Source organism: Thamnophis elegans, chromosome Z (assembly GCF_009769535.1).
Source record: "Thamnophis elegans isolate rThaEle1 chromosome Z, rThaEle1.pri, whole genome shotgun sequence".
In the NCBI taxonomy this organism is placed as follows: Eukaryota; Metazoa; Chordata; class Lepidosauria; order Squamata; family Colubridae; genus Thamnophis; species Thamnophis elegans.
The window spans coordinates 127,973,416-128,045,287 of record NC_045558.1 but is presented as its reverse complement, the minus strand read 5'-3'; the positions used below and the strand labels follow the sequence as shown (position 1 = coordinate 128,045,287).

The following is a 71,872-nucleotide window of genomic DNA, read 5'->3' as shown; positions in this document are numbered from 1 at the left end:
CCTCCAAATCAACATTCCCAGTTTGGGTGATTTTACAGCTATGAAAGAAATGGATTTGCACTGTCCCTTTTCCACCCAACAAAATAGCAATAGCACTTAGACTTATATATTGCTTCATAATGCTTGGACAGCCCTCTCTAAGCAGTTTACAGAGTCGGCATCTTGCCCCCAACAATCTGGGTCCTCATTTTACCGACCTCAGAAGGATGGAAGGTTGAGTCAACCTTGAGCCGGTGAGATTTGAACTGCTAAACTGCAACTAGCAATCAGCTGAAGTAGCCAGCAGTACGCTGGTGGGATTCAATTTTTTTTTACTTCCTGTGGGCATGGCTTGGTGGGCGTGTTGTGACTTGATGGCCATGGCTTGGTGGGTGTGGAATGAGAAGGTCACTGCAAAATCCCTATTTCCTCCCAATCAGCTGGGACTCGGGAGGCGGAGAATAGATGGAGGCAGGGCTGGTCAGAGATGGTATTTATCGGTTTTCTGAATTACTCAAAATTTCTGCTACCGGTTCTCCAGAACTGGTCAGAACCTGCTGAATACCACTTCTGCTGAAGTATTGCACGCTAACTACTGTATCACCTCAGCTCTATGTTGGACTTTAGATGGTTAGTTCTTGACTTACAACCACAACCAAGCCCAGAATTTACTAAGCAAGGCAGATGTTAAGTGAGTTTCATCCCATTTTTTCTTGCCATAGTTGTTAAGTGAATCACTGCAGCAGTTAAGTGACTAAAATAGTTCTTAAGTGAATCTAACTTCTCCATTGACTTTGCTTGTCAGAAGATCGCACAAGGTGATGACATAATCCCGGGAAACTGCAACCATCGTAGATACATGCCAGTTGCCAACTATCTGAATTTTGATCATGTGACCATGGGGTTGCTGCAATGGTCTTAAGTGTGAAAACAATGATTATACCATGAAAGCAATGATCTACTCCAACGTAATAGATTTGAATAGGCTACTGACCTATAAAGAGTTATTGGATGGGCAAGGAAAATTAGAAACAAATCAAGAATTAAAATCACAGGCAATTGTAATAGACTGGTGGCCGTACCTACAGATTCAAACAAAATACAAAAAAGATTTAGGACAGTATGGGTTTCAAAATGAACAAATGAATCATAACAGGGATGGAAGAAAAAAATGATCACAAAAACATACAATTTTCTTTTAAAATAAAAAATGGAGGAGGAAACAGTGGAGGAACCAATGGGGATTTGGGCAACAAATTTTGGGTGTAACATTGAATTGGACCATGGGGAAAAATTATGGGGAAAAAATTATAAATTGACAATGTTGGCGGCATACAAGGAAAATATCTACAAAATGTTCTGTAGGTGGCATTTACCCCCCCCCCCCCGGCAAGATTGGCCAAAATGTTCCCAAAGAGACCTCCAAGCTGCTGGAAATGTAACCACCAACAGGGGACCTTCTATCATATGTGGTGGTCATGTCCCAAAGCTAAGGAATTGTGGATAAAAATTCAAAAATGATTGGAAGAAAATAATGGGTAGAAGTTAATTTTTTCAATACTGTTGTCAAGGTTAGACAGCCACTAAACAAACAATTGTAAGTCAAGCGCTACCTGTAATGTGCTATAGATCCCCAGTTCAAATTCCAAGGAGTTTTCACAGGTCAGCCTTCTCCTTGGAACATTGTAGTATTGTTCACAACCTCCCACCCCTTCAAAGTAGACAAGATCGAGAAACAGGCAAAGCAGATAGAGACCAGGAATGTCCCTTCACTGCCCTGGAGCATTTTCTGTTTTTCACAGAACCTTAAAAGCCTCTGAGTTCCTCCCTTTCCCAACTTCCATGAAAACCCAATCATGGCAGAGTAATTCTGAAATTCTTTCTCATGACTTTGTCTTTCTTAGGCCTGCACCTTCTTTTCCAAAAGCCCCCACTCCCATTATTGGTTTTCTTCTTCTTTTCCCATATCCAAAGTCAGATCTGTCAGAACCAAACTATACAAAACAAATGTTTGCTAAAGCTACCAACCAACTTTGAAAATTAGAATGATAGAATAACAGAGTTGGAAGGGACCTTGGAGGTCTTCTAGTCCAACCCCCTGCTTAGGCAGGAAACCACTTCAGTCAAATGGTCATCTAACATCTTAAAAATTTCCAGTGTTGGAGCATTCATAACGTCTGGAGGCGAGTTCTTCCACTGATTAATTGTCCTAACTGTCAGGAAATTTCTTCTTAGTTGCTTCTCTTTCCACCCATTGCTTCTTGCCCTGCCTTCAGGTGCTTTGAAGAATAGCTTGACTCCCTCTTATCTGATATCTCATCTCTTTAGTCATGGAAAGGTGTGTTCAAAGCCCCTGGACAAATCAAAAACAGATCCAAGTCCCTGCTTAGCTGCAGAGCTTCCTAAACCAAACTTACTTATCTTCAGAGTCTCTAGAAGAATAAAGAGTGACTTTGTTGGATTGAGTAAGGGAAAATAAGGAAAATAATTACCTTGCAAGAAAATCCCTTTCTACTTAAGTGGATGTTTCCTGCATGGGAAGTTTTCTTGATGGATTCTTGCCCGCAAGCCAGTTCATTTCATTTCTCGGCTGGAAGTTCAGTTGTAAATGACTGGTGTGTGTGCCAGTGTTCCCTTTCTGTGTGCCACCAGAAAGGCTGAAGGGAGGAGATAAAAACTCTCCCTTTCACATGGTGTGTTGTTGTTGGGACTGCCTAGATGAAAGGCTCCACATTTCCTTCCTATGGACCAGCCCAGCGCAAGCTGTTGCCTGCCCCAGTAGCTGGGTCAAGCCATTGAAACAATGACCACTTTCCTGTCTGAAGGAGCAAGTTGTGGGTCTTGGAGGGCGTAGGCATTCCACAAGTCAAGTGCTTTTCCCAGTTCCTTCCTCTTCTTCTCCAGGGCCTTAAAACCTGGTATGTAAGACCCTTGGAGGGGAAAGGTGAGACTTTTGCTGCTATGCACTGATATCACACATCGGCTCTCACCATCTGCCAACCAAACACAGGGAGACAAACCAGCCCCTAACTATAAAAGAGAAAGGTAGGGTAATTCTTGTTTCCCAGACAGACTCTTATCGGTGGCCAGACTCATAAAAAACCAAGCAGGCAATTCAAAGCAGCTTCCTTCCTATTGTTTCCTGACCCACTGAAAAGCAGATTTCAAATCCTTCTATCTTCTGGATCGCCCCCAGCAGCCTTTCTTTTGCACATCTCCTCAGTTGTACAGGCATCTGTGTCTTGTTAGAATTAGAATTAGAATTAGAATTAGAATTGATTTTATTTGTAGGCCGCCCTTTTCCCTGAGGGGACTCAGGGCGGCTCACAGAAACCAGGGAGAGGGGAATACAAAACAATACAATACTAAAACAACAACACATAATAAAATAATACACAACATGCATACAACATTCGGGCGGGGCAATGGTCCTTATCCCCAGGCCTGACGGGCGAGCCAGTTCTTCAAGGCTATGCGGAAGGCCTGGACGGTGGAGAGGGTGCGGATCTCTACGGGGAGCTCGTTCCAAAGGGTCGGGGCCGCTACTGAGAAGGCCCTCCTCCTTGTGGTTGCCAGCCGGCATTGGCTGGCCGATGGGATGCGGAGGAGGCCTAACCTATGAGATCTTATAGGCCGTAGGGAGGTAATTGGCAGAAGGCGGTCTCTCAAGTATCCAGATCCACTGCCATGTAGGGCTTTATGGGTGGTCAATAGCACCTTGAAGCGCATCCGGAGATCGACAGGTAGCCAACGCAGCTCGCGGAGGATAGGTGTAATGCGGGTGAATCGAGGTGCACCCGCGATCACTCGCGCGGCTGCGTTTTGTACTAGCTGAAGTCGCCGGATGCTCTTCAAGGGCAGCCCCATGTAGAGCACATTGCAGTATTCCAGCCTAGAAATCACGAGGGCCCGAGTGACAGTTGTGAGCGCCTCCCGGTTCAGGTAGGGTCGCAACTGGCGCACCAGGCGTACCTGGGCGAATGCCCCCCTGGTCACAGCCGCTATATGATGGTCGAATGACAGCTGTGGATCCAGGAGGACTCCCAGGTTGCGAACCCTCTCTGAGGGGTGTAGAATTTGACCCCCCAGCCTGAGTGTTGGATTAATGGCCGAATTTTTGGGAGGAAAACACAACAGCCACTCGGTCTTTTCTGGGTTGAGCACAAGCTTGTTAATCCTCATCCAGTCCATGACGGCTTCGAGCCCCCGGTCCATTACGTCAACCGCTTCATTGATTTGGCACGGGGCGGACAGATACAATTGAGTATCGTCCGCATATTGATGGTATCTAATCCCGTGCCTACGGATGATCTCTCCCAGCGGTTTCATGTAAATGTTAAATAGTAGGGGGGATAAGACCGAACCCTGCGGCACCCCATATTTTAGGGGCCTTGGGGACGATCTCTGCCCTCCCACTAACACCGACTGCGACCTGTCCGAGAGGTAGGAGGAGAACCACCGTAACACGGTGCCTCCCACTCCCACCTCCCGCAGTCTTCGCAGAAGGATACCATGGTCGATGGTATCGAAAGCCGCTGAGAGGTCAAGGAGGACCAGGATGGAGGGATGTCCTTCATCTCTGGCTCTCCAGAGATCATCCATCAATGCGACCAAGGCGGTTTCAGTGCTGTAACCGGGTCTGAAGCCTGACTGGAAGGGGTCTAGATAGTCTGCTTCCTCCAAGGACCGTTGGAGCTGGAAGGCCACCACCTTCTCAACAACCTTCCCCAGAAAGGGGAGGTTGGAGACCGGGCGGTAGTTATTAAGGACAGCTGGATCTAGGGATGGCTTCTTCAGGAGGGGTCTCACCACCGCCGCCTTCAGTGCGGCGGGGAAGTTCCCCTCCCGAAGGGAGGCGGTTACAACCGCCTGGATCCAGCCTCGTGTCACCTCACTGCTGTTAGAAACCAGCCATGAGGGACACGGATCCAAAGCACAGGTGGAGGAACTCACAGCTCTCATGGCCTTGTCCACATCCCCGGGGGTAACCTCTTGAAACTCAACCCAGAGCTGTTGTACTTGGTCCCCCTGAGTCTCGGCTGGAACTGCAGATGTGGAGTCCAAGTCCGTCCGAAACCGAGCAATTTTGTCCGCTAAGAATTGGGCATATTCTTCAGCTCTGCCCTGCAAGGGTTCCCCCGCCTCCCTTTTGTTCAACAGGGAGCGGGTTATCCTAAACAGGGCGGCTGGCCGGGACTCTGCGGACGCAACCAGGGAGGCTATATGTGATCTTTTAGCTGCCCTAAGTGCCCTAGTATATTCCCTGGTGCAGGTGGTTACCATTGCTCGGTTCGATGCGGACTTATCGGACCTCCAACGATGCTCTGGCATCTCCTCCGGCGCTTCATCTCCCGGAGCTCCTCGGTGAACCAAGGTGGTCTCCGGGATCCGCCGCCTCGGAGGGGCCGCAGTGGCGCAATCCGGTCGAGGGCCTCTGACGCTGCCGAGTGCCACGCAGCAGCCAGAGTCTCCACCGGACTGTGGGTGAGAGTATCAGGAATAACCCCAAGCTCTGTCTGGAACCTTACTGGCTCCATAAGACGCCTGGGGCGGAACCACCTGGTCGGTTCCTCCTCCCTACAGTGGGGGTTGGGCTTCCGGAAGTCGAGCCTCAGTAGGCAATGGTCTGACCACGACAGGGGTATGATGTCACTCCCCCTCAGACCAAGATCACACATCCACTGCTCCGAGAGAAATACAAGGTCAAGCATGTGTCCCGCCGAATGGGTTGGGCCTCGGATTACTTGAGTCAAGCCCATGGCTGTCATGGAAGCCATGAACTCCAGCGCCCCGTCAGAGTTTTCACCGAGCGTCGGCAGATTAAAGTCCCCCAGGACCATCAGCCTAGGGAACTCAACTGCCAGCTCGGCTACTGACTCGAGGAGCGAGGGGAGGGCTGCTGCAACGCTGTTGGGAGGCAGGTACGTTAGCAGCAAACCCACTTGACCCTTGAGGTCCAACTTTAACAGCAAAGACTCACACCCGACAATCTCCGGAGCAGGGACCCTACGAGGAACTAACGACTCCCGGATGACAGCGGCCACACCCCCACCCCTTCCCTGGGCTCTCGGCTGATGCAGCACCTGAAAACCTTCTGGGCACAGTTCTACGAGGGGGACTCCTCCCTCTGGGCCCAGCCAGGTCTCAGTAATACATGCCAGGTCTGCCCTCTCGTCTAAAATTAAGTCCCGGACGAGAGGTGCTTTATGTACAACAGACCTGGCATTTAGCGACAACAGCCTGAGACCAGGGTCCTGATTACTTACACCATCTGGTCTTGGAGTGGGACTCCTAGGGCCGGAAGGAGGGATCTCTGTGATGTAGCGAACCCTCCTTCCCCGGTAATGGCCTGCCCTAGAGTCCCCGCCGTATCTGCCCCTCCCTGTCACGACCGCAATACCCCGACCCTCTCCCGTGTCTTTAGCCCCCTCAGCCACCCCCATAGCCCCCGCAATTCCCGGCAGGTCCTCCGAATCAAGCACACTCATTTATACACTCAAGCAGTCCCCACGTGATAATTAAAACACATAAAATACAAGAGTCATAGGGTAATAAAAGTGGGATCATCCAATTCACACATACAATCACATGCACTCGCCATACCATTTAAGAGTGTGCGCAGCGTGCGTAGATCTTATAAAAGAGTATATATAGAAGGGGGAGTAGCCTTCGTCCCTTCTTATGTATTTGGGAAGGTCCCAAAAAGTCCAGGCGATTAGAAGAAATCGTTAAAGCTGTTAAAGTCCGATTTATCGATAGTGTCAGTGAAGGCAAAGTCTGGGCAGTTAAGATGGTTTCCCTTGGGCGATAAAAGATAATATTGACCAGATGGATGCAGTTAGTTCGTACGTGCAGAGGCCTGGCAGATGTAATTATAGATGTAATTGTAGGTGGAGTGAGTAGGTGGTAATTAAGAAGGCGGTAGAGATGGTAAAAATGATGAAACCAGCCAAGAACTAGAGGAAGCGCCAGTAACGGCCACTGGAGGGAGTCAGAGGTCCACATATGCTGCCTTTCCGGAGTAATGGTGTCCAATACAAGATGGTCTGGTAGACCGTTTTGCCTGACGTGGCACTCCTGAGGCAGCAACAGCAGCAGATGGTACCCAACACAATAAAAAGTTTGTTGTTGCAGTCCTGGGATCACAGTCCAGGAAGGTAGATGGTGAATAAAACCTTGCAAAGCCCAGTGAAAGCAGCAGCAGAACCCAAAGGAGATGTCGTACCAAGGGGAAAGAAAGCAGTCAACAGGGCCGCAATACCAGACAGTACAATTGTGGTGGGGGTAGAAACCAAGTCCTCCGGACCAAACAGGCACTTCCATGCAGCTCCTTACCCTCTGATCAGGGCACGGAACAAGCTCCCCAGGGTAGCGGGGCAGCTTCTTGGGACAGCGGGGCCAAAGCCACCGCCGCTCATGCAACGCCGCCACCACCGCCACCCAGCTGTTCAAGAGGGAGCAGTCAACAGGGCCGTAATGCCAGGCACCAGAATTGCGGTGAGGGTAGAAAAATAATCCTCCAAACCAAGCAGGCACTTCAAAGCACGGATCCAGCCTCCCAGGATAGCGGGGCAGCCTCCTAAGGCAGCGGGGCCGAAGCCGCCGCCGCTCGCGCAACGCCGCCACCGCCGCCGCCCAGCTGATCGAAAGAAAAGTCACCGAGGGAGGTAACGCCGTCCCGGGACCACCCGCAGGCAGCCCCCTCCTCAAAAAGTTACCTTCCCTGGAAGCCTGACAGCTGATCGTTTGCGAGGACCCCTCCGTTGTCATATTCGGGGTCCTCGTCGCCTGGAATTTTCCGCTGTTTCTTTTCAGTAGCCGGAGCGTTAGAGCTCGGCGGCCATTCCCATTCTCGCGCATGCGTAGAGCCACAAAAGTCTTGTTGCAAAAGATTGCTTGGCAATTCTTCATATTAGCAGTTTATTTATAATAATAGTAACCCTCTGTTTTTAAAAGAAAATCTGTTTTACCGAGGATTCACTTCCTTCTGAATCCCAAACTGGTTCTTTTAAACGCACATGCTGAATATTTCCAGAATCTCTGCCCTTCCCTCCCCATCAAAGAGAGATGGTTATTTGGTAGGTTGTGACCAGTTCTGGAGAACCGGTAGCAGAAATTTTGAGTAGTTTGGAGATACCACTTCTGACTTGCCCCACCCCCATCTATTCGCTGCCTCCGGAGTCCCAGCTGATCGGGAGGAAATAGGGATTTTGCAGTATCCTTTTCCTGGAGTAGGGAGGGAATGGAGATTTTACAGTATCCTTCCCCTGCAACGCCCACCAAACCACGTTCACGGAACCGGTAGTAAAAAATTTGAATCCCACCACTGCCAACAAAGCTATTTTTTTGCCATTAACTTGACTGACAAATTCTCCCTCAGTCAATTGCAGAAGGCAGCTTTAATTGAAACAGCTTACATCCTGCAAGGATACTTCATCAAACATCCCAGATGTTTGATGCCTATCCCAGATCTTTGAGAAGGACTTGATTTCAGCCTGAACATCTGACTGTGCAATAAACCATAATATCACCACCAAACACCCATACCTGACTATCACAGGTCCTTGGGAAGGATTTGATAGGGGGATAAAAATACCAAATCCAGTCTGAATATCTAGCTATTTAACAAACCATTACAACAGGGGTGTCAAACTCAAGGCTCATGGGGTGCTTAGATCTGGGCCATGGGGCTGGCCTGGAAACAGAAAAGGACCAGCCAGCAGTGCCTTTGCCAGTGAAGATGGAGCTCGGGGAGACGTGTGCGAGGATTGCAGGAAGCTGTCACATCTGAAAATGGGGCACAGGGTGCACACGGTCCCACCTGAGCTCCGTTTTCACTAGCAGAGAGCTATCAAAACAAACCAGAAACAAAACAAAAAGATAAATGTTTTCCCTTTTGCATTTGAGCATGCATGACAGGGAAAGAGAAAGGGAAAGAGGAAAGACAGAGACAAAGAAGGTAAGATGGGAAGAGAGCAAGGAAGGAAAAACAAGGAAAGGGGGGAAGGAAGAAGGAAGGAGAATGAAGAGGGAAGGAAAAAGAAGAAAAGGCAGGCAGGCAGGCAGGCGGGAGGGAGGGAGGGAGGGAGGGAGGGAAGGAAGGAAGGAAGAGTGAGGGAAGTCTCAGGGAAGTCCTGCCTTAGCAGTTGGCCACCACAGGTACCTCCGACACATGTCCCATGTCATGCCCCCATGCCCACGTCCACCATGGTCATGCCCACATCAACCCTGATGCGGCCCTCAATGAAATCAAGTTTGATACCACTGCTTTACAATAATGCATACCTAAAGAAAAAAAGCTGCATTTCCAAATTTAAGTCCTGGGTTGTTTTTGTTGTGGTTGGTGATGGTGTTTTTTTTTTCCTCTTTTCGTTTTGTTTTGTTTTTGAACAAGTTGCCTTTTTTTAACCCAGTTGAAATTTTTGTGCAGAAATGCAAGTGTTTTTTCAGTTGCAATTGAAGCAGACAAGGGCAACACCCAGAGTCAGATAAGTGGCCATACAAATGGAAAACTAGGGACTAAAAATATAAATACACAAATCCCCTTGTAAACACTCCATTTTGCAAATCCATGTTTGCCTGAGACCGCTATCCACCCACCTGCCGTGTGTCATACTGAGAGAAAATTTTCTTTTGATTAAGGGAAAAAAAGGGTTGCTACAGTTACACACTTTCACAATAGGCCAGCAGTTGATGTGTTGTGATTTTCTGGAAATCCATAACACTGGACAATGAAGGTCCATTTTTAAAAATGACTGAAATCTTATGAATTCACTGTCATGTGGATTTGGCTGTGTTGCCCCCAACGCCTTGCTTTTATATTTTACCCATTAAAAATATTATTTTTAGTTAATTGGGGAGTTCTACTGACACTGGCTATTATTGAATGCCACATTGCCACCTGTGATTTAACAAGGACATTTGTTGCTCATTATTCTCAGCAAACACATCCAATTTTTAATATTTACTTCACGACTGAATAGGGACTCATATCATATTTTCAAACCCATCTCTGAAGTAAATTTCAGTGAATCTTATATATTTTCAAACCCATCTCTGAAGTAAATTTCAGTGAATCTTATATCATACTTTCAAAACCCATCTCTGAAGTACATTTCAGTGAATCTTATATCATATTATCAAACCGAGCTCTGAAGTAAATTTCAGAAAACTTATATCATACTTTCAAAACCCATCTCTGAAGTAAATTTCAGTGAATCTTATACCATATTATCAAACCTAGTTCTGAAGTTAATTTCAGAAAATCTTATATCATACTTTCAAAATCCAGCTCTGAAGTAAATTTCAGTGAATCTTATATCATACTTTCAAACCCAACTCTGAAGTATATTTCAGTGAATCCTATATTACATTTTCAAACTGAACTCTGAAGTATATTTCAATGATTCTCACTGTCACCATCTGAATTATGTAATGTTTAATTGCCAATTAAACAATAACACACATTTAGGGCTAGGACTTTTCATGAAACCATGAACAAAGAGGGGTCTTTGGAGAAAACTGGACATACAAATTAAAAAAGGAGAAATCCAGTTTGACAAGTTCATAAAAATGAGGATCTGTACCAATTTGGAACAGGTACAGGTGGACAAAGGGCTAAATTGGATTAGAAATAAAGTACAAAGGGAAAGACACTTTCCTGCCTAAAATCTCAACTCCTATTTTTAATTTTCTGATGTGGTCATGATCTCCTCAGCCAGCTTTCAACAGGCAACGTCAATGGGAGAAGGGGGATTCATTTAACAACTGCATGAATTCAGATAATTTTATTGTGGCCATTAACTTCAGAAAACAACAATGATTCACTTAACAACTGCATGACTCATTTAACATCCATTGCAAAAGTTTAATTAGGTAGTTTTAATGAGATGGAGTGTGGATGGGCTCGCTGTGTTGAATATTTAATATCAGTGTGGGGAGAAATATCCATCCAGTTCAGTTCCAAGCCAAGAGAAAGGCGCTGGAGACAAAATGGAGGCTGGTTGGAAAGATGGTTTAATGATGGAGCAGAACCACATGGATGGTCCTGGGCAGCTGTCCACATGGAGTTGAGAGTGAGGGGTTTTTATACTTTCGTTTGGGCTTTGAACTTGAGCTTCCTGTTCCTGTGCAAGAACATGTATTGTATTGGCTGTTGTAGGGGTCATAGCTGTAGGTTGTCTCAGCTCCCAGGTTTGGTTGAAGTTTGGCTGATGCAATTAAGGAACTTGTTGGGCAATTCCTATTGAGGCTGTGGGCTAATCCTACCTTTGTTCAGACTGTGCTGCAGGGAATTTGCTTATGAATAGAGCTAGCTATTTCTTTCTCTCTTAAGTGCTGACATCTGCTGAGGACTATTAAGAAAGGTGGGAGCTATTAAGAGCAAGCCTGCTTACTGCCTCTAAAAACACTTGTTTCCAGGGAAATACAAAATTTTGCCTTTTTAATATTTCTCAAAATATTTCATTCTTTAAGGAGAGGGGTGGGTGCTAACTTTCTACATCAGTATAACCTTGGACTATATAAAAAATCTATGAAAACTCAAAACTTTTGAAATTAACACAGACACACAAAGAGACAAATACAGTTTGCTTTGGACTGATGATGTTACATAGATTGGTAATAAAACATCTACAAGAAAACAACCAAGCTCAGAAAGCATCGAGAATCCCTCATGTTTTGCATATACCCAGAATGAGCACCCATTTCTTGAACTCAGTGATTTTCTGCAAAATAGTGAGGGCAGTGGCCAATTATTTTTAGCAATGTGTTAGAGATTTATTCAGAAACAAAGTTGCCATAAACTCTTCAAGTGCTTCAGTTAATCAATGAATCTTTGGATGGTGCTCCTTTCTTTCCCCAAATGTATTATTATTTCTCGTTTAAGCTTTCACATATTTTCCTTTGAAGCCATTGATAGAGATTGTTAGAATGGCTGCATTCAATTGTTGTCACAAGAAAAAAAAATTATCTCAGGCCAGCCAATTCCAGCAAAATTGGAAAGAAGGGAAAACAAAAAGGGAAAAAGCACCATGTCTGAATTCTACAGGCAGGAAGGTAGGTATCAAATGCATAACTTAATCCAGCTTCCCATCAGAGCTGATTACTAACCATGCACATTAATAGGAAAATCAAGAAGGAGAAGACTGTTAAAAAGCATAGTAGCTACCCTCAAGTATCTAAATCCTGTAAAAAATGGGAGTTGATTATTCAGTGTGAATCTAAGAGTGAGACCAAAAACAACAGGTTGAAATTACAAGGAAGAGAATTTTATTGAGCATCAGAAGATATTTCTTAATAGTAAAAACTGTCCAAGAACAAAAACAGAGATCTGGGGAAGTAGTGGGCTATCCTTCATTGGAGATATTTCAAGAGAGGCTGGATGGCCCTCCATGCAGGATGCTGAAGTAGTAGAGCGGACAGATAGGTGAATTAGATCAAAGGTCTCCAAATTTGTTTAAGACTGGTGGACTTCAACTAGAAAAAGTGTAGAGAAGAGCAACCAGGATGATTAGGGAACTGGAGGCTAGAACATATGGTGAACAATTACAGGAACTGGGCATGGCTAGTATAGTGAAGAGAAGAACCAGGGGAGACATGATAGAAGTGTTCCCAATATTTGTGGCTGCCACGGAGAGAAGGGGCAGGGGGTGTCAACCTATTTTCCAAGGCACCTGAAGGCCAGACAAGGAATAATGGATGGAAACTGATCAAGGAGAGATTTAACCTAGAAATAAGGAGGAACTTTATGACAGTGAGAGCAATTAACAAGTGGAACAGAAGTTGCCTTTGGAAGTTGAAGGGGCTTCATCACTGGAGACTGTCAAGAAGCCATTCATCATTTGAGACTTTCAATTGCCATTTTTCATAAATGGTGTAGGGTTTCCTGCTTGGGCGGGAGGTGGCTTGGACGAGATGGCCTACAAGATCCCTTCCGACTCTGTTACTCTGTTAACTCCCAGAATTTCCCCAGCCAGCCATGCTAGCAGGGAAATTCTGGCAGTTAAAGTCTACCAGTCTTAAAGTTGCCAAATTTGGAGACCCCCCCCCCCCCGGAATATTTTCTGAGCCACTTCCATCCTTTCTGTTCTGTGATTCTACCTTTATAGGAAATAGATGGAGTAGGTTGAGTTAGAGCAGAGGTGGGTTGCTCCCGGTTTGTTCTGTGTGTGCGCGAAGAACGATTTACATTGAACAGCGCACGTGTACGGGTTGTGGACCAGGAGTAAAACTGGTGGGAACCCACCCCTGAGTTAGAGGGATTGTGCCGAAAAGGCAGGGGCAATAAGAGAAGGCAAGTGGAGCTGGCTTTAATGCTTTCAAGCTGCACAGGGATGCCATTGTCCATTTTCTATCAAAATTCATTGGTTATTGTTTTTTCTTGTCCGAGAAGCTTGTTCAACATGCATATGGTTGCCCCCTCCAATCTGAACTCCGGTGATGCTGTTGCCACTGATTTGAACTCCGCCATCTGGAGGTCAAGAAAAGAATTGCCTTTGTTAAAAATCAGGTTAAGTTCAGAGACGTTTTACAGGAGTGAGATGGTTATATTTTGGGAGTGTTTGCTTTTACTCACAGGGAGCTGCAGGTGCAGAACGCCATGGGACCGACAGGTTCTGCTGGGCAAATCCAATATCACCTTGGTGGGTGTCATAAAATGGCTGGGGAGAAAAAATCTAGATGAGGAAAAAAATGGAAAAAAAAGATGGATGAGTGTTGACAGGAACTGAAAAGGTGACCATTGACCTACTCTTTCAGACCAGCTATACCCCTGATGGCGAACCTATGGCATACGTGCCATGTTGCCCTGCATGTGCAGCATTGCCCGTACATCCTCTGGGTTTCTGGCCCACGTGCGCATGCGATGGTCAGCTGGCCTTTATGCATATGGCAGTGCCAGAAAGTGGAAGGCCTGGTCTTCTGTTTTTGGCATGAGCATGTGTGCTGGCCAGCTGATAGTACCAGGTAGCTGATACTAGCTGGCCAGCACACATGTGGATGCCGGAAGCCGGAAGTTCATTTTCTGGCACTCCCATGCCCCCTGGGCAGCTCCTCTTCCATGTTAACAGCCCTGACGAATGCAGTGCCAAAAAGATTTGCCATCACTCACCTATACACTTACTGTATTTTTCAGAGTATAAGAGGCACCTTTTTCTCTCAAAAAAGAGGCTGAAAATCTGGGTGCATCTTATTCATTGAATACAGCATTTTTCTGCCTCTCGAAACCCAGCCCCCTTTACCAAAATGGCCATGCATAGCCTTTAGGGGGCTTTTAGAGTGCTCCTGGGGGCGGGGAGGGCAGAAATAAGTGAAAAAAGGCTATTTTTTGCTCATTTTGGGGGGGGGACCCACCCCGCAGGAACACTCTACAAGCCTCCTGAAGGCTATTCATGCCCTTTAAAAAAAAAAAAAAAATGGGTCCATTTTTTGTGAAAAATAGGCCATTTTGGGGATGTTTGCAGAGTGCAAAAACTTTTTTTAAAATTTGTTCTTCAAAATCTTGGTGCGTCTTATACTCCGAAAAATACGGTATATCACCTGATGACCCAGTTTGAAATGGACTAAAAAACCTGATCAAATCTGAATGTCTTTTTATGCACCTAGAAAGCTGAACCTCCTTCAGATAATTCCACCATAATAGCACTGTTAGACCTTCACTGTTTGTTTGTTTTTAAAAAAAATATGATTTTTTTCCCGCTACTCTGTTTTCCCTTTATTGTGTTGTAACTTGTACCACACGCAGAGTTTGTTTGGATAGGAGCAAATAATGGGTGGGTGGATGGATGGATGGATGGATGGATGGATGACTGAACTATCTACTTTGCCAATAAAAGAAACTGCTAATCATTAGGGATCTGGTTTGAAACCATAAGGATTAAGGAATCTGAAAGCCATAGATTCTTACTGGCAGGGGTGGGCTTCAAAAATTTCAGCAACGGGTTGTTTGCCTGGTTCCTGGGTAGGCATGGCCATGGTGGGGATGGCCTATTTGGCCTCCTGCACCACAGCCGGGGGGCCATTTTCACCTTCCCCAAGTTCTGAAGGATTTCCTCGATCCTCTGGGAGGGTGAAAACTGCTTCCCCCAGGCTCCGAAGTCCGCTGAAGGCTGGAAACGGGCTCATTTCTGGCCTTCCAGAACTTCTGGGTGGGCCGTTTTTCCCCCTCCCCAAGCCAAAGGTGAGATTTGGAGGTTCTCTGAACCAGCCATAATATTAGCTACAGGTTCTCTTGAACCTGGGTGAACCTATAGCAGCCCACCCCTGCTTACCAGACCCCCTTCCAGTAATTTATATGTCATTCCCTCTGGCAGCCTGATCTGTTGCTATGCCAGGTGGCCCTTGTAAGAAATATAAAATAGTAAATTGATATTTCCCCCTCCGCCTTCATTTCTCGTGTCATGGTGTAAATCAGAGAGCAAAGATTAACTTTTTAAAAAAAAATGAACTGCGGGGAAATTCCTTTGGCTGAAGAATGAGGTAATTGTACATGGCTGCATTTGTTTGTGAACTTTTGGGAGCACAATTTGTTTTGGGAGCACAATTGGCCCAATGTTTCCAATTGGACAAAGCTATGGACTGTTTTCCCTGATGAAGGAAAGTTCCACAAAGTCTCTGTATGACCACGGTGGAAATAGGACACTGAACTATGAAGTGTAGATCCAACAGAGATTCATTTTTTTTTTACTACAGGTTCTGTGGGCATGGTTGGTGGGCGTGGTCTGGTCATGTGACTGAGTGGGCATGGCCAACTCAATGTGAGTGATGTCACTCAGTCACATGACATCCCCCCACCAAGCCACGCCCACAGAACCAGCAGAAATGGCAGCTCCTGCAGCCTGTGCCTTTATGGTCGCCCACATATCAAAGTATCTTAAAGGGACACCACCATCCGGCTGCCTTCCGAGCAACTCAGCTACAACTATGTCCCTTTGACATGGACAGACCATTCTCCTGTCCACATCTGGCAATGGAGTGCAGCTGTGCATGTGTACTGACAGGCAATGGGGTGAGAGTTCGCGTCCGGCATGAAGAACAGGGTGGCATTGGTGCTGGCCGGAACTTCAGGCCTCTCGACCTGTAGTTTTTGGTAGTTTTTGGTGCAAGAAGCCTCTCAGAAGCTGCCTCTTTGCCAGCCAGAACCAAGCTGCTGGTAGCTGTAGATGTCTTGCACCAAAAACTACCGACCTCTGCTTCTTGAATGCACCAAAAAAAGAGCTTCAGTCCCGCCACTCTGTTCTTCGCACTGGCTATGCATGTTCACCCCATGCCTCCTGGACCGGAAGAACAGGATGGTGATGGTGGTAAGCAAGAGACAGATGAGTGGGAGGGGTGAGCAGGCAGGTAGGGGAGGGGCCAGACAGAGGTGGTATTTACTGTTTCAGCGAACTAGTAAAAAAACTGGCTGAGCACCACCTCTGGATCCAATGGAGCTCTTCCTAGAATGTCCTTGCCAATGTTCTATGCCAGTGGTGAAATCTATTTTTTTTTACTACTGGGTCTGTGGGCGTGGTTTGGTGGGGTCATGTGACTGTGTGGCCATGGCTATGTAGTCATACAGCTGGGGGATCAAAAGACGGAAACTCACTTTAACAATGTCTTGCTGGAGCAGGGTTGGACTAGATGACCTCCAGGTCCCTTCCAGCCCTGGATTATCTGCTGAAGCTGCGTCTAGTGCCAGGTATGTAGTCCTTCCTTCCTCTCCTTTTTCCCTCCCTCCCTTTCTCTTTCTTTCTTTCTTTCTTTCTTTCTTTCTTTCTTTCTTTCTTTCTTTCTTTCTTTCTCAACACCCTCCATCCCACATTTTTGGCCTAGCATGCTTCAGAGAAGCCTGCTGGGAGCAAAAATGGACCCCCACTCACCCTCGTGTTTCTGGAGAACCTATAGTAAAAAAAATGCTTAAAAAGTTTTTTAAAAAGTTCAAAAAATCAGCTGTGCGACGTGCGATCATTGGAACTTTTTAAGAAAAAACTTTTTTTTCTGTATTTTTTTACTACCGGTTCTGTGAACCAGTAGCATTTTTTACTATTGGTTCGAGCAAACCGGCCCAAACTGGTAGCATTTCATCCCTAATTCTATGCCCCTATTTTTGAAAGAAAAGTTTAGAGGGAAATAAGATTCATACAACCCTTAGTGAAGTTAGCAAGAGAGATTCACAGAAGATCTCTTAAGGAAGCTTCTCTCCATATTTCCCCAATCTTGTTCCTAGTATTTATTATTTACTTACCGGCGGATAATGAAGGTATCCAGGATAATTTGGATATGGTGGGAAAGCAAATGTATCTGAAAGGGGCCGTTGCTTGTTACCTGTTAGAAAAAAAGGGGGGGAGGGGAAACATGATAGCAGTGTTCCAATATTTGAGGGGCTGCCACAAAGGGATCAAGCTATTCTCCAAAGGACTTGAAGGCAAGGCAAGAAGCAATGGATGGAAAACTAATCAAGGAGAGAAGCAACCTAGAACTAGGTTACCTTCCCATCAAAGGTGGTTCCTATTTTTCTACTTGCATTTTTACATGCTTTCTACTGTTACTAGGTTGGCATAAGCCGAGACAAGTAACGGGAGCTCACTCTGTTACGCGGCACTAGGGATTCGAACCACCACTACTTGGCTCTCTGTTCCCATGTCTTTAATGGTCAGGGCTGCTAGTTCCATGATGGTCTTGCTGTGCAGGAGTAGCATGCCTGGTTTCACACGTTCCCTCCAAACAAGACAGGGGAAAAAATTACCTCTGAGTGTGCTCCTCTGCGGAGTTTGGACTTCCGACACAAGAGCATTTTCCTGGTCTGTCCTTTCAGCTCTCTTGAAAAACAAAGCATCAGGCTAGTTAAAAGGTGATCCCGTGTTCAAGATGCCCATGTCAGCTCCCTAGACAAGACCTGTTCGTGTTTATGCTTCTTCCTTCAACAGAAGTGTCAGCCAGGGGTGGGCTTCAAAAATTTTAGCAATGGGTTCTCTGCACGGTTGTTGGTTGCCCATGGTGGGCATGGCCTAGTCGGCCTCCTGCACCACAACAGGGGGGTGTTTTTGCCCTCCCTGGGCTCCGGAGGCTTTCTGCGAGCCTCTGGGAAGACAAAAATAGCCTTCCCTAGGCTCCAGAGGCCTTCTGGAGGCTGAAAACAGGCCCATTTCCAGACTTCGGGTGTGGCCTGTTTTTCGCCCTCCCTGAGCCTCTGTGTGGGCACTGAGCCTCTGTGTGGGCGCTCTACATGGGGCAGCCCCTGAAGAGCATTCGGAGACTTCAGCTTGTCCAGAATGCAGCCGTGCAAGCGATTGTGGGTGCACCCCGGTACACCAACGTTATACCTATCCTCCGCGAGCTGCACTGGCTGCCCATTGGTCTCCGGATACACTTCAAGGTGCTAGTCGTCACTTATACAGCCCTTCATGGTATTGGACCTGGGTACTTGGGAGACCTCCTGCTGCCAATCACCTCCAATAGACCTATTAGATCCCACAGAGTAGGCCTCCGAATTCCATCTACCGGCCAATGTCACCTGGCTACCCCCCGGAGGAGGGCCTTCTCTGTGGCTGCTCCAGCCCTCTGGAATTAGCTCCCCATGGAGATTCGGAGCCTCACCACCCTTCAGGCCTTCCGCAAAGCCCTTAAAACCTGGCTGTTCCGACAGGCCTGGGGCTGACGAGTTCCCATCCCCACTCGAACTGTATGGCTGTTGATTGTTTTTAAATTCTTTCTGTAGTTGTTTGCTGTGCTGTTTTTTTTCCCCTTGTCTGTATTTCCCTCCCTTTGAATTGTGAGCTGCCCTGAGTCCCTCCGGGAATAGGGTGGCATATAAATGCAATAAATTCAATTCAATACCACGTGGGCCACGTGGAGACTCCTGGGAGAGGTGATGCTGTGTGGGAGGGGTGGGGCAGGGTGGGTGGGCCCAGCCAGAGGCAGGATTTGCAGTTTCACCAAACTGGGCAGATCCTCAGCCAAAGGATCCCCCAAACCCATGCGAACCCACAGCAGCCCATCCCTGATTGTCAGCCTCAGCTTCCTTTCCTGGTTCTTAGCCAATGAGCATTTCTCTAAGCAGGCACACTTTGCCAAGAAGGCTTGTTGCAAGAGCTCTGGTTTTCCATAGTGTTCTCCAACCACAGCCACCATCTTGGATTAGATCAAATAAGCTCGACACAGCTCACTAACTAGTTTGTCACTAACTGGAACTCTCTCTTTTTCCTACGAATGACTAACTTATTCTCGCACAAAAGAGTAAATTGATAATTATGTTCTTACATTCCTGGTACACATGCTTTTACTTCGGTGAAGGGTCCCAGAAGATTTGTTCCTCAAAATGACTTCTGGTGGTAGAGCTTCTGAAAGGGGGAAAATAGCAATGATTATATACCCCGCTTATCCTTTATTTGTTTTAGCCATTTTTTTCTTGAATTAATCACAATCGTTGGCTCCAGTGGTGGGATTCAAATAATTTAACAACTGGTTCTCTGCTGTAATAACCAGCTGTGTAGGCGGGGCTTGGTGGTCATGTGACTAGGTGGGCGTGGCCAACTCAACATCACTCATGTATATGGGCGCTTTGCCTTAGCTGTTAGAATGCAATAAGGGTTAACCAGAGAGGCAGTTTCTATAACCAAGGCAATAAAGATTAGGCTAGAAACAACACCAGAATGTTTTATTCCTGCCTTCCTTACAGGATTAGGCCTGTAAAGTGAAAAAACAAACAAAATGAGATTTCTTCCAACAACGGGTTCTTCAAACTGCTCAGAAAGTTAACAATTGGTTCTCCCAAATAGGTGCGAACTGGCTGAATCCCACCACTGGTTGGCTACCTATATCACTTTAATACAAAAATAATGGGTTACAAACCATAGTTAAAGTCACACAATATGCTAATTTATAAATTACAGCATTGGGCTTACCACAGTACACTTAACTATAGATTTTTTTAAAATCATGATTCCATGTACTATCGCTGAGAAAAATCTATGGCTCGTCAGCAAACAATCAATAGCAATAGCAGTTAGACTTATATACCGCTTCATAGGGCTTTCAGCCCTCTCTAAGCGGTTTACAGAGTCAGCATATTGCCCCCACAGTCTGGGTCCTCATTTCACCCACCTCGGAAGGATGGAAGGCTGAGTCAACCTTGAGCCGGTGAGATTAGAACCGCTGAACTGCAGATAACAGTCAGCTGAAGTGGCTGCAGTACTGCACTCTACCCACTGCGCCACCTCGGCTCTCAATCAATTAAAAAATATATCATAAACTAGTTACAGCAGGAGTTCTAACTCAATTTCACTGACAGCTGCGATTGACCTCAGGGGCTGGGTGCGATGGCCAACTGGGTGGGTGCAGCCAGCTTGATGCCATTCTCCAAACTATTGGCATGTTTCCCCTTTGCATTGGATAAACCGGGCTGAAGCTACATTGGCCTGATCTTTCCTCTTCATACTGGGTAGACCAGGACGTCACAGTGGGTTGGATCCGACCACATTGTGGGTCGAATTCAGCTCATGGGTCTTGAGTTTAACAACATCCCTGAGCAATAGCAATTATATGCAATTGGTAAACCATCATGGTAGAATTCACAATCCCTGACTTGAATTAACCATGATGGCTTGATCCACACATTTTCTTAAGCCAAACCAAAGGAAACTCATTATGACTTTGGGTGATGTGTGAATCAATCTTATGAGAAGAAACTGGGTATTTTGCAGGCCTCGTCAAACAAATCATTAGATATTCTTGATTCTGAAATATTAAAGATAAAACATAAAACATGGCTTAGTAAAATGTATTCAAATTCACTGGATCGTCTTTGTGGATTTATCGGCTGACAACTTTCTATTCACTTTTTCTTAGTTAAGAAGCAATGTGCTTTGATTTGCTTTGAATTCATTATGACTGAATTCATTTGTTGAGATAAACAATACATATCTAAGATAAATGAAGGAAGCCCCATTCTATTTTACAGGCTGCATGAATTTGCCCCATTGTATAAATAATTTTGAAGAAATTACACCTCTGGAATGAACCTGGGTCCTTCCAAATAGGATTTTCATTGAACAAATGCCCGCTCTTCTCCACAACATTTTATTTTGGGGTCCAGCCATGAACAATCCTTTTTTCACTAGTACTTCCTATTTTTTTTATTATTTACTGCCGAAAAATGGTAATAGAAAGAGGAACCGAATGAGAAATAATTCCAGTGGATCTCTTGAAATTAGCCGAAAGAGTTCTAGGCCTCCTTGATTTAGTCTAGGGGTGAGGAACGATGGCCCTTTTATGACGTGAACTGCAACTCCCAGAATTCCTGAACCAGCCATGTCCACAAATCATAAAGGAACCATTGCAGAGCTGAAGAATCTTCTTGGAGGAGAAGGGAAATGTATTCAAAAGAAAAACAAGGAAGTCCAGTTGCCTCCTGAAAAAAAGCATCTTTGGGGCAAACATAACCTGGGTGACTGAGACTCTCTACAGATTTTAAGCTATGCAATTTGCGATGAACACCCTTTATAGCAGGTAGTTAGCAGTTAGCACTTAGAATGGTGTGGGAGTAGGAATGGATTTCCAGAGGAAAAAAATAATTGCACACTACAGGAAACCAGGAGCATTACTCAGGTGACCCTGAGGACAGAGATAAACCTCCGAGTGCTTCAAGGATCCTCTAAAAGGACGCAAATGACCAGCTGTCTGCAAGGAATAAAAATCCTTCCATGCCCCACTATCCTGTCAGAGCTGAAGAAGCTTCTTAGATGAGAAGCGAAACATCTTCAAAAGAAAAACAAGAAAATCCAATTGCCTCCTGAAAAAAGCACCTTTGGAACAACCATGACCTGGATGATTGAGAATTTCTATATAAAGGGCTCATTGTTCCCCACCTCTGATTTTAGCCCATTATGGCAAGCATTGCTGCTTTCAAAAACTGAAGGCAACAAATAAGCCAGGTAATCATGGTCTCCAGTGGCACAGGCAAAAGCTTGCAAGAGCTCCAAGAAGGAAATGCTGATGGGCAGTCACAAACACACACACACACACACACACACACACACACACACACAAAATCAAATGGGGGCCTACTCCATGGTAAAAATATTAGGCTACAAAAATCTAAATATCCCCTAGACCAGTGATGGCGAACCTATGACACGCGTGTCAGTGCTGACACGCGTAGCCATTTGGGGTGACACGCACAGGATTTCATGCGATTCATCCTCGGCTCCTGCACGGCCGCCGAGGATGAAAAAATCTGTGCTGGAGGAACGGGGGGGGCGGGACGTGTGATCTCCCCCGCCCACACTCACTTACTGTATCGCTGCCGCCCCTTTCTGAGCGCAGGGGCTGCTGGTAAGGCGTGCGTGCCGTGCGCACACACGTCATCAGCGCGGCGAGGGAGGACCCGCAGGAGAGGAGCGCGGGAACAGTGCGCGCCTCTCTCCAGTCAGGCTGGCACAGAGAGTCTTATGTTTTTGTCGAAGTGACACACAACGCGAGGTATGCTCGATTTTTTGCCGATTTTTGACACACCACACCAAAAAGGTTGCCCATCACTGCCCTAGACGGCAGCAAGGAGAATGAGAATCTCTAGCCGTTTGCTGCCCTCTAGAGGCTTTACTAATTGTTGCATCCCAAATCTGCTTTACTAATGAGGAAGGTGACTGACAGCTAGGCGGCCGGATGCTATTGCTGATGACGTAAGCAGTTGTTTACAGAACCTCATTTAGTTACTAGCAGACCGTTCTGGCAACAAGATGCCTATTGAACCACAAGAGTTGGCAGTAACTGAGCAATCACTACTGTTAATTAACATTCAGATGTGAAATGAAGAGGAAATTTAGGCAAAGTGGTTGGAAACATTGAGCAGAAAGAACCTTTCGGGAAACATCTTCCCATTGTCCTATAAAATATGAATTAGGATGTGTGCTTGGCTTCCAGATCAGCCTTCTATAATTGGAGCTTTTCACTACTGTTGCACATCACTTCTCGTCATTCCAATTCAGGAAGGCCTGTGAATAATTTAAATTCAAAAGAAGGGCAAGTGTTTATAGGAAGGCTGATGTGGAAATTTCTGAGACTGGCTTACAGCCAAGTTGGATCCAAGTTGGACAGAAGATACAAAGAGCAATAGCTTATAGGAACTGCAAAGTATGGGTTTGGGGGATTAATGATCTTTTGTTGTCTTCAGAGTTCAAACCAAAATTATCTACCTTGTAGGAAGGATTTGGTGTAAAACCCATGATTTGGAGGGCAAATGTTGGTCTTGGGATCTTGGTTTGTTGGGGAAAGAAGCTACAAAACTTGGAATAATACATGTACTGGGTTGTCCCAAAGGTGCTTTTTCAGGAGGCAACTGGATTTCTTTGTTGTTGCTTTTTCTTTTGAAGACTTTTTGCTTCTCATCCAAGAAGCTTCTTCAGCTCTGACAGCTTCTTTGGTCAGTTTCATGGATGAGAAGAGAAACATCTTCAAAAGAAAAAAAATAAGGAAGTCCAGTTGCCTCCTTGAAAAAGCACCTTTGAGGCAATCATGATCTGGATGACTGAGAATTCTACAGACATGTGGTGGGTTGCTAAATCTTGGTCTAGCTAGTAAAACAGGAAGAGGTGGGACCACAAACAGGGGGAAAACAAAGAGGGAATGTTCTTAAGAGCCCTGGAGGCACCATGGTTAAAGAGCAGTATTGCAGACAAACTCTGCCCATAGTCTGGAGTTTGATTCTGATGGGGCTCAGAGTTGACTTTGCCTTCCATCCTTCCGAGGTTGGAAAAATGAGGACCCAGATTTTGGGGGGGACAATATGTAAATAATGCTTTGACATTGCAAATTGCCTAAAGCGTTCTATAAAGTGTTATGGGACAGTATATAAATCTAAATGAACTGTGATGGTGAACTGGTTAGAAAACAGCACTGCAGGCTAACTCTGCTGACTGCCAGCAGTTCGATCCTGACCATCTCAAGGTTGACTCAGCCTTCCATCTTTCCAAGGTCGGTAAAATGAGGACAGATTGTTGGGGGGGGGTCAGAGTCAGCATACTGCCCCCCCAACAATCTGGCTCCTCATTTTACCGACTTTGGAAACTGCTTAGAAAAAGCTGTAAAGCACTATGAAGTGGTATATAAGTCCAGGCGCTATTGCTATTGCTAAATGCTACTGCAATGAATCCTTAAGAATTCCGTTTTGATCACTCACACAAAGATTTTTTTTTTTAAAAAAAAGGCTTTTTAGCCTTCAGATCAATTCCCAGTTAACTCCAGAAAAGCACAGAAAGCTGCATGATCCACCACCCCTTTCACATTGCACTTGCCATTTTGCACTGGTGACTTTTCTTCTAGGCGCAAAGTTGTAAAACGTCCTTCCAAGCCAGAAGAGTACGCTCGGTAGTCCTCAGATCTCTCCGGAGCAAAACTGGCTCCCTTGGAACTCAAGCTGGGATGGACCTTGGCTTCTGTTCTGGAAGTCTCTTTCTGCATCTTTTGGAAGTGAAAAAGGAAACATATTGGTAAGGCTGGAAGAAGAAAACACTTAGCTAAAATGATTTTGAACAGAGGAAGGAGATAAAAATCCCTCTAGAACAGGGGTATCAAACTCAAGGCCCCGGGGTCAGATGCGGCTCATAGGATGCTTAGATCTGGTCCACAGGGTTTTCCCTGGAAATAGAGGAGGGCTGGCCTGTGGGGCCTCTGCCAGCAAAAATGGGGCTCGTGAGGGCAGTGCGCAGCCTTCCTGAGATCCATTTTTTGCTGGCAGAGGGTTGCAGGAGGCTGTCGCAGCTGAAAACGGAGCTTGTGAGGATGGCAGGCAGCACTCCCAAGCTCTGTGTTCTCTGGCAGAGGGTTGTGGGAGGCAGTCACAGCCGAAAATAGAGCTCAGGAGCCCGTTTTCTCTGGCAGAGTACTCAGGCCACCACAGGAGCCCCAGACACAAGTGACATTGAGCTGATCACACCCACCCTGCCCATCCCCAAAGTCAAACACAACCCTGATGCGGCCCTCAATGAAATCGAGTTTGACACTCCTGCTCTAGATTAATTCACAAAAGTGCTTTTCTAAAAGGCAACTGGACTTTCTTGTGGAGGAGGGGGGGAAAACACTTGCCTTTTGGAAAAGCACCTTTGGGGCATCCCTGATCTGGATGGTTGCGAATCTCCGTAGATCTCCAGATTACGGTGATCCTGAAGGGAATCAGCTAATCTATTTGCTTGCATTTCTCCTCCCTGCCAGTATTCATTTCATTGAAGAAAAGAGAATGTTTAAAAGGAGTCAGCCGTTTCCATGAAATTATCTTGGGCAGATGGGGATAAGGGATGCACCCAGAGGTGGTATTCAGCCGATTCTGACCAGTTCTGGCAAACCAGTAGCAGAAAATTTGAGTAGTTTGGCAAATACCACCTCTGGCTGGCCCCACCCCCAATCTATTCACTGCCTCCCGAGTCCCAGCTGATCGGCTGGGTCTTCTTTTGTTGCCCTGCACAGGAGAATGGAGGAAAAACAGGTTAATGGGGTGGGGAAGGAATGGGGATTTTGTAGTATCCTTTCCCTGGAGTGGGGAGGGACTGGAGATTTTGCAGTATTCTTCCCCTGGAGTGGAGAGGGAATGGACCTTTTGCAGAATCCTTCCCCCAGGAGTGGAGAGGGCATAGGGATTTTGCAGCATTCTTCCCCTGGAGTGGGGAGGGAATGGGAATTTTGCAGTACCATTCCCTTGCCACTCCCACCAATCCATGCCCACCAAGACAAGCCACGCCCACAGAACTGATAATAAAAAAATTGAATCCCACCACTGCCTTTTGCTATATAATATGCTGGCTTCTTTTTGATGCCCAGAAATATCCCAAGGAATGCTTAGAAACTGAATATGGGTATTTTTAAGACTGGGATGTGAACAACTAAGGAGCTTTCAGAAAAATGGAAAGAGGTGGCTTAAGCCACAGAAACCGCAACCACTTCCGGTTTCAAGGTTGACAGCCTTCCATGCTTCCAAAGTGGGTAAAATGAGGACCCCAATTGTTGGGAACAATAGGCTGATATTGTGAACTTAGGGCTGTAAAAGCACTGTGAAGTGGTATACAAATCTGCGTGCTATTGCTATTGCTACTTACAGGTAGTCCTCAACTTATGACCCCAATTGGGTCTGAAATTTCTGTTGCTAAGTGAAAAATTCATTTTCTTCCATGTTATGATTTTTCTTGCCACAACTGTTAAGCAAATCACTGCAGTTGTTCAATTAGCAACATAGTTGTTAAGTAAAACTGGCTTCCTCATTGACTTTGCTTGTCAGAAGGTCGCAAAAGTGTTTCCCAGGATCTCAGACAATTCAACCGTCGTAATGCGAGTCAGTTGCTTAAGCATCCAAATGTAAATCACATGACCATAGGGATGTTGTAAGGAACATAAGTGTGAAAATGTGATAAGTCACTTTTTAAAATGCCGTTGTAACTTCAAATGGTAACTACACAAACTGTTGTAAGTTAAGGACTACCTATATTTATTTGCTTTCTGTCTCTGTCTCTGTCTTTCTCTCTCTCTTTCTCTGCCTCTCTCTCTCTCTGTCGCTGTCTATCTCTCTCTCTCTCTGCTTGTCTCTGTGTTTCTCTCACTGCCTGTTTCTCTGTCCCTCTCTCTCACTCTGTCTCTCTCTCACTGTCCCTCTCTCACACTCCCTCTCTCTGTCTCTCTCTGTTATTCTCTTTCTCTCTGTGTCTCTTTCTTTTTCTCTCTCTGTCTCGCACACTGTCTGTCTCTGTCTCTCTCACTGTCCCTCTCTCTCTGTCCTCTCTCTGTCTCTCTCTCACTGTCTCTCTCTCTCTGTCTCTGTCTCTGTCTGTCTCTCTCTGTGTGTGTCTCTGTCTCTCTTTCTCTCTCTGTCTCTCTTTCTCTCTCTGTCTCTCTGTCTCTGTGTGTGTGTGTCTATCTCTGTCTCTGTCTGTCTCTCCCACTGTCTGTCTGTCTCTCTCTGTCTCTGTCTCACTGTCTCTCTATCTGTCCCTCTCTGTCTTTCTCTCTGTGTCTCTCTGTCTCTCTGCCTCTCTGTCTTTCTCTGTCTCTCTGTGTGTGTGTGTGTGTTTGTCTATCTCTGTCTCACTTTGTCTCTCTCTTTGTCTCTCTCTCTCCAAGAATTGGAGACACAAGAATGAGGAGATCTACTTGCCTCTGAAATCCACAGTGTGGATTTTAGAGCCCAGAATTCCCAATGCATTGTAAAGAATTTAAGAAACTAATAGGGGAGTATTTCAATCAATCAGAAGAGAGCAGGAAGGCACATTGGAAGTCTTCTAGTTCAACCCACTGCTCAAGCAGGAAGTTCTAGTGTATACCAATTGAGATAAATAGCTGCCCAGTCTCTTTGCAAAAACCTCCAGTGATGAAGCACCCACAACTTCTGAAAGCCAGACGTCCCACTGGTTAATTGTCCTCACCGTGGTGGACTTCAAAATTTTTAGCAACGGGTTCTCTACCTTGGTGGGCATGGCCTAGTCGGCCTCCTGAACCACAGTGATGGGGATGTTTTCGCCTTCCCTGAGCTCCGGAGGCCTTCTGGAGGCTAAAAATGTGCCCATTTCCATTTCCTTTTGGAACTTCTAGGAGGCCCATTTTTCCTCCTCCCTGAGCCTCGATGCCGGCCCTGCACTTACCTCATGCTGCATGGAGACTCATGGGAGAGGATGGGCGAGGCCAGCCAGGGGTGAGATTTGGAGGTTCTCCAAATCAACCATTAGCTACAGGTTCTCCCGAATCCAGGCGAATCCGTAGCAGCCCACCCCTGGTTGTGCCTTTTAGGAAGTTTCTCCTTAATTCCAGGTAGCTTCTCTCCTTGATTAATTTCCATCCATTGTTTCTCATCCTTTCTTCTTGTGCTTTGAAAAATAAGCTGACCTCCCTCCTCTTTGACGCAGCCCCTCAAATACTGGAATGTTGCTATTATTTATTTACCAATCATTTATCATTTACCAATATTACTAATATTGGTAATTCGTTTTAACAAGGTGAATTAAATTTAAATGATATTTTTGCCACTGCCTATTTTAAACTCCTGACATTTTGCGGAGAGACAGAGAGACAGTCCCCGTTGTACCGCTCAAAAACTCATCTGGAGTCTGTACCCCTCCCCAAAAAAGGACAAAACTTTCTCACTGATTATCCCATGCCAAGAAGTTTTCACTCTAGAATACAGGTAACCCTTGATTTATAATCCAAGTTGGGGCCACAATTTTCATTGCTAAACAAGGAGGTTGGTAAATGAGATGCACCCAATTTTACAATGTACAAACTATGTCAGTTAACTGGTTGTTAAGTTAATCTGGCTTCCCCTCCCCCATTGACTTTCCTGGTCACAAGCCAGCTGTGAAGGTCACAAGGAGAATTCACAGGACCCCGAGACTCTGTAACTGTTGTAAATGCATACCTAAATTTTGATTATGTGGCTGTGGGTTTCCTGCAGTGGTCATAATTTCAAGGATCTATTATGTCACTTTTTTCAGTACGGGTGTAAATTCAAACAGTCACTAAAAGTAATTACACTTAGACTTAACATATTTTTCGGACTATAAGAGGTACCGGAGTATAAGACGCACCATGATTTTGAAGAGGAATTTTTTAAAAAAAAAAAGTTTCTGCACTTTGCAGGCCTCCCAAACCCTCTGCACGCCTCATTTTTTGCAAAAAAAGGGGGAGCATGTAAAGCTTTGGAAGGCTTGTAGAGTGCTCCTGGGGGTCGGGAAGCAAAAACGAGCAAAATTGGGTTGTTTTGGTTCATTTTTGCCCTCCCCAGCCCCCCAGGAACACTTTGCAAGCCTCCCAAACCCTCTGCATGTCCATTTTTGCAAAGGGGGCAGGGTTTTGGTAGGCCAAAAATGCTGTATTCAGTGTATAAGATGCACTCAGATTTTCACCCTCTTTTTGGGCAGAAAAATATACTCCGAAAAATACTGTATACACCACTTTAGAGTACTCTACAGCTATCTCTAAGTGGTTTACAGAGTCAGCCTATTGCCCCCAACAATCAGGGTCCTCATTTTACCGACCTCAGAAGGATGGAAGGCTGAGTCAACCTTCAGCCTGATGAGAATCGAAGTGCTGAACTGCAGTCAGTCAGCAGTCAGCAGAATTAGCCTGAAGTACTGCATTCTAACCACTGCACCACCTCAGCTCAGAATGGTTTTAAGTCAAGGATTACCTATACTTAGTAAAAACAGTTTATACTTGAGGCTATCTGATGGTAATTTAAAAGTACCATATTTTTCAGAGTATAAGACGCACCTTTTTCCTCAAAAAGAGGCCGAAAATCTGGATGCATCTTATACATCAAATGCAGCATTTTTTTGCCTCTCGAAGCCCCACCACCTTCACAAAAATGGCTGTACATACCCTTATGGAGGCTTTCAGAGAGCTCCTGGGGGCTAGGGAGGGCAGAAATGAGTAAAATGTGGGCTGTTTTTTGCCCCACCCCTAGCCCCCAGCAGCACTCTAGAAGCCTTCATAAGGCTATGCATGCAATTTTTTTGACAAAAAACGGGCCTGTTTTTGTGAAAAATGGGCCATTTTTTGCTCGTTTTTGGCCCCCGCCCCCTCAGGAACACTCTGCAAGCCCCCACAAGGATATTCATGCCTTTTTAAAAAAAATTAATGGGTTTTGCAGAAAATGGACCATTTTGGGGAGGTTTGCAGAGTGCAAAGAGCTCTTTAGTTAGAGTGGTTGATGAGAATTACATTGGTCAAGGGCTGTGCCAGCAGAAACAAAGTCTTAGGGGCCACAGGTTGTCAGCGATTTCCTCTCCAGCACATGGATAAATACACCTGGAATACACCTACCTACCTACCTACCTACCTACCACCTACCTACCTAACTACCTACTCTCTCTCTCTCCCTACCTACCTACTGTATTTCTCTCCCTCTACCTACTTACCTACCTACCTATCTACCTACCTACTCTCTTTCTCCCTACCTACCTACTGTATTTCTCTCTATCTCTCTACCTACCTACCTACTCTCTCCCTCCCTATCTATCTACTGTATTTCTCTCTCTCCCTCTACCTACCTACCTACCTACCTACCTACCTACCTACCTACCTACTACCTACTACCTACCTACTTACTGTATTTTTCTCTCTTTCCCTCTATCTACCTACCTACCTAATCTCCCTCTCCCTACCTACCTACTGTAGTTCTCTCCCTCTCCCCCTCTACCTACCTACCTAGCTACCTACCTAGCTACCTACCTACTCTCTCTCCCTGCCTACCTACCTACCGTATCTTTCTATCTTTCTATCTCCCTCTATCTACCTACCTACCTACCTACCTACCTACTCTCTCTCCCTCCCTACCTACTGTATTTCTCTCCCTCTACCCATCTACCTATCTATCTACCTAAACACACACTCTCTCTCACCCTCCCTACCTACTTACTGTATCTCTCTAACTTTCTATCTCCATCTATCTATCTATCTATCTATCTATCTATCTATCTATCTATCTATCTATCTATCTATCTATCTATCATCTACCTACCTACCTACCTACCTACCTACCTACCTACCTACCTACCTACTCTCTCTCTCCCTACCTACTTACTGTATTTCTCTCTCTCCCTCTATCTACCTACCTACTTACTGTCTGTCTCCCTACCTACCTACGTACTGGTTTATGGTTTATTAGATTTATATGCTGTATAAATACTGTATTTTTTTTCTCTCTCTCTCTACCTACCTACCTATTGTATTTCTCTCCCTCTCTTTCTACCTACCTACCTACTCTCTCCCTCCCTTCCCAACTACTGTATTTCTCTCTCCCTCTCCCTCTATCCACCTACCTACCTACCTACCTACCTACCTACTCTCTCTCTCCCTCCCTACCTAATTTATTTCTCTCTCTCTCTCTCCCTCCCTCTATCTACCTACCTACATATCTACCTACCTGCTGTATTTCTCTCTCTCTCCCTCTCCCTCCCTCCCTCCCTCCCTATCTACCTACTACTCTCTCCCTCTCTACCTACCTACCTACCTACCTACCGTATTTCTCTCCCTCTCTCTCTACCTACCTACCTACCTATTCTCTCTCTACCTACCTACCTACTGCATTTCTCTCTCCCTCTCCCTCTATCTACCTACTTACTCTCTCTCTCCCTATCTACCTACTGTATTTCTCTCTCCCTCTCCCTCTACCTACCTACCTACCTACTTACTCTCTCTCTTCCTGCCTACCTACCGTATTTCACTACCTACCTACCTATCTACCTACCTACCTACTGTATTTCTCTCCCTCTCTCTCTACCTACCTACCTATTCTCTCTCTCCCTACCTACCTACTGCATTTCTCTCTCTCCCTCTCCCTCTATCTACCTACTTACTCTCTCTCTCCCTATCTACCTACTGTATTTCTCTCTCCCTCTCCCTCTCCCTACCTACCTACCTACCTACCTACCTACTCTCTCTCTTCCTGCCTACCTACCGTATTTCACTACCTACCTACCTATCTACCTACCTACCTACTGTATTTCTCTCTCTCTCTCTCTACCTACCTACCTATTCTCTCTCTCCCTACCTACCTACTGTATTTCTCTCTCCCTCTCCCTCTAACTACCTACCTACCCATCTATCTACTGTATTTCTCTCTCCCTCTACCTATCTACCTACCCACCCACCTACCAACTGTATTTCTCTCTCTCCCTCTCCCTCCCTCCCTATCTACCTACTACTCTCTCTCTCCCTCTCTCTCCCTCCCTCCCTCCCTATCTACCTACCTACCTACTCTTTCTCCCTACCTACTTACTGTATTTTTCTCTCTTTCCCTCTATCTACCTACCTACCTAATCTCCCTCTCCCTACCTACCTACTGTAGTTCTCTCCCTCTCCCCCTCTACCTACCTACCTAGCTACCTACCTAGCTACCTACCTACTCTCTCTCCCTGCCTACCTACCTACTGTATCTTTCTATCTTTCTATCTCCCTCTATCTATCTACCTACCTACCTACCTACCTACCTACTCTCTCTCCCTCCCTACCTACTGTATTTCTCTCCCTCTACCCATCTACCTATCTATCTACCTAAACACACACTCTCTCTCACCCTCCCTACCTACTTACTGTATCTCTCTAACTTTCTATCTCCATCTATCTATCTATCTATCTATCTATCTATCTATCTATCTATCTATCTATCTATCTATCTATCTACCTACCTACCTACCTACCTACCTACCTACCTACCTACCTACCTACTCTCTCTCTCCCTACCTACCTACTGTATTTCTCTCTCTCCTCTATCTACTTACCTACTCTCTCTCTCCCTACCTACCTACTGTATTTCTCTCTCTCTACCTACCTAACCTACCTACCTATCTACCTACCTACTCTCTCTCTCCCTCCCTACCTACCTACTGTATTTCTCTCTCTCTCCCTCTACCTACCTACCTACCTACCTATCTCTCTCTCCCTACCTACCTACTATATTTCTCTCCCTCTCTCCCTCTACCTATCTACCTACCTACCTATCTACCTACCTACCTTCTCTCTCTTTCTCTCTCTCCCTCTCTCCCTACCTACTGTATTTCTCTCTTGCTCTACCTACCTACCTACCTACCTACCTACCTACCTACCTACCTACCGTATTTCTCTCCCTCTCTCTCTACCTACCTACCTACCTATTCTCTCTCTACCTACCTACCTACTGCATTTCTCTCTCCCTCTCCCTCTACCTACTTACTCTCTCTCTCCCTATCTACCTACTGTATTTCTCTCTCCCTCTCCCTCTACCTACCTACCTACCTACCTACTTACTCTCTCTCTTCCTGCCTACCTACCGTATTTCACTACCTACCTACCTATCTACCTACCTACCTACTGTATTTCTCTCCCTCTCTCTCTACCTACCTACCTATTCTCTCTCTCCCTACCTACCTACTGCATTTCTCTCTCTCCCTCTCCCTCTATCTACCTACTTACTCTCTCTCTCCCTATCTACCTACTGTATTTCTCTCTCCCTCTCCCTCTCCCTCTACCTACCTACCTACCTACCTACCTACTCTCTCTCTTCCTGCCTACCTACCGTATTTCACTACCTACCTACCTATCTACCTACCTACCTACTGTATTTCTCTCTCTCTCTCTCTACCTACCTACTTATTCTCTCTCTCCCTACCTACCTACTGTATTTCTCTCTCCCTCTCCCTCTAACTACCTACCTACCCATCTATCTACTGTATTTCTCTCTCCCTCTACCTATCTACCTACCCACCCACCTACCAACTGTATTTCTCTCTCTCCCTCTCCCTCCCTCCCTATCTACCTACTACTCTCTCTCTCCCTCTCTCTCCCTCCCTCCCTCCCTATCTACCAACCTACCTACTCTTTCTCCCTACCTACTTACTGTATTTTTCTCTCTTTCCCTCTATCTACCTACCTACCTAATCTCCCTCTCCCTACCTACCTACTGTAGTTCTCTCCCTCTCCCCCTCTACCTAGCTACCTAGCTACCTACCTAGCTACCTACCTACTCTCTCTCCCTGCCTACCTACCTACCGTATCTTTCTATCTTTCTATCTCCCTCTATCTATCTACCTACCTACCTACCTACCTACTCTCTCTCCCTCCCTACCTACTGTATTTCTCTCCCTCTACCCATCTACCTATCTATCTACCTAAACACACACTCTCTCTCACCCTCCCTACCTACTTACTGTATCTCTCTAACTTTCTATCTCCCTCTATCTATCTATCTATCTATCTATCTATCTATCTATCTATCTATCTACCTACCTACCTACCTACCTACCTACCTACCTACCTACCTACCTACCTACCTACCTACTCTCTCTCTCCCTACCTACCTACTGTATTTCTCTCTCTCCTCTATCTACTTACCTACTCTCTCTCTCCCTACCTACCTACTGTATTTCTCTCTCTCTACCTACCTAACCTACCTACCTATCTACCTACCTACTCTCTCTCTCCCTCCCTACCTACCTACTGTATTTCTCTCTCTCTCCCTCTACCTACCTACCTACCTACCTACCTATCTCTCTCTCCCTACCTACCTACTATATTTCTCTCCCTCTACCTATCTATCTACCTACCTATCTACCTACCTACCTTCTCTCTCTTTCTCTCTCTCCCTCTCTCCCTACCTACTGTATTTCTCTCTTGCTCTACCTACCTACCTACCTACCTATCTGCCTACCTACCTACCTACCTACCTAGTCTCTCTGTCTCCCTATCTACTGTGTTTTTCTCTCTCTCCCTCTCTATCCTTCTATCTACTTACCTACTTTTTTTTAATTTGCCTCTTCAAAACCTTGGTGCGTCTTATATTCCGAAAAATACGGTAGTCCTCAACTTACAACAGTTCATTTACTGACTGTTCATTATACTGTATAAATGAAGAAACCATTACGACCATTGCAGCATCCCCATGGTCACATGATCTAAATTCAGATGCTTGGCAACTGACTCTCACTTATAACGGTTGCATACCCCCCGGGGTCATGCTATCCCCTTTTGCAACCTTTTGATAAACAAAGTCAATGAATATTCACTTAGCAACCGTTTTACTAACTTAATCACTGCAGTGATTCGCTTAAGAACTATATAGCACAAATGGTTGTAAAATGGGGGGAAACTCACTTGACCAATGTCTCACTTAGTGACAGAAATTTTGGACACAGTTGTGGTCATACGTCGAGGACTAGCTCTATTTCATGCTTATGAAACATAATCATTGCCTATGTAGCAAAATTACCATCCAGGAAATACGATGGCATAAAAAAGAAAAGAAAAAATTATCATGTTTGCATAGAAATACTTTGCATGGCAAAACTGGAGCTCTGCTGCCCTCTGGAGGCTGATTATAAGAACTTTATGAATTTAAAATTTATTCTTTACCAAAATATCTTGGACTTCACTGACAGCTGGCCTAATCTTCCACTTGTAACAGGAATAAACGTCTTCCATTTCGTCTCTGCAATCTGAGAAATGGAGGAAAAATAAGAATGAGTAATGGGCTGTGGGAAGCCTCCCCGCACCCCAGACGAAAGAAATGATTTGGGGGAATATTAAAATATTATATTTCCTGAAAGGAGAAATGGAGAAGCATGCTCTTAGAGGCAGAAAGCAGTCCCAATCTCCTGATTAGTAAAACAGCCTCCAGCAGATGCCTGAAATCTTTAGAGATGGAGATTTTATGCCCATTGAGAAAAGTCTGGGCCAACCCAGGGGTGGGATTGAAAAATGTTAGCAACCGGTTCTCTGCCCAGTTGAAAATGGTCTCCCCCGGCTTCTAGAGGTTGGAAAAGGCCCATTTTTGGACTTCTAGTAGGTCTGTTTTTCGCCCTCCCCAGGCTCTGGAGGCTTCCAGAGTGCTGTGGGCTATGATGCCTCTTATTAACCATTCCCTAGGAAGCATCTCTTTGCTCCATCCTCCAAAGTCTTTCCCACATGCCACAAAGAAGGAGAGGTCAACCTATTTTCCAAAGCACCAGAAGGCAGGACAAGAAGCACAATGGACAGAAATTAATCAAGGAGAGAAACAACTTAGAAATAAAGAGAAATTTCCTGACAGTGAGGACAATTAATCAGTGGAATGGGTTGCCTTCAGAAGTTGTGGGTCTCCGCAGGGGTGGGTTTCAAAAATTTTTAGAAGCTCTTTTGTAGGTGTGGCCTGCTTTGTGGGAGTGGCTTGCTGGCCATGTGACCAGGTAGGAGTGGCCTGCCGGCCATGTGACTGGGTGGGAGTGGCTTGCCAGCCATGTGACTGGGTGGCTGTGGTCAACTTGTAAAATGTGGTGAAACTCACTTAACAACGTTCTTGTTTAGCAACCAAAATGTTGGCTCAGAAACTCTGGCATTTGAAGCACGCAAGTCTTAAAGCTGTCAAGTTACAAGACTCTCACACCCCTAAACCCCAGGGGTGTTCAAACGTGACACCTTTAAGACTTGTGGACTTCAACTCCCGGAATTCCTCCTCTCGCTCTTCATCTTGATGATGTGAGGACGGGTGGAGGGAGGGAACTGGAACCGGTTCTAAACGGCACTGTAGATTTGTGGAACTTCTTCTATAGAAAAGGCTAGAACTGGCAGGAACCCACCCCTGGGGCTCCGTCACTAGAGGTTTTTAAGAAGAGATTGGACAGCCATTTGTCCAGAGTGGCAGTGGTGGGTTGCAGGCAGTACGCCCCGGTACGGGCATACTGAAGCCTGCCCGGAGCACTGGGTATAGTTCCGGTATGGTGCTCTGGAGGGCCCACCCGCCCGCCCAAGTTCTTTACCGTCTTTTAAAGCTTTCAGCCCTTCCGCGCACGGACATGGCGCATACATCGCCTGCGCGAGGCTCCGCTCAGCAGCTGAAGCATCGCGGAGGCTTGTAGAAGCGTCCTTCGCAGCTACAAAGCATGTGCATGTCGCACGTATCCATGTGGGAGACGGTGGGCCCATTCCAACCGTACCTGTTGGAACGGGATCTGGAACCCAACACTGCAGAGTGGTATAGTGTCCCCTGCTTGTGCATGGAATTGGACTGGAAGACCTCCATAGTCCCCTCCGACTCAGTTACTCTGCTATTCTCTTTTTCTGTTATTCATTGCAACTACTGAGATGCAGTCCACTTTAATGATGAGCCCAAGCCAAAGTCCAGCCAAGGGAAAGATGAATGGGTGCATCTTTGCTATTGAGTATCCTGCCCCTTTTTAATCAGGGGTTTACTCAATTTCATTGTATGCATATTGTGCATTGACAATAAAGGTTTGATTTGATATCTTGCATTGTGTGCAAGATATACTTACACTGGAAACTCGGCCTCTGCTTCTTCTCATTAGACCAACATCTTTTCATGAGGTCAATCAATTTTCCCAGTTTCAGCACTTTATCGACCTGGTTCTCCAGAGCTTCGGTCAGCGGCCTTTGACCTCGGGGGATATGCATCTTGATCATGGAACTCATGTTGGCAGGGTGGAGATCTGAGCAGGGAATGGAAACGGAAACTGTGAATGGTATATTTTTCAAACGGAACCTCACCCAAGGCCTGGCTTTCAGGCATCCCTACCAACTCATTCAACAACAGGGTCAAACAAAAGAAATGGTAGAGTGGAGATGAAAGGAAAATAAATATTTCTTGTACTGTAGAGCATCACCCTTCTGCCTGTCAATTCTCCCCATATCTTTCTATCTGTGCAGACTGTGGTGATATGTCCTCAGGGAGGGTCAAAAATGTCAAGAAAGCAGACATAACTATGCAATATTCCTCAGTAAATTTAAACAGTATATCAGTGGTGGGATTCAGCTGGTTCGCACCTATTCGGGAGAACCGGTTGTTAACTTTCTAAGCAGTTTGGAGAATAGTTGTTGGAAGAAATCTCATTTTGTTTATTTCCACTTCACAGGGCTAATCCTGTAAGGAAGACAGGTGTTGTTTCTAGCCTCAACTTTTTCACGCTGCTTACAGAAACTGCCTCTCCAGTTAACCCTTATTACATTGTAACAGCCAAGGCAAAGCACCCATTGACGTGAGTGACGTTGAGTTGGCCATGCCCACCCAGTCACATAACCACTGAGCCCCGCCTACCCATCTGGTCATTAGGGCAGAGAACCGGTTGTTAAATTATTTGAATCTCACCACTGCAGTATATGCTGTGCTGCTAACATAAACTAAATGCAGCACAGTGCTGCTCAAGTATGTTCAAGCATGTTCTCCATGACATCCATAGATCTCCAAGATAGGGCCACTGACTGCTGCCTCAGTGAATGGTCAAATGACAGCACTGTACAAGAACCATACCTAGAGTACTGCATCCATTTTTTGTCACCCCACTATAAAAAAGATGTTGAGGTGCTAGAAAAAGTGCAGAGAAGAGCAACCAGGATGCTGCAAGGATTGCTGCAGAGGTTGAAGGGGGTGGGGAGTGGGGTGGGGTCAACTTTGGCTGCCAGCATTTACACTGTTATACAAGATGTAAGCTCACTACTTTACATGGTAGTCAAGTGTCATTTCTTCAGTGTTGTCACATGAAAAGATATACCGTATTTTTAAGAGTATAAGACGCACCCTTTCCCCCCCAAAAAGAGTGTGAAACTCTGGGTGTGTCTTCTACACCGAATATAGAATTTTTAGCCTCCCAAAACCCCACGCCCTTTGCAAAAATGTCCATGCATACATAGCCTTTAGGAGGCTTCCAGTGTGCTCCTGGGGACTGGGGAGGCAAAAATGAGTAGAAAATGGCCCATTTTTGCTCATTTTTGCCCCACCCCAGCCCTCAGGAGCACTCTATAAGCCTCCGAAAGGCTATGCATGCCATTTTTTTGACAAAAATGGGCCCATTTTTGTGAAAAATTGCCATTTTTTCTTGTTTTGGGATGGGAGCCAACTCCCAGGAGCACTCTACAAACCTCCTAAAGGATATGCATGTTATTTCTTTTGACAAAAAACAGGCCCATTTTCTCAGAGTGCAAAAACTTTTTTAAAAAATTTGCCTCTTCAAAATCTTGATGTGTCTTCTACTCTGGTGTGTCTTATATTCCAAAAAATACAGTACTTAAATATTTACAAAATGTGAGGGAGTGTACTCAATTCTGTGATAGATCTATGACTTACATACCTTATTGTTTGTATGCATACTGAGATCTTATGCACAGATTCCTTGCGTGTCTAATTATACTCGGCTGATAAAGAATTCTACTCTACTCTACTCTACTCTACTCTACTCTACTCTACTCTACTCTACTCCTTTCTATTCTATTCTATTCTATTCTATTCTACTCTACTCCTATTCCTATTCCTATTCTATTCAATTCTATTCTATTCTACTCTACTCTATTCTTCAAGTATTCAAATATGTTGGCAATTTTTAAAAGGACTTTGTTGCCATAGGTGAGATCCTATATTTTGTGGATCTCAATCCTAAGTAATACTATTTGACCCAGCCAGAGTGTCTGCCTATTTTCTTGTCATTGTTGCACAAATCGAGTAATATGAATGCTACTTCTTATAACCATGCTTTAATGGCATGAGAGAATGACTTTGGGAGGGAGGGAAGAAATGCTATGAAGGGAACAATTGGATAAGGGAAGGGGGAGCCCTCCGCTGCATAACAGGAAGAGAAAGTAACTCAGAAATGATCCTCTCTAACTTCTCAGGCTGTAAAAGTGATAGCGATAGAGATTTGTACAAGATTTACAAGATTTGGTTATAGTAGCCTTAGGATAACACAGGAATAGCCATCTGTTCTCTTTCCTATCTGGTCTACCTATGAAAGAGGATGCATGTGAAACCTTGAATAAGCAGAAAGCAAAGTGACTTACTGTGGTAAGGTTCTTGGTTGCTTAACACTGACCACATCAGGATTCCATAACTGAAAAATAAAAGGAAGTAGACTAGATTTTCTGGTGGTCTCCCATGCAAGAATTAATGACATTTGAACCAATATAGCCAATTTAGTTTGTCTATGTGTTCTTTTCTCTACTAGTCAAACTTTAAAAGTAAATGTAAAGGTTCTCATCGCACATATGTGCTAGTTGTTTCAGACTCTAGGGGGCGATGCTCATCTCCATTTCAAAGCTGAAGAGCCAGAGCTGTCCAAAGACGGTGGTCTTTGGACAGCTCTGGCTCATGGTCATGTGGCCAGCATGACTAAACAGTAAAGGCGCACAGAACGCTGTTACCTTCCCATCAAAGGTGGTTCCTATTTTTCTACTTGTATTTTTACATGCCTTCGAACTTCTAGGTTGGCAGAAGCTGGGACAAGTAATGGGAGCTCATTCTGTTACGTGACACTAGCGATCCGAACCGCCGAACTGACGACATTTCTGATCGACAAGCTCAGCGTCTTAGCCACTGAGCCACCGTGTCCCCTAGTAGAACTTTAGATTCAGCCAAAAGGATGGAAGGAAATAGAATAAATGGGCTTATCATAAAATGAAAAACCTCGAGGTTAGGAAAGCCAGTTTTAGGCAAATAAAATGGAGACTCGGGAATGGGCCTCAGATCCCCAGATTTTCTGCTTTCAAATGGGAATCAAACCCAAACCAACCTTAGCATCAAGGTGTGCACATGGATTTAGCATCCCTTATTGGACCTTTATAGGGACATGGTGGCTCAGTGGCTAAGATGCTGAGCTTGCCGATAAGAAAGATTGGCAGTTCAGTGGTTTGAATCCCTAGTGTCGCATATCGGAGTGAGCTCCCGCTACTTGTCCCAGCTTTTGCCAACCTAGCAGTTCAAAAGTATGTAAAAATACAAGTAGAAATATAGGAACCACCTTTGGTGGGAAGGTAACAGCATTCCGTGCACCTGTCTGTACCCCCTTCCCTGACCGAGTTGTGAGCCGCCCTGAATCCCCTTCGGGGAAAAGGGCGGCATATAAATGAAATAAATCCTAATCCTAATCCTGTGCCATTTAATCATGCCGGCTGCATAACCACAGAGATGTCTTTGGACAGCACTGGCTCGTAGTGGAGTGAGCTCCCACTACTTGTCGCAGCTTCTGCCAAGCTACTATTTCGAAAGCATGTAAAAATTCAAGTAGAAAAATAGGAACCACCTATCTTTGGACAGTACTGGCTCTTCAGCTTTGAAATGGGTATAAGCACTGCCCTCTAGAGTCAGGAATGACTAGTGCATTTGTTTCAGGGGAACATTTACCTTATTGTACCTCCAGAATGCAGCCGCGCAAGCGATTGTGGGTGCACCTCGGTACACCCACGTTACACCTATCCTCCGCGAGCTGCACTGGTTACCAATTGGTCTCCGGATATGCTTCAAGGTGCTAGTCGTCACTTATAAAGCCCTTCATGATATTGGACCTGGGTACTTGAGAGACCACCTGCTGCCAATTACCTCCCAAAGACCCATTAGATCACACAGATTAGGCCTCCTCCAGGTTCCGTCTACTAGCCAATGTCATCTGGCTACTACCCGGGGGAGGGCCTTCTCTGTGGCGGCTCCGGCCCTTTGGAACGAGCTCCCCACAGAGATTTGTACCCTCACCTCTCTCCAGGCCTTCTGAAAAGCCGTTAAAACCTGGCTGTGTCGGCAGGCCCGGGGTCAATGAGTTCCCTTCCCCTCTCGAATCGTGTGGCTGTTGGTTGTTTTAAATTCCCTGTACTTTTTGTTGTAATTCTTGTGTTTCCCTTCCCCTCCTTGGGTTTGTGCGCCGCCATGAGTCCCGCCGGGAATAAAATGAACCTTGAACCTTGACCTTGAAAAGCAACCCAGCTCACCTGTAGACATCCGTGCTGGGGGCTGGCTTGTAATCGAATTGGACAAAGGATTCAGGAGGCAGGAACTCTAGGGTCCCACCACAGGTGTCCTCTTCCCCAGAACTGGACTTATATTGCTGGGTCGTTCTTCGCCTGAACTTGGATAAGCCAAAATCCGACACCTGAGCCAGAAGTGGGGATGGAACATTGGAAGCGGTTAGCTAACGCCATGCATACGGGTTACAAGCAAAGTTAAATCATAACCACACAGGTTAGAAAAGTCTATTTTTCTCCAGCCATCTGCTGATTTAAAAGCTATGAATGTGCATTTTAAATCAACATAATGCTAGAGAGCCACTAAATTGTTGATCCTTAAACTATGGCTCCGGGCCAGATACGGCCCACCAATTCAAAATATCCGGCTGGCAGAATGGTGTGATTCAACCACACCCCTCACCCCTCACCCTTGCCAACAGCCTTCTCTTCCAGCGAGCATCTGCTCCAGCTGCACTTCTGGTCTGAAACGGTATAGGGTTTCCTGCCTAGGCAGGGGGTTGGACTAGAAGACCTCCAAGGTCCCTTCCAACTCTGCTATTGTATTGTATTGGTTAGTTAGTTATTTCACTGGTTGAGCAGCACTTCTGATCACACCCTTGCTGCCGAAGGTCAGGCTGAAGGGTGCTGGGGAGGGCCAGCTGACTGAGGGGTGAACTTGCCAGTGCAGCCACTGATCCAGGGACGGTGGGTGAGTAGGGGAGGGAAGGGCTGCTACTGGCTTGAAAAGCAGCTCTGTTGCCAGCTTGTGAAGTAGTGCTTCAAAAGTCTTTAAAAATGCTTTAAAAACAGCCTTTCGGGATGTTTTTCACAGCCATATGATCCAGGACCACTGGGTGAGTCAGGGAGGGGCAAGAACAGCCAGGACAAAGGTAACATGGACTGCTAAACTGGCCACACCCACCCAGTCACATGACCACCTCGCCACGCCCACCCAGTCACATGACCACCTACCCATGCCCACTCACCCGGTCCAGGCCCCCCAACAGTCTGAGGGGCCATGAATCATCCCCCTGTTTAAAAAAATTGAGGATCCCTGCCCTGCACTAAATGTAGACGCTGGTACATATTTACTGAATTTATATTCTGCCTTTTCTTCCAGGCCCCAAGGGAGGAAACATGGAACCTTTTCTTCTGCATTCTTTGCAAGTGCCTCCCCTTCTAGGTAGGCTGATCTGAGAGAAAGAGACTGTAGCATTGTCAGTCTCCAAGCACTGAGAAAAAGTTACTTTGAACCCGTTTCTCTTATTACAATACAATAATACAATAGCAGAGTTGGAAGGGACCTTGGAGGACTTCTAGTCCAACCCCCTGCCTAGGCAGGAAACCCTATACCGTTTCAGACAAATGGCTATCCAACATCTTCTTAAAGACTTCCAGGGTTGGGGCATTGACAACTTCTGGAGGCAACTTCTGTTCCGCTGATTAATTGTTCTAACTGTCAGGAAATTTCTCCTCAGCTCTAAGTTGTTTCTCTCCTTGATTAGTTCCCACCCATTGCTTCTTGTTCTACTCTCAGGTGCCTTGGAGAATAGTTTGACTCCCTCTTCTTTGTGGCAACCCCTGAGATATTGGAACACTGGTATCATATCTCCCCTAGTTGTTCTTTTCATTAAACTAGACATGCCCAGTTCCTGCAACCGTTCTTCATATGTTTTAGTCTCCAATCTCCTAATCATCTTTGTTGCTCTTCTCTGCACTCTTTCTAGAGTTTCCACATCTTTTCTACATCATGGTGACCAAAACTGAGTTCAGTATTCCAAGTGTCACCTTACCAAGGCATTATAAAATGGTATTAACACTTCATGTGATCTTGATTCTATCCCTCTGTTTATGCAGCCTAGAACTGTGTTGGCTTTTTTGGCAGCTGCTGCACACTGCTGGCTCATATTTAAATGGTTGTCCACTAGGACTCCAAAATCCCTTTCACAGTTACTACTGTTGAGCAAGGTACCACCTATACTGTACCTGTGCATTTTGTTTTAATTGCCTAAATGTAGAACCTTACTCTTTTCACCATTGAATTTCATTTTATTAGATAGTGCCCAATGTTCAAGTTTCTCAAGATCCTTCTGTATCTTTAGTCTATCTTCTGGAGTGTTGGCTATTCCTGCCAGCTTGGTGTCATCTGCAAATTTGATGAGTTACCTATTTATTTCCTCATCCAAATCATTGATGAAGATGTTGAAGAGTACTGGGCCCAAAACAGAGCCTTGGGGTACTCCACTGCATACTTCCCTGCATGAAGATGCAGTTCCATTGAGAACTACACGTTGAGTGTGGTTGGTCAGCCAGTTACAAATCCATCTGGTGGTGATGCTGTCTAACCCACATTCTTCTACTTTATCTAATAGTAGGCTATGGTCTACCTTATCAAATGCCTTACTGAATGAAGTCCAAGTAAACTATATCGATGGCATTCCTCTGGTCCACTAATTTTGTCACATTATCAAAGAATGCAATAAGATTAGTCTGGCATGATCTGTTTTTGACAAACCCATGTTGACTTTTGGCTATTACTTTGTTTGCTTCTAGGTGTTCGCTAATTCATTGCTTGATTATCTTTTCCAGAATCTTTCCTGGTATTGAGGTCAGGCTGATAGGTCCATAGTTTCCTGGATCTGTTTTTTCTCTTTTTTTGAAGATGGGAACCACATCAGCTCTTTTCCAGTCCTCTAGTAGTTCCCCGGTGCTCCAGGATCTCTGAAAGATATAGTTCAGTGGTTCTGAGATCTCGTCTGCCAGTTCCTTCAGAGCCCTGGGGTGTAATCCATCTGGTCCTGGTGATTTGAACTCATCTAGGGTAAACAGGTGCTCACTTACCATTTTCTTCCCTATTTCTACTAGTGTTCCTAATCTGATTTTTGTGGTGCTGTTTTTGATAGGTTGGACTGTTTTATCCCTTTGTGCAAAGACAGATGCAAAACATAAGTTAAATAGTTCTGCTTTCTCCCTGTTGCTTTTCACCTTCTTGCCACTTTTTCCCAGCAATCAACAAATTGTTTCTTTAACTTTTTTCTTGTTTTTAACATGTTGGAAGAAGCTTTTTTTTGTTTGTTTGTTATTTTTTACTTTTGTGGCAAGCCTTTCTTCATTGTGAGCCTTAGCTTTCTTTACTTCATCTTTACTTCATCTTTACATGCTCGGGCTATTTGCTGATATTCTGCCTTAGTTATGTCACCCTCTTTCCACTTTTTATATTTATCTTTTTGTCTTTCAATTTGTCAGAGAGTTCTTTATGCAGCCATGCTGGTTTCTTTTGGGAGCTGTTATTTTTCTTCTTCATTGGTATTGTGGTAGACTGGGCTTTTGTAATCTCATTTTTCAAAATTTCCCAAGCTTCTTGAGTTGTTTTCCCTTTGAGGATTCTCATCCATGGAATTTTTCCCAAGTCTCTCTAAGTTTATTGAAATTAGCTCTCTTAAAGTCCAAGACTCTAGTTTCACTTTGTTCACTTTGTTCTATTACTTGTGTTTGCATAATGTTGAATTCCAATATTGCATGGTCACTTGCCCCCAGGGTTCCTATGGCTTCAACACCTATCATTTCCTCTGTTAGTGAGAATTAAGTCTAATATGGCCGATCTCCTTGTTCCCTTCTCTATTTTTTGAGAAACAAAGTTGTCTGCTAGGTTCGTTAGGAACCTGTTGGATCTTCACTTGGTGAAGAGTTTATTGCCCAGTTGATGTCAAGGTAGTTAAAATCCCACACTACTATTGTGGTGTGCTTCCTACATACCTTAGTTAGCTGACTAGCAAAAAGTTCATCTACTTCCTCTGCTTGGTTGGATGGCCTGTAGTATAGACCTATGGCAATATCATCCCCCCCCCCGAACCTTTAATATTGATCCAAATGCATTCAAGATAGTTCTCATCATTGTTGTGCTCTATTTCTGTAGAGATGTACTTATTTCTTATATATAGTGCAATTCCATCTCCTCTTTTATTTGGTCTATTTCTTTTAAATAATTTAAATCCTTCTAGCTGTATGTTCCATTTGTCAGTTTCATCCCACCAAGTTTCTGTAATGGCAACAATATTGCATCTGCCCTCTTTTACTTGAATTTCTAATTCACCCCGTTTATTCCTCATAGTCTGTGCATTGGTGTATAGACATTTATATATTTATAAATATAATCAAATCAAATCAAATTTGAGTCCATTTTGATTGACCCTGTGTTTACTGCCTGACTGTCCCTATTTTCTTACCACTTATATGATTCGTGCACATGGTATGGCACTCACTATTAAATGCTTGGTTTTGCTTGACAATGGGAGTGATAATCTTACCCGCACAAACATCTGTGTTAGATGCACTGATAACCCTATGAGTTTTAGATTACTGGGGGCAGAAATGTTCTGTATCAATTAATTCTCTCTCCCCGCTGTTCAGTTTAAATGTTTATCCAGAAAATCTGTGAATTTAATGTCAAGTAACTCAGTCTCTTTCTTGGATAGGTGCAAACCATCTCTTTTGTAGAGTTTTTCACTGGACCAGCTGCAGGCATCATGACTAATAAAGCCTTCCCTTTTACACCACTCCTTTAGCCACACCTTAAACTCTGCTACACGCTGGCCCTTCCCTTTTTTTTCCTTTATATACTGGTAAAACCAGTATATAAAACCTCTGAAAAGATAAGCCTACAATCTACACTACTAAATTCATATCCCAAGCTCTGGAAATCATTCTTCACAGAAAGTACATCTTTTTGGGACAGATCATTTGTGCCAAGATGTATAGTAGCATCAACGTCACAGTCCTTCTTGCATTCTTGACTATCTTAAGGATACACCTCTTGTCTCTGCTGGCAGTAGCACCTGGCAGACACCTCACCTCTTTCAAAACCTCCATATCCTTTCCTAAATTTACATCCCTTACGATTGAATCACCAACCAGAAGGTGACTTCTCTTTTTACATACCTTGATCTTCTTGTGCGACTGATGTGTGATACCTGGGTCCCCATTTCGCCTTTCCAAAGAAAGTTCTTCATTTTGGACCACGATCCCCTGCTTATTTGAGTCATCATTATCACAACTACCTTGACCTGTCTCTTTAGTGTCCCCATTAAGGTAATCAAGGGCACTATATCTGTTATGCTGGGTCACAGCAAAAGCTTTGTGTTTATGGTTCACAGCTCTCATCCTGCCAGATCCCATGGTTGTCCAGACTGCTCTTCTCCTGTAGGATCTTTGCAGTAGAAGGGGTGGTGATAGCGTGGCATCTCCATAGTGTGGAATGGCCGAATTGGGCACCTAATTTCTGCTTGGAGAGTACAGATTAGAGATTCTAGATATGTAATCTATCTATGTAGACTAGTAATTTGTTTACAAAGGGGACAATATCCAAATTTGAAAAGAGTGCTGTGAAAGACAGGTGCAAAACAGCTATTACATTGAACTAAGCCAGTCATTTTGAAATAAAATAAAATCACAATCTTAAGCGTACTAATCCAGAATGTATTATTGCTATTTTGGTTTATAGATATATGATTTGCATGCTGTTAGGCGTGCAGGCTACCACCTAGTCCTCTTTGTCTCTCTGAATCCCCCCTTGTAAAAAACCGTGGCACGACAAAACCGCGCTCCACTAAAGCGCGCCCGATTAAACCGCGTTGCTGACGTCATCAGCAGGGCGACAACAGCGACCGCGGAAAAAAAGGGCGCTTTAAATAGTGCTTTGAAAGCAAGCCGATTCAAGTTAAGGTAAGGGTTAGGTTTAGGGTTAGGTTTAGGGTTAGGTTTAGGGTTAGGTTAAGGGTTAGGGTTAGGTTTAGAGTTAGGTTAAGGGTTAGGGTTAGATTTAGGGTTAGGTTAAGGGTTAGGATTAGGTTTAGTGTTAGGTTTAGGGTTAGGTTTAGGGTTAGGTTTAGGTTTAGGGGTTAATTTTAGCTTTAGCGTTCACAGCGTGCTTTTTTCGTTGCGCTGTGATGACGTCAGCTACGCGGTTTCGTCGAGCGTGCTTTAGTCGAATGCGGTTTTGTGGTGGAACCATAGAAAACAGCTCCAATCACCAGCCTCATGGAAGTTCAAATGACCTTCTATGTGCTTTTTGGATTTGATTTATGCAACAAACTCAGATAAATTACGTCACTGTGCAATTCTAGGGGAGCTAACAGCTTTAGAATAAAAAATACAAGTGGGAAAACTCACCCGGACATGCAGTTCCCCATCGAGTAAGATGTTGCTAGGCTTGAGGTCCAGATGTAACAATGGAGGATCGAGGTTGTGCAAGAAATTCATAGCCAGAGCTATCTCATACAGGATGCGGAAACGCAGGGCCCAAGGCATGGAGGGGACCTGACACATTAAGTTGGACAAATTGCCATTCTCCATGTATTCCATCACCAAGCCCAAGCTGGGCATTGTGGCTGACGTCAAGGCAGCATCTGTCTGCATTTTGCCTACAAAGAGGCCGTAGAGTCGTAAGATGTAGTTGAAGCGGGCTTTGTCCATGGCTCGGGCTTCATTCAAGAGTTCTTCTCGAGTGAAGGTAGCATTTCTGCAGGAAGTATAGGAATTTCAATTCTGTTGGAGGATTATTCAGAGGTGATATTCAGCCAGTTGTGACTGGTTCTGGCGAACCGGTAGTGGAAATTTTGAGTAGTTCAGAGAACCAGAAAATGCCACCTGTGGCTGGCCCCATCCCCATCCCAGCTGATCAGCATGGTTGATCTATTGCTACCTACCAGCTAAGCAGCTGTGTCTTCTTTTGTTTCCCTGCACAGGAGAAAGGAGCTGGAAAGCAGCTTAGTCAGGTGGGGAGGGAATGGGGATTTTGCAATATCCTTCCCCTGGAGTGGGGAGAGAATGGGGATTTTGCATTAACATTCCCCCAGGAGTGGGGAGGGAATGGGAATTTTGCAGGATCCATCCCCTGGAGTGGGGTGGGAATTGAGATTTTGCAATATCCTTCCACCAGGAGTGGCGAAGGGAAGGGGGATTTTGCAATATCCTTCCACCAGGAGTGGGGAGGGAAGGGGGATTTTGCAGTATCCTTCCACCAGAAGTGGGGATTTTGCAGTATCCTTTCCCTGGAGTGGGATGGAAATGGAGATTTTGCAATATCCTTCCACCAGGAGTGGGAAGAGAAGGGGGATTTTGGCAGTATCCTTCCACCAGGAGTGGGGTGGGAATGGGGATTTTGCAATAACATTTTCCAGGAGTGGGGAGGGAATGGGGATTTGGTAGTAACCTTTCCTTGCCATGCCCACCAATCCATACCTACCAAGCCACACCCATAGAACTGGTAGTAAATTTTTTTGAATCCTACCACTGGGATTATTGTAGGTGTAATGAAAACATGGTGATGCTGAGGAATAGCAGAGTTGATATGGGGGAAGGAAGGAGGTACTTATTAATTAAGGACTTGCAGAAAAGATTTCAAGTTTGAAATCAGCCCTCCATTTTAGGCAGGGCCCAAGAAGCAGTTGCAGTCAGGACTCCAGTAATGCTATTTAGAATATAGAATAGAATGAGCTGGAAGGGACCGAGGAGGTCTTCTAGTCCAGGCTCCTGCTCAAGCAAGAGAACCTATACCACTGTCTAGACTTTTCTTAAAAACATCCAGTGATGGAGCGCCCATGATTTCTGGAAGCGAGCTGTTCCACTGGTTCATTGTCCTCCCTGCTAGGAAGTTTGTTTGTTTTTTTAAATTCCAGGTTGCTTCTCTCCTTGATTAATTTCCATCCATTGTTTTTTTTTTGGCCTGCCCTCTGATGCTTTGGAAAATAAATTGACCCCCTCTTCTTTGTTGCAGCCCCTCAAACACTGGAATAAATGCTATGATGTCACCCCTAATTCTTATTTTCTTTAGACTAGCCAAACCCAAATCCAGCCGCAGTTCCTCGTATGTTTTAATCTACTGCTATCAAATTTCTCTCAAATCCTATATTTCATTATTTTCCCTTCTGTCCCATTCAAATTTATAATGCGTGAACAATGTTTGAATATCTCATTAGGGCTGCCTAATGAGAAGGAAGGACTCACTGGAGAAGAGCCTAATGCTGGGAATGATTGAGGGCAAAAGAACAAGGGGATGACAGAGAATGAGGTGGCTGGATTGAGTCACCGAAGCAGTAGGCGTGAACTTAACTGGACTCCAGAGGATGGTAGAGGACAGGAAGGCCTGGAGCAGTGGTGGGATTCAGCCAGTTCGCACCTATTCGGGAGAACCGGTTGTTAACTTTCTAAGCAGTTCGGAGAACTGGTTGTTGGAAGAAATATAATTTTGAATTTTTTTTTTACATTTTACCAGGCTAATCCTGTAAGGAAGACAGGAAGGAAACATTCTGGTGTTGTTTCTAGTCTAATCTTTATTGCCCTGCTTACAGAAACTGCCTCTCTGGTTAACCCTTATTATATTGTAACAGCTAAGGCGAAGTGCCCATCAATGTGAGTGACGTTGAGTTGGCCATGCCCACTCTGTCACATTAACACCGAGCTCTGCTTACCCACCTGATCATTAGGGCAGAGAACTGGTTGTTGAATTATTTGAATCCCACCACTGGCCTGGAACAACGTTCTCAATGGGGTCACAATGGGTTGGTCACAAATTTGCAATGAATGAAAACAACAAGGGCTATATCTAAAGGCCAGGCAAGAGAAACAAAAAGTCTAACTTTCAATCTTTGCACTCAAACAACTTTGAAGCAACCACTATTACCTGTTCAGAAACTTTACTGCAACATCGGTCCCCCACTTCTGGTGGCGAGCTCGGAAAATGTCTCCAAAAGAGCCTCGGCCAATAAAGGATAACTTCTCCAGGTGCTCCTCACTGATCTGCTCATAGAACTCATTGGGAACAGCCATTCTTCCCAAATCTTCATCGGCCACCAATAGTTGTGTCTCAATAATCTGGCATATTAATGGCTGTTTTCAAGAGAAAGGAAGATAAAAATATAGGTTCTTTGGAGCTAAGTAGGACCATGGTTGACTTTGAAGTGCTATGCCAAGGACCACACTTCAACTGGACCAAGGACAAATGTGGTCAAGGCGAGGACAAATATGACTTCAGATTTAATTAAATGCTGTTCTGACTTAAGCTTCCCAAGATCATGAAATAAACTCCTTGTCCCGACAAAAACCCCTTTTATTAATTTACTGTAAATTATGCTCATTCACATCCAACAAAGTCTTTTGAGGGAGGATTTTACAGTCACAGACCTTATCTGGCGGAGACCTGACAGGCTGATATCTGCAGAACTTGGTAAGGAGTCTCGGAGAGTCACGACACAATTAAGCGAACTAATTTTCTCCTGCAAACTCCACTCCCCTTTTGCTCCTCTTTTATTTCCTCTAGGAGGGGCCATTCATCATCTGGCCTTACTCCCAAGTCGACCCCTGTTAGTTTAGTTGTTCCCTTCATCTGGTAACTCTGCGCATGCACACACTGGGAACAGGCTCCAGCTGTCCGTCTGCCTCATTGATGTCTGGCTCTGAATGCAGCTGATAGCTGGCATCCGGCTCTGGCTCCCTCTCTGCCTCCGACACAGAGCCCTCATCAGAGCCTTCCCCAGACTCCAGGACGGGCCCATGTTCCTCCCCAACCTCCTTACTGTCCACATCTATTGCCAGCTCCGCTTGTGGTGGACTACAACAAATGCATCTTTACATTCAGTAAAAACCAAAATAAAGGAAAGCTGTGATTTCTCCCTATATGTTCTCTTCCTTCTGCAAAGCACACAATTCATGTTGGGGAATCACACCTGGTGCTATTGGGGCATACCCCAAGCCCAGGTATTTCCAGTTGAACATCTCTGATCTAGGTGAAAAACTTAGGAGAGCAAGGCGGACATGATGATTGTGATCAGTTCCCAGTCTATTGTTGTCCCAAAATGCTAGGATTGAAACTCTCAGGATTCCTAGTCACTCTGCTGTCTGTATCTAGATTGGGGCAGGCCTGTTATAATGCTAAGGAACACAAATTTGGAGCAACTTTTATTGTCTGATGGGAACTAGAAATGGCAAATATAATGAAGAAGGGGAGGAAGAATCTCAGCCAAGGTAATGGTCAGGAAATGGTCTGTAGCCAAACAGGAATGGAATATGAGAAAGCACCTCAGATTACACTTTCCCTAGTTCTCTAGATTTTTAGGGTTGCCTCATAAGAATTCAGCCTTAAACAAACAAACACACACACACAGAGACTTGTTGTCTCTACCTGAAGAAGTTACTGAACTTTGCAATAAACTTTAAAAGTTAAAACAAGTCACGGGTCAGGTGAGGAATAATGAGAAAGGAGTTGCTTGTTTGGTGATTTGGGCCTTCTGGAGTTCTTTGGTTAGTCAGAATCACGGGAAATGTGATTCTGGAGAGGGAAGGTCCTTACTTTTAATATACCCATCCTTGTGAAGAAGCCAAGTTCCTTCGTCTCCACTACAAATATTATGAGGATTAATGTAGGCAGCCAAAGCGAGAAATGATGGACACTTTTTGAATTAAGAAGTTCGTCTTATGAAAGATCTTGAGAACTTATCAGAAAGCCACCTCACCAAAATTGATAGAAATAAAGCAGGGTTTGCAGTCAAACAAACATTTTGGGAAAACCACCTTTAGGGTCAGAGATATTAGTGTGTTACCCTCACTGCCTCAATCCCTCCTGCTGACAGTTTTGGTGATCAAGGCAAGTAGCTTTCCCACCCCAGCAGGAGCTCCTTCCTAGACTTCTTGGGTCAAATCATGGCATGTTCACTGCACCATTTAGACTCCCTGCATGGTATACAACTAACCACCACCCACTTGTCCTCCTCTACTTCCTACTGGCCCAATGGGCCAGTGAAATGTAATTGAGGGATGGGGTGGGGCAGACAAGAGGGCAGGAGCGAAAGGACAGGAGATCTCCCAGCTGCCTTCCAGCCATTTTGGGGAAACTGAAGAGTGACTTGAACCCCCTGGCACAGAATGTAACCATGAGGCCACCTAAGGCGGGGTCTAAAAGTCACCCATTTTGACACTTTTCAACACCATGGACAGAATTGATCTTTGGCTGCAGTGAATACCAGATCAGATCTGAGATAAGAGCCACGATGCATGGAGAAAGTTCACTTCTCTTCCTCTTTTTGACTTCCCACCAAGAATACTACATAAGCATGAGTACCTTTCTCTGTCCTTGTCGACTTCTTTCTGACCGGAGAGGTTTAACTTCAGGCCTTCACCAACATCTCTGGCTTAATTCCTCTTCTCTTCCTGTCAAGAAAGTCCTCCTTCTGAAGGCTTCCTTCCTCTCCCCCTCTCTCCGTGGATACTTTCTCTTTCACAACCTCTTTGTATCTTCTGAGTTTCTTTCCTTCTCAGACCTCCACAGAACCATAGAGTGCATCCCTTTGAAAGCTACCGAATATAACTTGTTTCACCCTTTGATGAGGACAGTCAGGACAGATGATTTCGATCTTGGCATGATGAACGAGATTAGAGGCTTCCTAATGTTTGCAAGCAAAAAGCTTGTATCAGGCATAAACTATGGCTTAGAGATACAGATTAACAGAGATGGAAGGGACCTTGTAGGTAATCTATTCCAACTCTCCACCTAAGCAGGCCTTACATACACCATTTCTGACAGATGGCACTCCAGTCTCTTCTTGAAAGCCTCCAGTGACAAAACCCCCATATCTTGTGAAGGCAACTTCGGTTCCACTGGTTGATTGTTCTCACTGACAGAAAATTTCTCCTTATTTCCAGGTTGAATCTCTCCTTCTTCAGTTTCCAGATAAAGCTATGTAAGAAGACTGAAAAGCTGTACCATGCATCTCTTATAGAAAGCACATGAGGACAGCCAATAGCATACTGATTGGGAATGTGCTGTAGATCAAAACTTTTGGAAGACACTCAATAGGGGATAATTTAATTTAATAGGGGAAGAGGGTTTAATTTAAAGCCAGTGTTTAGTTTTGGATCATGGAAGGAACATTGATGTATAGCTGACAGTGACTCACCTGGTGACTCTCTCACCAGGGAAAATTGCTTTTTAAAAAAATACAGAAATGAGGCAAAAGAATAGAATAGGAATAGAATAGGAATAGCAATAGGAATGGAATGGAATGGAAAGGAAAAGAATAGGAATAGGAATTAGAATACAATAGAATGACAGAGTTGGATGGGACCTTGGAGGTCTTCTAGCCCAACCTCCTGCTTAGACAGGAAACCCTATATACCATTTCAGATAAATGGGTATCCAATCTCTTCTTAAAAACTTCCAGTGTTGGAGCATTTATAACAATAAACCATCAAGGATCGGTTTATCTCCCCTACCCAATGAAGGCTGGGTTTGATCAAGTCATCTGACTTCGTGCCTGCACATGTGCAAAGTGGAAGGACATGTATTAGCTTAGAAATTTCCTAAATAAATTATCAAGGCATCTAAAAGCTCTCTTCCAAATATGTTTTTGATGAGCCTCACTTCTCTGCATTTCTCAGTTAAAGAGGGGGATTAACCTATTTTTAAAAACACAGATGACCGTTTCCTTTTTTCTAATAATAATAATAATAATAATAATAATAATAATAATAATAACAACAACAACAACAACAACAACAACAACGTGAAGAAAAGCAAAGTGAATTTTATAAGGATTTGAATTCCATTCTCAACATTTCCTTCTTTTCTCCATCTCCATCTATTAGTTAGATAGCTAATTATCAAATTAGAAACTGCCCAGAGAGGGATAACAGAATAACAGAATTAGAAAAGGCTCTTGATGGTGTACAAATAAAATATTAATACATTAAAACTGTATGTAAAATTTTAGTAAGAGGCAAGGATAATTAAAAGACAATAATAAAAGTGAATTAAAAAGCAAGGGGAGGCCACTTGGGAACCATGCAGCCCTATGTTTGCAAACCTTTCTAAAAGACCAGGAGATTGGAGGCTGCCTCAATTTTTGTGGGACCATAATTCAAAGGGGGGAGGCAACAGCAGAGAAGGCTTTCTTCCTGGATCCCACCAATCAGAATCCTTTAACTGACCAGATGGGAGGGACTGATATAATGGGGGGAAGATGTTGCATTGATAACCTGGCCCCATTATATGTAGGGTTTTAAAAATCATAATCAACACTTTGAATTGGACCCAGAAGCAAACTGGAACCCAATGCAGCTCTTGCAGCATAGATGTTTTATGGCAGTGATGGCTAACCTTTTTGTCATTGCGTGCTGAAAGCACACACACACAGAACCATGATGCCCCCACACGCTCCCCACCCCTGCACATGTGTGTGCACCTTCCGCATGTGACCTGCCCCTGTGCTTGCATGTGTGACCCCCATGACCCTCTCCCCCCATGCATGCATGCACGACCCCCTGCATACCCCTGCACACCCCACACATGTGCACATGATTCCCCTGCATGCTCCTCCCATGTGCATGTGCAGCAGAGACCTGAAAACAGTGGAGCTGAGCTGGCTCATGTGCCCGCAGAGAGGGCTCTGCTTGCCACCTGTGGAGCACCTGCCATGGGTTTGCCATCACGCTTATATGGTATAGTTTTGGGAGGGCCCAAGATTGATCCTGCAAATACATTCCTTACCAGCTGAATGATTATGTGACCCCACAAAACCAAATTTCATGGAGAACGAACATGAACGATGAACATACCATGAACTGGGAAATAAATTGTATACCTCCTAAGGTAAACCTGATAGCAAACACATTTGTTCTAGTGATGAACGCTAAGACAAAATGTATCTTGCTTTATAATGCTTGATGAAGTCTTGCTCTCCTACTTAGAATATTTCTGAATATTCCCTGTTGCTATAGCAGATAAATCCATAGCATTAGTGACTGAATATTGCTGGAGAAATGAGAAGAACTCTGGAGAGTGACCAAGTTTTATATGAAGAAGACAAGAGGTTCTCAAACTGGAGGTTTGGGACATTCTTGGGACATTGCAATTTGGGGAATCCATTAAAAAAAATAACAAGTGATCAGGTTTGCAGAGGAAAATCACTCTTAAAGCTCACCCAGCTTTGTAAGCAAAACATTTGCAAACCTTTGAACAGAGAGGTCTCACAAATTCCTTTTCCATTTTCCACAAAGTTGGAGAAGCCTGATATACAGTAAGTGGTTCCCAATCTCTCAATCTCTAAGTAGCCTTCTAGCCTCACCCATAAACTCACAACTTTAATAGATTAACAGACTAACAGAGTTGGAAGGAACCTTCTAGGTCTTCTAGTGCAACCCCCTGCCCAAGCAGGAGACCTGATACCATTTCTGACAAATGGCAGTCCAGTCTTTTCTTGAAAGCTTCCAGCGATGAAGTTCCCACAATTTCTGAAGGCAACTTCTGTTCCATTGGTTGATGGTTCTCACTGTCATAAAATTTATCCTTATTTCCAGGTTGAATCTCCCCTTGATCAATTTCCATTCATTATTCCTTGTTCCATCCTTAGCACCTTGTCGGGTGCTTTGGAAAATAGGTTGATCCCCTCCTCTCTGTGACAGCCCCTCATATATTGGAACACTACCATCATGTCTCCCCTAGTCCTTCTCTTCACTAGACTAGCTGTGCTGAGTACTTGCAACCGTTCATCTTATATTTTAGCCTCCAGTCCGCTAATCATCTTGATTGCTCTTCTTTGCACTTTTTCTAGAGTCTCAACATCTTTTTTTTATAGTGTAGTGGCCAAAACTGGATGCAGTATTATGGGTGTGGTCTTACTAAGGTTTGTAGAATGGTATTAGTACCTCACTTGATCTTGATTGTATCCCTCTGTTAATGCAAGTTAGTGTTTCATTGGCTTTTTTGGCTGCAGCCCCACACTGCTGACTCATATTTAATTGGTTGCCCATTAAGACTCCATATACACATATAAACTGGGTGACTCCATATACACTCTCACAGTCACTGCTATGAAGCCTGGTTTTCACCCAGTTTATATGTGTACTTTTTATTTTTCATGCCTACGTTTAAGACTTTACTTTTCTCCACATTGAACTTCATTTTGTTAGATAGGGCCCAGTGTTCAAGTCTGCCAGGAAACTGGAAACGACAAATAGCCAATTAAAAGAAAATTAAGGGACCATCCAAAAGTTAAGTGAAGCATGTGTGAGTTACAGGGGACAAAGTAGATTGGGACTTTCCAGAAAGTCCAATCCAAATTGGGTTTCTTGCTTATCCATCCAAGTCCATCTTCATGACTCTCCTTTCGCTCATCCAGATGTTGTTAACCTTACTCCTGGTCCTTTGGGATTCAGAAATCTACCATCCCCTCCCTGTTCTGCGGATGGTGTTTTTGAACTGTGTAAAAGGCTGACTGACTCAGAAATAACTTCCACATTTTCTAATTCAGCTTCTTTGGAGCATGCTACAACTTCCTTTTCTTTTGACCTCTCCCCTGATCAGAAAGAACAGAGAGGCAGTTGCACAAGAAATGCAACTATTTCCTTTGCGTATTTTTTTCTAAAAAACACATATAATTACAAAACCATTCTAGCAGTCCTCCAAATATGTCTGAGAGTGTGTTTGTGTATGTGTGCATGTGTATCTATCTAACTATATGTGTGTGTGTGTGTGTGTGTGTGTGTGTGTGTGTTATATATATATATATATATATATATATATATATATATATATATATATATATATATATATATATATATATATATATGTCTGTGTGTGTGTGTTTTGTATATGCCTTATATTAAGAAAAATATTCTCACACTTAATGTATCCTGAATATGCATCTAAGGACCCATAATTTGGAGGCTTAACATGCTAATATATCCTTGTATTGTTAAAGTCTGAGGAGGAAAGCTATGGCAAATCTAGGCAGCATACTAAAAAGCAGAGATATCAACCTGCCAACAAAAGTGCATATAGTCATGGCTATGGTTTTTCCAATTGCAACATATGACTGTGAAAATTGGACCATAACAAAGGCTGAACAACAAACAATTGAGGCCTTTAAACTATGGTGCTGGAGAAGATTCCTGTGAGTTCCTTGGACTGCAAGGTGGTCAAACCGGTCAGTCCTAGAGGAGATCAACCCTGACTGTTCTCTAGAACGCCAGATCCTGAAGATGAAACTTAAATACTTCAGCCACCTAATGAAAAGGAAGGACTCCCTGGAGAAGAGCCTAATGCTGGGAATGATTGAGAGCAAAAGAAGAAAGGGATGACAGAGAATGAGGTGGCTGGATGGAGTCACCAAAGTAGTCAGTGTGAGCTTAAATGGACTCCACAGGATGGTGGAGGACAGGAAGGCCTGGAGGAATGTTGTCCATGGGGTCGTGATGGGTCGGACATGACTTTACAACTAACAACAACATTGTTAAAGTGACCTTCCATTTTAATTAAATGAAGAGTTCAAAATACTTAGAAACTATTCTGCAAATCCAAACTTTCTCACCTGACCTAAATTCTGGAATATGGACATTAATGAGACAAGTTTCATCCTTTGACTTATTTTGTTTTATTACATTAGTTTAACATTTTGTTACAAATAAAGGCAGACAGTTGGGACTGAAGAATGAGGAGAAAATGTTGGGTGTGCCTCATTCAGTATCCACGAAAGAAAACCCCCAACTCCATTTGAATAGAGATAAAGGGACTTTTGCTGGACATGAAATGAAAACAGCTAAAGTGAAGCAAGATTTGAAGCAAAAAAGCGTGAATGTGTACATATCAAAAGTTTACCCAGGACCCTCCCCCCAGTTACCCCAATGTCCAATCCGCAATTCCCAAAGGTGTCCTCTGGGGTGCATCTTCAAGTGGCCTCTTTCAGCTGGTTGACCTTGACCAAGTCCAAACAGAGCCATCAGCATGCACAGAAGATGCTGAGAACACAACTCCATTCATGATAACTCCTCCAGCACTTAACAATTCCCCCCCACAAATACCATGAGCCCCCACCCTCCCCGTTACTATGGCAGCCAATAGCAAGTAAGCAAAGTAGAGGCTGACATTCGGCTCTCCTGCAGAAAGGACATCATCCCTGGAGAAAAAGATAAAATAAACAACAATAACAATAACAAAACATATATACATTACAATTAGGATTTATCAGCGTACCTAGAATGGAACTTGTGCAAGAGTTTGGGAGCATCGGACTTATTCACCCACTCAGCATGGGATGGAGGGAAATGTTTCCATTCCACTAAATACTTATTCTTCCCCTATGTTTCCTGGAATCCAGGATCTCCTTAACCTCAAAACATTGTTCCCCTTCAATAAGGAGGGGGACAGATGGTGGGGGTTGCGGTGAATGCATGAAAGACGTATATTCTGGTTTCAGTAAGTTTACACAGGATGGATTCTCCTAGGGTTTTTGGCAATTTCAGTTGCACTGTGACAGGATTCACAATTTTAACAATGGGGAAAGGATCCATATATTTAGGACCAAGCTTCTTTGACTTCTGGGTAGTCTGAAGAAACAGTGGACAAAAACACCCTATCCCCAACCTGGTATTTTTTTGGCTTTGACCTTTTTTTATCAGCTTGTCTTTTGTGTGCCTGGTGAGCCTCGTCTAAGGCTCGACGAGTCATAGGCCAGAAATGTTGAAGCTGGTCAATCCACTCAGACAAAGATAGCTTCTGTGGTTTCTCCTGAGGCAATTCAGGAGTAGGTACAAAATCCTGGCCAAACACTACTTTGAAAGGGGTCAGTACAGTACTGCTATGTACCGAATTGTTGCATGCTACCTCTGCATAGGGCAAGAGGTCAGCCCAATTATCTGGTTGATAATTGACATAACATCTAAGATACTGCTCTAGAACCGAGTTAGCCTGTCCACAAGCCCTATTTGTCTGTGGATGGTGGGCAGAGCTTAGACCCTGGGCAGAGCCTATTTACTTAGGAACTCCTTCCAGAAGAGGGAGGTAAATTGGGGCCCCCTATGTGAAATAACACATTCAGGAACTCCATGTAACCTATACACGTGTAAGATAAACAGTTTAGCCAGTGTTTTTGCCAACGGAATCTTGGAGCAGGGCATAAAATGCACAAATCTGTGATCACCTAGATGATGGTATTTTCAAGGCTTTCTGGTAACTCGAGAATAAAATCCATTGATATCTCCTTCCGCGGGGCACCAGGTAGGGCAACACTTTGAAGTAGTCCTTGAGGTTTGTCTGGTGATCTTCTTTGCCGCAGGACAAACAGGACAACTAGCAATGTGGGATTCTATGCCTTTTTTCAGAGAAGGCTACCAAAATTGTCTTTTAACCAAATGTAATGTTTTCACGAACCCAAAATGCCCTGCCAATTTTGAGTCATGGGCCTGCTGAAGGACAACACTTTTTAGTCTAGCAAGTACATAGAGCTTGGCTCCTACCCACACAAGGCCATCCTGTATGGTGCTCTCTTTGGAGTGTGATTTCAACCATTCATCGAATGCAAGGCCTTCCCTCAGCCTCTTTGTCAAATCAATGGGCATCTCCAAATCCACTTTCCCCTAGCTCCTGGTGACCACCAGAGCTGCTCGGTGTCTGGAGAGAATGACTGGATGAATCACCAATGACCTGGCACTGTTGTACTGGGGTAGCCTGGACAAGGCATCAGCTATAAAGTTCTTCCCTCGCAGGGAGATAGTTCAGTGTAAAGTTAAACTGGTTAAAATGCCATGCCCAGCGAACTTGTTTGGGCAACAATTTCCATGGGGTTTTTAACACTTCAAGATTTTTATGATCAGTCCATACCTCAAATGAGTGCTTAGCCCCCTTGAGGAAATGCCACCAAGTTAGTAAGGCCCACCCGACTGCAAAAGCTTCTTTCCCCAAAATTGCCCGTCTTCTTTCTGTCTCCATTAATTTCCGGGAGGTGTAGGCACAAGGTTGCAGGTTGCCATCTGCATTTGTTTGAAGTAACACAGCTCCCATGGCCACGTCACTTGCATCTGCTTGGACCACAAACGGTGCATCCACACTGGGGTGTTTTAAAACAGGTTCAGCTGCAAACAGCCATTTCAATTTCTCAAAGGCTGCTTGACATTCCATAGTCCACTTCAAAGGCTTGCTTCTCCCTTTGACTTTAGGCGATTCGTAATTGGTAGTGCAATGCTAGCAAATGAGGAAATAAATTGGCGGTAAAATTGGCAAATCCCAAAATTTTTTGTAGCTGCTTGCGGGTGCGGGGGGGGGGGGCATTCTGTAACAGCCTAGACTTTCTCCAGATCCATTTCAATACCCTATGAGAAATGCGGTACCCCAAATAGTCAATTTTCTCCTGGTGGAATTCACACTTAGACAATTTGGAATAAAGTTCAGTGGCTCAGAGTTTTTTCAGGACTGAGCGCACAAGTTTTATGTGTTCCTCTATTGTAGAAAAGGATGTCACCAAGGTAAACTAACAGCCCCTTATAAAGCACCTCATTAACCAGCACCTCATTAACCAACTGCATAAAAACGGCTGGCGCCCCTGCAGTCCAAATAGGAGTACTCTGAACTGGAAACACCCCAGAGGGCAGTTGAAAGCAGTCTTCCACTCATCTCCTGCTTGTAGTATGCCTCCCTTAAACCTTAGTGAAAAAAATTCCCCTTTGCCAAGTGAACTAACATGTCCTACACGAGGGGTAAAGGGTACACGTTTTCCACGGAAATGGTGTTCAAATTTTTGTAATTCACACCTAAGTGAAGAGAGCCATCTTTCTTCTCTCGGAATAGGACAGTCACAGTCACACGTGGCCTAGCAGACTGGATGAATCCCCTCTTTAAGTTTTTATCAATGAAATTGTGTAATTCCTCTAGTTTGCGTGGGGTCATCAACTAAATCTGTGGTTTAGGGAGTTTCTCCCCTGGGAGGATTTCTATGCTGTATTTGGTGGTGCAGTGTGTGGGGGGAAGCTTGTTGGAAGTCCTTTAGCTGAAAGCCTCTTTAAGGTCCCAGTATTCTTTCGGAATTTTTTTCTCCCCCTCAATTTTTTCACTCGCAAATGCTGCCAGGTCTGTTATGGCTCTGGCTAGGTGGGAAGTCTTCCCCTCCCCCTCTGTAAACTTAGCCACCCCTTCCACCAGTTCACCTGAAGTTTCCATTTCCATAGCCAAGGTAATCCCAATATAAGGGGCCGTTCCATCCCTGGCACCGCAATGGAACTCAAGGATTCTTGGTGGTCCCACATCCGCATCTCTACTGGTTCGGGTACAAAATGCCCCCCCCCCCCTGCAGCTCACCCATCCAACTGACAAAAGGCAATGGGTACTTTCATAGTTCTCAGTCTTAAATCCATTTTTCCACCACCTCTGGGCTAATTACACATCTGGTACAACCAGAATCTAAAAGGGCCAGCATCTTCCCCTGGGCACCAGTCGAGGGTACTTTTAGTTCTAATATAATGGTCATGGGGCCCTCATGAGGACTTACCATGGGGTCATCATCAGAGTTGGTTTCACTTTCTCCCAAAGAAAGGGGGGTTTCTTCTCCTCCTGGCCTGGAGGAAAGAAATTGGTGACTTCTATGCCTTTCAGGGCTGTTTCACGGCATTTCCCTGGCTGCTTGTTGGGTTTTTTCCCCCTCCAGCCGAAGGTGGTTTTGGGCCCAACTTAGAGTAGCAGTTGGCAGCTAAATGCCCCTCCTTTCCACATCGGAAACCCGCCATTGTTCTCAGCTTGGTTGCTGACCCCCCCTTTTCCTGCTCTTGATGCCTCTTTCAGGGTAGGGTTTTTTTTCGTTCCAGCTGCTGCCTCGATGGTATCTATTTCTGGCTAGGTCAATTTCCACATCAGCAGCCAGCACATACCAATGTTGCAGGTTGCAGCCCCCCCCCATTCACACACCTCTGGCACACATCATCATCAAGGCCATCCATGTAGCTGTCCATCAATGCCCCCTGAGACAACCCCCGCATGTGCACAGACAGCTGATGAAGCTCCTGAGTGTACTCTGCCACAGACCTCTGATCCTGGGTTAAAGTTTTCATCCTGGTTCTTGCCTTCTGATTTGCGAGGGGATCATCAAAGTGTGCCCTCAGGGCCATCATAAACACATTGTGATCTCTCAGCTGGGGGGAATCATTGTTATGTAGAGCCACCATCCAATCAGCTGCTTTGACTCCAATACCATAGTAACACTTTGACAACCTCTGATGGGAAATCCTCTCCATACTCTTGCATATAGTTCCAAACTTGAACCAAAAATATTCCCAGTGCTTTGGGATCTCCCCCATACTTCACGCCGAGTGGAGGAATCTTTGGAATTCAATGCCTTCGTGGGCCTTGGGGGAACTTGAACTGCTGCTGCGGTGGTGGCGGCTGGAACTCCTCCGGCTTGCCTGGTTCCTGGAGCAGCTCCTAGGGCCAATTCTGGGTTAGCCAGGGTGTCTTCTCCCCCTCCGCCTGCTCAGCTGTTCTCTCTGTTGTGTGACTTTCACACATATGGCGATTCCCCCGGGCTTCTTGTAAAAGTTGTAACGCCTGGATCATCATGAGATTCTCTTTTTCGGCTTCCTGCCAGGGAGCCTCTGGTTGATGGCACCAGGTGGTTGTAACTTCTGCCAGCATCTCCTCAGGATCATTCATCTGTCCCACTCCCAGCGACCATTTGGGTTAGACTGATTTTTCTTCCAGATTCAATTCAGCCATCCATTCTGTTTCCAAGAGAGGGGGGGATCCAGCAGCCCCCATGTCCTCCTGGTCGCTGCAAGGGTTAGACCTGTTGATGCACCCCCACTGTAGCTTTTAACTCCGAGATGGGTGTGAAGAGAGATCTTGCTTAATGTCAGGCATGCCTCATTCAGTATCCAAGAAAGAAAAACCCCAACTCCATTTGAATAGAGATAAAGAGACTTTTGCTGGACATGAAATGAAAGCAGCTGAAGGGAAACAAGATCTGAAGAAAAAAAGCATGAATATTTACATATCAAACGTTTACCCAGTTACCGCAACCCAATGTCCAATCGGCAACTCCCAAAGTGTCCTGAGGTCCATCTTCACATGGCCTCATTCAGCTGGTATGCAGAGACTGTTGACCTTGACTAAGCCCAAACACGAGCCATCAGCATGCACAGAAGATCCCAAGAATACAACTCCCTTCATGATAACTCCTCCAGCATCTAACAATTCCCCCCCCCTGAAAAAAAATACGAGCGCACACACTCCCTGTTACTATGGCAGCCGATAGCAAGCAAGCAAAGTAGAGGCTGACATCATCCCCTTTTCCCAACCTTTAATTTTAATCCAGTTAGGTCTGCGGAGATTAGAGTTTGATTTCATGAAAGCCAAGGCAGAGGTGACCATGAGAGGAACATATAATATAAAATGAGAGCTGAAATAATAATTGTGCATGATCATCAATTTTTTGTTTCCTGCTCATTTTGAGAAAGGCGGGTTATTCTTGTTCCTTTTTTTTTTTGCATGCTGATAGGTTTATTTTGGATTTCTAGCTATTTTTGTCCTGCAAAATGGATTGGGGTTAAAGTTATTTATTGATTTGTCAACATATGTACCGATACCATAACCAGAACAAAAATATCACATGAATCAATTACGCTTGCAGTATGCAGAAACATCTTGGAGATGAGATTTTAACAGTGGTGGGATTCAGCCGGTTTGGGCCAGTTCAGGTGAAATGGTTGTTAAATTTCTGGCTGGCCCCGCTCCTTAGAGTCCCCTTATGCCCGATTTTTGCTCCCAGGAGGCTGCAGGGAGGCGTACTAGGCCCCAAATGGGGTGGGGGAGAATGCAGTGCCCTCCCCTATGGCCTGTTTTTCTCCCAGGGGGTGCAGGAGAGCTGCCTGTCACACCCCTGGCCACACCCACCATGACCACACCCACCCATCCAGTCATTAGAGCAGAGAAGCGATTGTTAAATTATCCACTACTAGATTTTAACATAAGAGGCAGGTAAATATGGAACAAGAAGACCCATACAGGCATATGACTGAACTAAACAAAAAGGTACTGATAGCTAAAGCCCTGCATTTTCTTGCTATCAGCATCTTGCAATCATTATAGAGATCTCCCAAAAATTTTCCTCCATTGCATTTGTTCCTATGAGAGGAAATGAGTTCATGTGGATTTGCATTTTTTTTAATACTCAAATTCAGGAATTTTCCTGTCATATAGAAATATCAAATGTCCTAGTTTCATCGCTTGGGAATACTTGTGTAATTTTTATAATATTCAACCATTGGCTTTGTCTTTGTTGTTGTTGTTATTATGTTTCATGCCGTAAAGCTCTTCCGAGAGTAGAAAATTGGGGCTTCTTTTAGTATGAACAGTAGGAGTTTGCCACAATGACTTTTACCTATTCCACTCAGAAGCAAATCCATAATAGGGCTGTCAAACTTGCAGTCCGCGGGCTGGATGAGTCACGTGCTGGCCATGCCCACACCCAGTTTAGCGGAGAGGGGGGGAAAGTCACAATACGTCATGTGATGACGCCATGATGACATGAGTTTGACACCTCTGATTTACAGTGAAGAGGAGGAGGAGGAAATGACATCATATATGTTACGATGTTATCAGACCTCCTCATGGATCTTTTGGGCCATATTTATTTATTTGCATTTATTATATGTATGCACTGCTCATCTTGCGTTGTGAGGAGACACTGAATAGTTTACAACATTATCCCCTTTTCAGTGACACCAACAAATGCAGTTACAAGAACCTTCCTACGATATACGCAGGATGAATGCTTTCCTTTGACAAACACAAATAATTCAGCTTTCGGACCGTCACCAAGTATTTTAAAAAACCTTTATTTGTTTACTTAATCCCTGGTCTCATTTCTTAAACATCTGCAAAGAAGCAGAACAGAGTTTGGGGAATATGCAGAAATAGGATGAAACTGATCTACCCCTATCCATTCTCTGCAAATTGTTTCTCTGTATCAGCCCAGATGTGTTTTGCAGACAATATACAAAGATCAAGAATTTTAGGAGCACTTTTTAATTGATCACTAGCTGATAACCTGACATTCCCCGGGTATTTATTTATAGGGGGAAAATGTCCGGACCAAACATTAATTTCTAATATTGGATTTTCCCCCCTACCAGAGGGAGCCCCCTTGTGGAGTACTGTGAAGCTGTTACCATGGCAACTCCACTGTGCTGCACAGGAGAAGCCATTTTAAGGCACAACCGGTTGCATCTTAACAGAACACCCACCCCCAAGGAGTGTTAGGGGTGTCTTACTCCCCACAGTATTTGTATCCAGAGGTATTTGTGTACCAAGTTTGCTTGAAATTTCTCAAGGTCTGTGATCACCAAACACTGTTTGAACGTCATGGTTTGAGAAGCATCTCCTACATCACCTTTCCTCTACAGTGGGATGGGGTTGGGCAGAGAATACGTTTGAAGCCTTCCCCATTACAGAAAGGATGAGAGGTAGTTTAGATAGAAGGCGAGCATGGCAACCCTCTTGCTGGTTTTGAAGAAACAAACAGGATGGACATGACAGAGAACTCCGGACAGATGCAGGGGTGGGATTCAGCTGTTTCGGACCGGTTCAGGCGAACCGCTAGTTCCAGCGATCAGTTGGCTCCGCCCACACTCCCCTGCGATAGTCTGTCCTTCAAACAAAGGAAACAAATATTTCCTTTGTTTGAAGCCCAGCTGATAGGTGTGGGAGAGCGGATTGCCATGCTTCAGCTGTTTTAGTAACCGGGGTGGCAGCAGAAGTTAAGTTTTAGAGTTGTTTTCAAATGCACTGCGCTCAGCAAAGCAGTTGTTACACCGATTGAATCCCACCACTGGAGAGATGTGTAGTATACACATAATATCCTGGGAAACTGAGGTTCTTACTTAGATAGCCATATAAGATAGATTAGTCCATGGAATCAATTATCATAGGACATACAGCTCTCCAAAATGTAAATGTGGAGCAGATAAATAAAGGACTAAGCATTGGCGAGAGCATGGTAACTCAATAGGTAGTCTCACACTTTTGCCCAAACTCTTTATCGTGGAGTACCGGATAAATAAATTGACTGATAGAGGGCAGCCACTAAGTAGGAGAAAGATGGTTAAGCAACTGATATCCAGTCCCCCAACACAATAAATGTTAGAGTGTGGGAATTGTCATTTAGCAACTTCTTCAGGACCACAGGTGCTCCAGTCTTGGAGGGATGATGATGTCAGCTCTTTGAAGCCTCTTGACTGCAAAGAGCAGGAGGACAGAAGATTTAATGAGGACTCTGTGTTGAGTTATAGGAGGCCCCTAATTGAAGGCTGAAAGAAAACACAGGTAGAAGATAAAAGAAAACAGATTCAAATTCATCCATGTCAAAGTCCTCAGAAGCTGGCCCAGCTGTTTTTTTTTTTGTGTGGTCCTGGACATCTATGCTTTCTCTGGGCTGACTTCCAGTCTTCTTCAAGCTTTATGAACTCCAGAATTCTGATCACTATTCAGCTCTGTCCTCCTTCACAGGATGGCTCCGGAAAGTCACTTAAGTCCCTGCCAATGATCTCAGTAACTGGAGAGAGTAGTCAGAAAAAAAAGAAAAGGAGAGAAAGCGAGAGCCAATTTGAAGGAAAGCTCACCATACAGCAGCTTGTGAACTCACTAGGTGGCCTTAACCAAGCCATTGAAATTTCCGAGGCTTAGCCTGCAACGCTTGTCATTGTGGGAAATTTATTATGAGCAACAGTGCTGGAATCATAATTCCCAGGTTCTGTTTTGAACATGGGCAGTGTGTTAACAGCCTGCCAGGCCCCTGTGAGTGGACAAAGGACTTCTTATTCTCATCTCCTGGTTGGCTGCTCCATTGCTGGGCTAAGTCAAGCTCACTGTAACAGCATTGCAAAAAAGGCATTAAGAGTTGTTAACCTAATTTTGCGAATCTTCTTCTCCGGTAACATTGTACTGCAAACTAGGGCATACAAAACCTTTGCCAGACCAATTCTCAAATACAGCTTGTCTGCCTGGAATCCACACTGTATATTGGACATTAATACAATTGAGCGAGTCCAGAGGTATTTCACGACAAGAGTCCTCCACTCCTCTGCTCACAACAAAATATCTTATGCCATCAGGCTTGAAATTTTGGGCTTGGACAACCTAGAATTACGCCAACTAAGATCTGACCTAAGTGTAGTACACAAAATTGTCTGCTACAATGTCCTACCTGTCAATGAATACTTCAGCTTCAACCACAATAATACAGGGACAAACAATCAATACAAACTCAAGGTAAATTGCTACAAAATCGATTGCAGAAAATACTTCAGCAACAGAGTGGTCAAGGCCTGGAATGCTCTACCTGACTTCGTTGTTACAGTCTCAAACCCTCACAGCTTCAACCTTAAACTGTCTACCGTGGACCTCACCCCTTTCCTAAGAGGTCCGTAAAGGGGGCGTGCATAAGCGGACCAGCATACCTACCGTCCCTGTCTTAGTATCCCCATTTATCTGTATTTACTTCCTGTGTTCATGTTTATGTTCATTCCTATACTTGTTATCTTGTACATGCTTGACAAACAAACAAACAAATAAATACATAAATAAATGGACCTCTCATTTGAACCCTGAGCTACAAATATTCTATAAATATTCTCCTTCATTGCGCTGTGCATGAACACAAAGTCCTTTCACCTGCTAGCAAAGTTTGTAGTGTAGTTTGATCAATGGATGAACTGGATCAACCCTCCCTAAGGTCAATTGCTCTTCCCCCAAGAGATAATGACAGAAGCTAATTTTAAACACGGCTGGTTCATTTTGCCAGAAAATGTAGGGGGAGTTGTTACATCCTCAAACCCCCAAAGCTTTAATCTTAAACTGTCTAGCGTAAGGGGGATTGCATAAATGCACCTGCGTGCCTACCGTCCCTGTCCTACTGTCCCCATTTATTCGTACCCATTTTCCTTGTTCATCTCCATGTTTATACCTATACCTGTTACCTTGTGCATGTTTGACAAATTAAATAAAATAACTAAATCTAATGAGCATAGGATGAAAAGACAAGAAGACTGGACAGAAATAGTGGGTAGCAATTTAAGTTTCATGCTCAGCCTGGATGGATTTGAAGGGCAACCAACAGAAGTAATCAAACAGCCATTTTCAACCTCAACTAATCTCAGATTTAGTTCCTCATCTCTCAAGGCACATGCACTGAAAAACTGACAAAACAATTTGGATCAGCAGCCAGGATGAAACATCCTCAAATCCATAGTGTCATCAATGTTTAGTTTGGTTTGGCCTGCCAACCCAACCAACATGGCTTGGAAATAATGATTTACAGCGTAACACTGTGCAAGTCTAGAATCGATGACAGTAGCTAAAGGTAAAGGTTTGCCTCACACATATGTGCTAGTCATTCCCGACTCGAGGGGGCGGTGCTCATCTCCATTTCAAAGCCGAAGAGCCAGCACTGTCCGAAGTTGTCTCCGTGGTCATGTTGCAAGCATGACTAAACGCCGAAGGTGCCCGGAAGGCTGTTACCTTCCCATCAAAGGTGGTCCCTATTTTTCTACTTGCATTTTTAATGCTTTCGAACTGTTAGGTTGGCAGAAGCTGAGACGAGTAATGGGAGCTCACTCCATTACGTGGTGCTAGGGATTTGAACCGCTAAACTGCCGACCTTTCTGATCGACAAGCTCAATGACTCAGCCACTGAGCCACCGCTTCCCATATAACAGTAGATGGCAATCTTCAGAATACTAAAAAGGGCTGGACTGAGTCTGTACTTGAATGGGAGAAATCCCAGCTTTCTCCATCTATAATTCCACTAAAATTCTTTGAAATTGTGGCCACCAGCACCCACTACTAATTGCTCAGTCATTCAAAGTATTAAATTTCAAGTTGAGCCCTACATATCCTGGAAGTTTAACTCAATGCCCAATACTTTGAAAATGAGCTTAAGGTTAGTCCTATGCAGACACTTGAGTTGAAGCTCATTTTCAAATTCAGCCTGATTGGACCTGTCTTTTGAGAAAAAGTGACTATGAATATTGGCTTAACCGTTCATCTCTTTGAACAGGAGGTGAAAAGACTATAAATGCCATTTATTTTTGTCGAGCTGCCTTCTGCAGCCTATCATTTTCTGTGGTGCCAGCCTCATTCTGCTACTTTTGCTAATTTAGTATTACCAGTGAGGCACAACACTAACACAAATGAGTCCTAGTGGATGAGGAAAGCTACTTATTCAAGAGAGGTGAGGGTTACCAGATCTGGACTGCAATGCTCCAGATGGCCCCTAGATGGAAGCAAGAGAATGTTTTGTGTCTTGGTCCTACCACCTTGGGGTGATCTTGATTTCTACAGCTGTGATCTGAAAGCTCCAAGGCAAGCATTCACACCACCAGCACAGTGGTTAGAATGCAGTATTGCAGGTTAACTCTGCCCACAGCCAAGATTTCAATCCTGACTGGCTCAAGGTTCACTCAGCCATAAATCCTTCAAATGTTAATAAAACAAGGACCCAGATTGTTGGGAGCAAGACACCAACATTGCAAACAGCTCAGAGAGTGCTATAAAGCACTACGGAATAGTATATAACTCTAAGTACTATCACTATTGCTATTCTGTGTCATTATGACCTGATTTTGGCAGGGCTAGGTTTTCATATAGAAAAAAAGAGGAAAACCTAGTTAGTCTTCTTAAATTGAAACCAAATCTTATTTAAAGCTTCTCAAATCTACCTTTACCTTCTTCCAGTGTGATCCCATGGATAGGCAAGTTTTCCCGGAAGCCACTGCTGAACCCCGATTTCTCCAGTTCCTTGGGGTTAAACTCCTGGGATCCAAGGTCTGGATCTGTCCATTCTGGTGACCTCTCCCCGCTATGGGTTTCTCTCCCTCCTGGTGCATGAGGACTATGCTGTGGACTAGCGGGCTGGAAGTGTGGAGGGTGGCAATCTAATGTGTGAAGGTGGGGCAGGCTTGGGGGAGCAAGGCGAGGTACAGAGAGGTTAACGCCTCCATAGGTCTCACTGGGAGGGAAGCGGAAGGCCGGGCTGTAATGGGGAGGTGTTGAGAACGAGCAAGGGCTCCAGTTGGAGCCATACGGGGAACAAGGTGGGGAGCGCTCGGGACTGTAAGAGAAGGGAGGTCTGGAAGGGGAGAAATCCATGCCCCCGTGTGCTGGTGGTAGTGAAAAGGGAACATTTGGAGTGATGTGTGGGAATGTATGGGGCGTGGAATCCAGATGTGGCTCTTCTTTGAAGATCACTAGAGAAGAAGAGAAGGTTGACAGTCCAGGGGTGGGCTGCTGGGAGTTCGCACACATTCGGGCGATCCTCTAGCTAGGATTCTGCCCAGTTTGGTTAACCCCCAAATGCCAACCCTGGCTGGACATAGCTACTCTGCCCCTCCCCTCCCTCCCACCCCACTCCACTCCTCCCAGGAGTCTCCATACAGCCCGTTCATCATGCCAGATAAGAGCAGGTCCCACAGGGAGGGGGTGGAATAGGCCTACTGAAGGAAGTCCGGAAACAGGCCTTTTACTGGCCTCTGGAGGGCCTCTGGAGCCTGGCAGAAGCAGTTTTTGCCCTCCCAGAGGCTTGAGGAAGGCCTCAGGAGCCTGGGGAAGGTGAAAAATGTGGAGCCTCCTGCCATAGTGCAGGAGGCCCACTAGGCCATGCCCACCATAGCCACACTCACCTAGCAACGGGGCAGCAAACCTGTTGCTGCAATTTTTGAAGCCCACCCCTGGGCTTCGAGCACATTTTAGCACTCAGCGATTCTTATCTTCCAGGTCCACCTACCAGGCAAATATTTGAAGCCTTGAGCTGGACTTCTTTTCCGGCGCCCATTGGAAATATAGAAGTAAGTCTGAACAGGCCGTGAAACTCTCCTGTTGCTGTATTCAGGAACGGTGAGAGTCAGCAAAGCCTGTGGAAGGAGGAGGACATGGTGTCAAGGCAAGTAAATCCAATAGAGAAGGTTGTTGAGCCTTGTTGGAGTGCAGTTCTGCAGGCTACGTCTGCTGCCTGCTGCCTGCCTGCAATTTGGCAGTTTGAATCCCACCAGGCTCAAGGTTGACTCATCCTTCCATCCTTCCGAGGCGGGTAAAATGAGGACCCAGATTGTTGGGGGCCATATGCTGATTCTGCAAACCACTTAGAGACGGCTGTAAAAGCACTGTGAAGCGGTATACAAGTCAAAGTGCTATTGCTATTGGTAATTCCACAATCTGGATATGCTTTTTTCCAATTCCTCAAAATTCTCAGCAATGACCATGCTGAAGTACCTAAGGAATTCTGGGAGGTGAAGTCCACATATTTGAGAACAATCAAATTAAGGAACCCAGGAAGAAGAATGCCCTGCTCCAATCACTACCCATCAATTGCTGCTATATTGGAAAAAAAAAAAAACCTGCCTCGTGGCTGGGAAAATTTCTCCAATGTGGTCCCATAGTCAGGGATGGGCTGTTGGGGGTTCTCGGAGGTTTGGGAGAACTTCTAGCTAAGTTCCTGTGCAGTTCAGAGAACCCCCCCCCCCCCAATCCCACTCCTGGCTGACCCTGCCCAACCTTCCCCTCCTCTCCCAGGAAGCCCACTTAGGATGCAGGTAAGTGCAGAGTACATGCAGAGGCTCAGGGAGGGCAAAAAGCAGACCTACTAGAAGTTCAGAAAGGCTGAAACAGGCCTATTTCTGGCCTCCGGAGGGCCTCCGGAGTCTGTGGAGGCTGTTTTCACCCTTCCAGAGGCTCAATAAAAGCCTCTGAAGCCCAGAGAGGGCAACCCCTCCCCCTCCAGCACCGCCATGGTCCAGGAGGCCATGCCCACCATTGCCACGCCCACCCAGCAACCTGGCAGAGAACCCATTGCTAAAAATGTTGAAGCCCACCCCTGCCCATAGATGATAGTGTATAATTCTCATGCTCACCTCTGTGCTT

At 44.8% G+C, this 71,872-nt stretch overlaps 2 protein-coding genes across 2 annotated transcripts in view; both read right to left on the bottom strand.

Moving 5' to 3' along the window:
• Positions 1-12,806: 12,806 nt before the first annotated feature.
• On the bottom strand, positions 12,807-52,351 carry RIPK3 (receptor interacting serine/threonine kinase 3). The gene is made up of 13 exons (XM_032234781.1): positions 52,268-52,351; positions 49,835-50,040; positions 47,323-47,671; positions 41,140-41,300; positions 39,223-39,272; positions 36,711-36,884; positions 34,816-34,898; positions 24,249-24,414; positions 19,219-19,298; positions 17,705-17,777; positions 17,204-17,283; positions 13,556-13,655; positions 12,807-13,450 (listed from the first exon to the last, which is right to left on the bottom strand). Exons 2-13 carry the CDS (start codon positions 49,978-49,980, stop codon positions 13,341-13,343), a joined length of 1,572 nt encoding a protein of 523 aa, XP_032090672.1. The 5' UTR covers positions 49,981-50,040; positions 52,268-52,351; the 3' UTR covers positions 12,807-13,340.
• A 12,854-nt stretch (positions 52,352-65,205) lies between these two features.
• The window catches only part of NFATC4 (nuclear factor of activated T cells 4), a 62,897-nt gene continuing 56,230 nt past the window's right edge, over positions 65,206-71,872 (bottom strand). The window contains exons 7-10 of the mRNA XM_032238104.1: positions 71,863-71,872; positions 70,740-70,866; positions 69,682-70,203; positions 65,206-66,512 (exon numbers count right to left, since the gene is read on the bottom strand). The exon at positions 71,863-71,872 is cut by the window's right edge and continues 46 nt beyond it. Of these exons, the coding sequence (XP_032093995.1) occupies positions 66,445-66,512; positions 69,682-70,203; positions 70,740-70,866; positions 71,863-71,872 (727 nt within the window). The 3' untranslated portion in view covers positions 65,206-66,444. The remainder of the gene's footprint in view (positions 66,513-69,681; positions 70,204-70,739; positions 70,867-71,862) is intronic.

What these genes read in the sequence shown, in the direction of transcription:
- RIPK3 (XM_032234781.1), bottom strand. Translation starts at nt 49,980, where the DNA reads ATGGCTGTTCCCAATGAGTTCTATGAGCAGATCAGTGAGGAGCACCTG. An exon ending in CCCAGCACGGATGTCTACAG is followed by an intron (nt 39,273 to 41,139) that starts GTGAGCTGGGTT and finishes TTTATTTTTCAG; the next exon opens with TTATGGAATCCTGATGTGGT. An exon ending in AAAGCATGTGTACCAGGAAT is followed by an intron (nt 17,778 to 19,218) that starts GTAAGAACATAA and finishes TTGTTTTTCAAG; the next exon opens with AGAGCTGAAAGGACAGACCA.